Here is a 72,089-nt window from a genome sequence, read left to right as displayed (position 1 = left end):
TTTCTTTTTTTACATGTGTCACTTGCAATATGGAAAAAAATGTAAAACGCACACACACACACACACACACACACACACACACAGGTCAGGCGGTATAGCACGGGTGAGAGCACACAGACAACATACACAAACACACATCTGTCAACATGCAGATGTGCACAGGCTTCGTATGTTCAGTTTGGAAACATGGCTATAAATATACACGGGGACACGTATACAGTACGTACACGCATGTGAAGACATGAAAGCAGATACCTGTGCATGCAGAGGTATCAAATACTGTATATATACACACACACACACACACACACACACAGAGTGGAGGAGAAAATTTGATAAAAAACAAAATTCCTGGGGAACTGAAACCATCCACATTTTATATTTGGTCCCAAATCTTCGTCGAACAACAACACTGCAACAACCGCAAGACGACAGAAACTTTTCTCGACTTCCTCTCTGTGTTTCTGAGTTTCTCACCTTTTAATGAGTGTGTATGCGTGTGTGTGTATGTGTGTGTGTGTGTGTGTGTGTTGGCTCTGAATCTATTATTGTCATCATCAAGCAGGTGAACTACCTCCACATGACTGTATATGGTATTGAGTCATATTTTATTCATTGATCTTATTTTATTTATGATACTGTATATGTTGTATTTTTTTCTATATATAATATTTTATATCATTATTCATATTCCTCTATCTTTAGTCCGTCTGTTTATGTCATGGCTTATTTCACTTTTTTACAGCCCATAATTATTAAAGGGATAGTTCAACATTTTGGAGTTGTTTTAGAGATAAATTCATGCTAAACTGCTGATGCGCGTTCCCGTTGGAGGCAGTTTTTCAGCAAGCAGTCTCTGTATTTACCTCTAAAACAACTCTGTCTGGTAACGTTCTGTTATTATCTCATAGCGTGGTGAATGTGCAGGTCACAACTTGTCCACCAGAGCGTTGTGGAGTTGTTGGATTGTGTATTTAATGAGTTTGATGAGGGAAACCAAGAAATCCCATCAGCCTGTAGCTCTGAGCAGCTCACGGCTCTACTCCACCGTTCTAAAAAGTAGCTTGCACCGACAATTAAAGGTAACAAACCTACTGCTAAAACTATAGGGATTATGCATGGGACAATTTGCCAAAATGTTGAACTATCCCTTTAAACTTGATCAGACTCTAACCCTTGGATTGATTGATTTACATGATATTGTTTATGGACTTACAGTTAAAAATCATATTATGTAACTAGACTGCAGTCAGTTTAAACTTCCCCTCTTAAAGTGAGTTTAAAACCCCAAAGCAACAATGAATTGTGGGATATAACTTATTTTCTTCATTTAAAAAACAAAACAAAAGCACATGAATGAGCCAGACTGTAGCACTGACTAATATGTTCCTTCATTACCATGAACAGTCAGACTGGAGTTTGTTTTGACTCGGCCAGCGACCACCTGCTGCAAACACTCACTGCACCGGAGCACAACTGTGTATTAATACCTGTCTAAAAATAGTATTCGCTCAAATGTACACTGACCAGATGCCTTTTTCTTTTTCTTTTTAATAAAAGTAAAACTGTTTGTGACCTCTGACGTTAAGATTACAACACATTTCTGTTGAAATTACACTGAAAGTGACTCAGATGTTGTGTAACACCAGACCTCGGCTTTGGTTGACCACCAACACTTACAGTACGTACAATTTTACACTATCTGGTTTTTCTCTCAAGAATTACATAAGAATGAAAATAACTCTGATTTATCATCTTTACTTCATAACAAATACAGTAATTTGTACGGACTGAAACTTTTTGTGCAGCTTAAAACTGATCCATCTGCTCATTTCTTACTGCATTTGAACATATCTATGAACTTTTTTCTTAATTTCCCAGCGTATAGATTTCACTCCGGATCAGTTAATTCCCCAGTGTGAGTTTGCATATGTTATAAATGAGCTTGAATGCAGAGGAATGTAAACATCTTATTGTCCTGTCTGTGCCAGAGCAATTTGATGTTATTAGTCTGTTATTTCATGGATGCATGGTTTTTATTGTAACATGAGCTTAACCAGGTTAGGAGCCAATATGTGGGACAGATATAAAAGATAATGCCATAAAAATAAAGAATCAGATAAGGTAAACACAATCAGTGAAATGTTACCAGTGAACAAATTACCTCCCTAAAAAATATCCATCACCTGTTATTTATTAGCGTTGGCAGAATTCAATTAGCGGACCTCCATCGCTGCGAGCCCTAATTCAAACCACACAAGGTCGGAGGAGGAGGAGGAGGAGGAGGAGGAGGAGGAGGAGGAGGAGGAGGAAGGTGCAGCCTGTTTATCTCCAGCTGATGAAGTGCTTCATGGTCTGGTTGAACAGCAGTTTTATGCTCCTCCCTTTCCCCAACCTCCACCATCCCATGACCTCTGACCTCCAGCGTTAGGGCCGGACCAACATCTGGTTGGAGGAATAAAAAAATGGCCGCTGCGGTGGGTGGCTGTTGGCCCACATAATTCACACCTCTACGGACAGAGACGGGCTTTGAAGCTGGGATTTCAAAGAGCCGGCGCTGTTTGTCCGCCGGCCGGGGGTCGGCCCGTCGGGGAGGTCAGGAATCGTGCAAATATTAAACCAGTGTTTTGAGTTAAAGGTGATTTACGCTCGGTCTTGATATTTAGATGTTTCTTCCACAAATAAAAAAGAGTAGACTGAAGGTTTTAGGGGGGAAAGAATAATAATAATAAAACAAAACTCTAACTACAGTTGTACACCATCAGACATCAGGGAAGTGTAATGAGACTCTGTATAATCCACATAATTGATAATGAAGACATTAAAGGTCTGTTTCCACCGTTTTGAATCGTGAAGTATAGGCCTCTATCTACAATGAGCAATGAGCCAATCAAGCAGCTGTCAAGAAGCTCGTCATGAACTTCAACTCCAACTCATATCATCTCTTAGCTGAGTAAGAAGAGTTTGCTGTCCAGTGATAGAACGGACAGTGAAAGATTAGTGTTAAAAAAAAAAGTTGAAAGGTGAAAGTGGCTGAATAGAATATAACAAAAATTCAAAGAAGACCAAAAGAAATAAGCTAACAAATGAAATTCAGACTGGATATATGATGAAAACTTCTACAACTGAACATAAACACATTTCAGTCAGAATAAAGGTTTTCCAGGTCTTTTCTGAACCGTTCAGGACCTCGTTTCACTTCTGTCAGTCTGACAAAGGTCCAAACATGGTCAAGGCCGACTGAAGCCGCCCCGGTACGGGCCGAGAGATCCGGCAGGATGATTTAGAGGCTCAGGGGGTAAAAGAGCGGGTTCCCTGAGTGTACGAGGTCACGGGGTCGAACTCTTACAACGGCCAGTCTGTCCGCGAGCGGCCACGGAGAGGAGAGACGCTGAGCCCGGTCTCTCTGGGTCAGACTCTGAGCTGGGATGTAAATTTCTGTGTCTTGTTAGCAGACAGCTCCACAGTGGCATTTGTTTCCAGCAGACACCCCCTCCCCCCTCCCACTCCCCTCTGCCCCCCACTGCCCTCCCTCAGCTGTGGCTCATTTCTGAAGCTCTCCTCCTGCATGTGCACTGCAAAAACTCAAAATCTTTCCAAGAATATTTGTCTTATTTCTTGTCAAAATGTCTCATTTCTAGTCAAACCAAATCTCTTTCCGCTTAAACTAAGACTCACCACCTAAAAAATAACTTGTTTTTAGATCATTTTCACGTGTTTCAAACTATTTTTTATTTGAAATAAGCAGAAAAAAATTTGAGCTTGTAATAAGAAAGAAAAACTTGCTCCACTATCAGATTTTTCTACTTAATTCAAATGAAAATATGCTTGAAAAAAAGAAATAAGTGTCTAAAAACAAGCTACTTTTAATGTGATGATTCTTATTTTAAGTATAATGACATTTGTTTTGACTAGAAATAATGGTAAGATGTTGAGTTTTTGCAGTGTGTACAGTAGATTTCCCAGCAGCACCAGCAGCTGCAGGAGCCGGTCGCTCCGAAACAGCAACAACAACAACAAGTCCCATCTGTGCCTCCACCGTCCCAGGATGCGACCGAAACAAACCGGAGCGGGTGGAGCGGGTGGAGCGGGTGGCACGGTGGCGTTTCGACGCCGCCATATGTTTTCCATATTCCCTCTCACTCCCACAACCCGACGACTCTGCTGGCGAGGGCAACTTGTGTTTCTGGTCTGGAGACTGGTGCGTTACGCAACAAAAGCACATGCAGGGGATAAAAAAGAATGTGCTACCGCTGATGAAAAATGTGCTATGAAGCAACCCCCCCACCTCCCCCACCCCCCTCCTCTAACCTCCCTCTGCCTCTGCTCACGTCTTAGAAAAATACAACTGGCTTTCACATGGTTCACATTCCACATGGAAACAGTTCAGTAGCACTTCTACAATGACTCGCTGGAAGCTGGATAAACACAGCAGGAGCAAACAACAACAGCGCATTATAATCCGTACATTCCCCGTCTTAAAGTCAACATTTCGCACAATATGACAAACCTGCACGAAGGAATACAAGCCGGCTTCCCCCTGCTCATGATACTGTAGATAGAGGAGCTGTTTAGTCTGTAAAGCTCTTTGTAAAACCCCTGAACACCCGCTGGCCTGGGGGTCATGTTGCTTCTAATAAACGCTGGGTCCTGGGCGAGGCCGCTGGGCGTTCAGGGGTTAAAGGAAATATATTTGATGCTGGGTAACATTTTGTTGGTCAGTACCCGAGGGGTCAAAGGTCAACTTTACTGTGACATCACAAAAATAAAACTCTTCTGGACAGAATTTAAAGGATTTACTTTTCTGCACAAGGCAGATCTGGTAAAATGAACTGTAGTTAAAGGGATGGTTCAACATTTTGCCATAGTCATAGCAGTAGGTTCGTTACCTTTAATTGTCTGTGCAAGCTAATTTTAGAACGGCGGAGCAGAGCTGTGAGCTGCTCAGAGCTACGCTACGGAGGCTCATGGGATTTCTTGGTTTCCCTCATCAAACTCATCAAATACACAATCCAACAACTCCACAACGCTCTGGTGGACAAGTTGTGACCTGCACATTCACCACGCTATGAGATAATAACAGAATGTTACCAGACAGAGTTGTTTTTGAGGTAAATACAGAGACTGCTTGATGAAAAACTTTCCCCGACAGGAACGTGCATCAGCGGTTTTGCATAAATTTACCGACAATTAAAGGTAACAACCTACTGCTATGAAGGGATTATGGCAATAGGCCACTTTGCCAAAATGTTGAACAATCCCTTTAAAGATAGTAGAACGGGAAAATAAAAGTTCAAATGTTTTAAGTGTTTTTAGGCAACTTTACTAAGCTAATATTCAGTCAAGTTCTTGCCTTCTGATGAGCTTTTTTTTCACTCGTTACTGGACTGTGTGGTAACCCTTTAATTTATAGGACACTAAAAATTACATAATTGTGTCATTAGGTCTAGAAATAGCCTAGAAATAACAATCAATTTCATAGCAATGTAGAGAAATATAGCCAAGATATAACAACTGATTGCGTAGAAATAGCCAAGGAATAATTGATTTTAATTGACAATTGCCAGGACTTGGTGGAGAAAAATTCTGGACTTTCCCCAAAATAATCAAAGCATGAAAAGCATGTGTAATCTTTTGCCCTTATGAAAAACATGATATTAGAATGAAATTGACCGTTATTTCTAGGCTATTTCTTGACATTATCACATAATTAGCGGCCTGTACAGTATATGTATATTTATATAAACATTCTTTTTTTATTGGTTTGCTTGTATTATTGTCTGCTGCAGCAATACTACCATCTCCATTATGAGATGAGTAAAGGAGTATCTTATTTCACCTTATCCTAACGTGAGTCTATATAAATCAAATCTGCAATATGCAAATCTGAGATTGGACATATGAGAGTTGGATCCTTTATCTTTCAGAACTCATATTCTCCACCTTGTCGGATTGAGAGCTCTCATGTATTTTTCCTGCACTGACAGTTAATGTTGCCGTCGGATGTAAAGTGTGACCTGTGAATTCACCCATTATTCCCAAGAATATCAACACACACAAAGAGAATCAATGATGTCTGACACCAATGATCTGGTCTGATAAGCCCTGATGTCAGGACAAGTTCTGATCCATGCACTGCTATGTAACTATATGGAGGGGGAAAAAAAGAAAAAGAAAAAAAGTTGGTAAATGTTTCGCAATCAGATATCCTGCAGAAATAGAAGAGAAATGAGATCTCTGCCCTGATTTTACATGTTTCATGGGAAATCTTTAAGTGCTTTTCTTACGGGACTGAGTCTATGTGCCAAACAACAGGCGTGAGAGGTGATAGTGGGTCTGTCTGGGCTTGTGGGCCAAAAGTGTGTCTACACACTGCATGCGTATGTGTGAGTGTACTGTATGTGTGATTGGAGTTCAGCCAAAAGGTGTCATATCTGAAAGCAGCTCATCCCTGCACTGTTCTAACCTGCTCGAGGTGTATTATGTAACAGGACATATACACACACACACACAATGATATAGACATACACATTCTCCAGCTTGATCTGGCAGAGAAAAATTTCCACTCGATTTACTTGTGGGGTCTTTGGGGAAGAGCTCAGAGAGGGCAGAGCGAAGAAAACAAGGAACGGGAAGAAAGCAGTGGGAGTGGGAGGAGAGAGAGGAGACACAAGGGTTCTGTAATTGTCTGGTTGTGGCCTCTCAAAGCAGATCAGATTATGTTATCTGTTGTTATGTTGAAATAACCTGGCCGGTGAACAATGAATGGCAGCGGGCCACACTTACACCCCTGACGTAACACTCACCACTATGAGAATCACATTTAAGACTTTAAATCTTTGTCTGGACTCTGCTGTGTTTTGCTTCTCACTGTGGGTTATAGAACAAAGGTTGAAGGTCTAAAACCAGAGTCTGTTTCGCTTAGTCATTGTTTTTTTTTTGTTTAGTTTTATGATCCTTCATCAGATCTACTGTAATTATGTTATTTGTTGAAAGGCTAAACCAAACAATCCAGGGCTGAGCTTCACAGACATGTCTTCTCTTCTGAGTGACAACCTGGCGATTCTTTTTACATGCCATTACAAATCTAAGCATCTGGAGCCACATCTGGAAAGCTTTAAAAGCTCATTGCACAACGCCTGTCTTAATTCAGCTTGTTAGCATGCTAGCATTTGGTAGTTTTGACCTGATCACGGTTCAGTAAAAAGAACAGAGCATTATCTAAATAATTTCAAACCAGAATCCTCAAAGTTTCATGAGCATCCGCCCATCAGGATGTTTCACTGGGAGCAGGTGGTGCTGGATGAGAAGGAAAGGGATGAGCCAAAGCTAAATCCTGGAAGTGATGTGATATGTCAAGAGATCATTGGTTCATCCTCTGGAGATTTTGAGTATTTCCACCAAATTTGAAGGGGAAACCCCCTTGGTAAAACCTTGTCCAGATGTTTCGCTCTGGACCAAAGTGATGAACTCACTCACCACAAACCAGTTCAAACTGAATCACGAAGGCCAAAGTAAAATGAGTTGGTCTGGTCTAATCGGCCGATCCCTCAGTGATTCATCAGCAGAGCGTATAGTGTAGATCCACCCAATGAATCTTCTCTATACTGTCAATCAAACTCTCTGAACTTTCTTTTCATTGCATTTGGTGTGAAAATGTGATTGTTTTATTTTGACATTAGATGTCAACAGCTGCCACACAACAAACCATGCACAAAAATCCTATCATGTCATGGTCATGGTCCATTTCCAAGGATTCTTCATAATGTGTCCAAACAAGGGATTCAATGGGTGGATCTTCACCGTTTTGGCTAATGCTGCGTTCCAGGCAGGCTTTTGAAACCGTAAATTACAGCTTCAAGTCACGACTTTGTAGCGTTCCAGGCAACCCGCAACTCGCGTTTCTCCGACCTGTTGCCTGTGAAAGTCACTATAACGGCCACTCGTGTTTTTCCGACCCGTGAACTCGTACCAGATCGAACTGGTATGACTTCACAGGTCGAAAAAACATGAGTTACGAGTTGCTTTGAACGCACCATAATTTCTTGTCAGCCGATGGAGTTAGCAGCCCCCGCCCTCGTCATGGATCTATTGGTCCTCGTCCCTACGTCACCACATTCAGGCGCATCCCTTGGCTGCACACACAGCCCTTCATGCTGTTCTCTCTCCTCATTGGATAAAACTTGTAGGATACAAGAAAAGTTTTCTCCTCGGCTCAGAGCAGAGCAGAGTGACTGACAGACACGTGTTTTGGTCCAAACACTCTATGTAAGTGATTGCCGTCGGAAGATATAACTATTTAAGACATATATTAACACAAAAATATCGCTTACTTCTGCTTTAATAAACTAAAATCTTTGTTTCATCTCATCTATATACTACTAGTGTACTCAGGTCAGATAGTGGAGCACAGAGTTCAAACCAGACAGTGAAGCAGCATTTAGCTGTTATGCTGCCCTCATCAACTCTTGTTAACATTTCCATGTTTTCCCATATTCTGTGTAATAATCATAAACTATAAACTGTTTTCTTGTATGTAACAACATCTATTGCACGTCTGTCCGTCCTGGGTGAGGGATCCCTCCTCTGTTGCTCACCCTGAGGTTTCTCCAATTTTTCCCTGTTAAAAGGGTTTTCCATGGAGTTTTTCCTCAGTCGATGTGAGGGTCTAAGGGCAGAGGATGTTGTTGTGATGCCATGTAAAGCCCTTTGAGACAAACTGTTTGTAAAAACGGGCTATACAAATAAAATTGCCTTGCCTTATGCTGCACACAACTGGAACAATCTACCAGCAGAACTGAACTCAGCCCCAACTGTAAGCACTTTTAAATCCAGGTTAAAAACATTTCTCTTTTCATGTGCTTATAGCTGAGCTCTTTTTAAGAACTTTAAACTTTATCTATTTTCTTTTATTTTACTTTTTTATTCTTCTTTGCTCCTGTTTTTAACTCCGTGTTTTTTGTTTTAATGCTGTTTTATGCTGTTCTTTTAAAAAAAAGTTTTGTCTTTATGTAAAGCAAATTGAGTTGCCTTGGTATGAAATGCGCTATACAAATAAAGATGCCTTCCCTTGCCTTGCCTTACTAAGTATTAGGGGTCTAATCGGCTGATCCCTCAGTGATTCATCAGCAGAGTGTATGGTGAAGATCCACCCATTGGATCTCTTGTTTGGACACATAATGAAGAAGCCTTGGAAATGGACCATGACCATGACATGATATGATTTCTGCGCATGGTTTGTTGTGTGGCAGCTGTTGACATCCAATGTCAAAATGAAACAATCACATTTTCACACCAAATGCAATGAAAAGAAAGTTCAGAGAGAGTTTGATTGACAGGAAGATGTGTCAAATGTTTTCAGGCTGCAGAATGAAAACGTCTCTGACTGTAAATGTTAATAAAACAATGAATCACACATGGCGAAGTCTGTTTTCTATTGTTGAAAACCCTCGTGCATGTGTGTGTAACCACACCCACACCCCGGCCAGTGATGTCACTGCAGATGTTTTGCTTTGACGTCTAATCAGAAACACCTGATGTGTCATCACTGAAAGTTATTGCACTTATAAAAAAAACTCTAAAATCTGAAAAAAGTCACAGATACAAGTGATAAAAGATGTCAAAAAAAACAACTCGACACACAAAGATAAACAATCTTCAAAATAACCTCCTGCGATGGCGACTGCAGGGTTTATGAGTGTGATTTAAAGGTGTGTGGGACTTGGGAGGTAATGGCTTGAACCGTCCACAATGTCCATGAAATAAACCAAAAGATAAAGCAGGACAGAGGGTCCCTGGGCCAAGACTTACATAATATTTCCAGTGCTCTCAGCAGCCCTGGTAATAAACGTGCTCCATATCCATCAAATAGTCAAATTACAGGACTAATGACCCCGGCCCACGCTGTAATAATCCCCCGTGCTTTGCTGCTGGGTATTCCTTTTGAAGATCGGTTACCGGTCGGCTCCAGGTTGTTTCAGATCTGCGGTATCACTTGTGTTCTTTGACTTTTATCAGAACTGACCTCCAATTATAGTTAACCTCTTTCCCTCATGTACGCCGCTGAACTCTTTCCCTCCTGACCTTTTCCTTTCTGCTTTGTGCAACTGAGACTGACGCACACTGAGAGTGGTAAACTTCAGTATTCCGGCGCGTTATGTAAGACTCCCTCCCAATATTTTACAGCCTAAATGCCTCCCAGCAGGGACCGATCTGCCTTACATCTCAGCTTTAAGGCTTTTTTAACCATTTGTGGTGGGGATCCTGTGTAGTATAGTTGAGTGTGGGTGTGAGAATACAACATATGGTGTCCACTTACAGTGGGTACTAGTTTCATTTGGACGTTTCCCTCACGGAAAGCGTGATTCACGCGTTGCGTGAAATTGTAGGTCACACTGTAGCCACTAGGTGGAAGCATCGTACTGAGATGCAGCTCAAAAGATTTTGGGGTAATTCCACGTTTGACCACAACGTAGCTGCAATGGAGAGTGGCGCTGTTCATATGCCATAGGTACTTCATTTGCAGCTGTGGTCGAGAGAGCTAGAGAGTGGATGGAGAGAGGGACCGCTACGCCGGTCAATCAGATCAATGTTGTTTTTTTATTGTTTCACAGTGGTTACAGCAGCCTACGTTCAACAGGATCAGTGGTTCTCAGCCTTTTGGGGGTCCCCTGCATATTTTTGATCTCTCCTGTAGCCTGGCTGGGTGGCTCCAAGTTTGAGGAGCGCCGGGTCGATTGATACACTTTTCATTAAATGTCTTTTTCAAAGATGACGTTATGTACACAAACATTTGTATCATGTGATCAACAACTCACATGTGTATTCTCTTAGTTACAAGTGCGGGTCGTTAGAGACACAGAGGAGGGACGGTTGAAACAGCATGTTTTAAACAGAAACTACTGTCATTACTCTCGTTTTTATGCAGCATATCAGACAACATACTAGTGTACTCGTCATTGCCAAAATGTCACATAATTTCTCACAATATAAATAGGTCAAATAAATATTATTGTCCCGTGCGTAATTGTCAGGATCCTTGATTAAACTCGCCTTTCTTCTTTTGTACGAGTTGTTGGACGACTGCATTTTCATTTCATTTACTTATTTCCCTGTCCTAAGTCATGTTTATGGAGACACAGTTGAACATATTGTCATTTTACCCTCGGCATTTTCCCCTCACTTTGCTGAATATCTGTTGATTCACGTCATAAACACGTTTTGTTCATTAAAAATATCTGGTGTTTATTAAAAATATGTTCATTCAAATCGGTTGTTGTTCATTGCAGAACAATAGGGTATTAATTCGGTGATTTATATAGGCCTAGGAGATATTGATCGCGCAGTGTGACCACAGTCACTACGCACGGTGGCGTGAGGGTCATTTGAAACAGCTGTATCAATCGTCCCTGCAGCGACTTCAACCTGTTTTGCCTCTAAACTTCAAAACTATGACATTGCATAGTTTAGGACCTGTTTATGTACGAATTCATCTGTTGTTAGGTCATATTATTATTGCATGAAACACACAATACAACTTTTGATCACAAAAAAACTACCGCACGTAACATTTTACTTTCCGTAGTCAAAAACCAGTTTGCGCTAATAACTTTTGAATTGCGTGACGTAATTTCACAAGCTTTCCCAGGATTGGTCGGTGTTGAGTGCTGAACATAGTGACAAAATCTGACGGCTCAAGCTTGTGTGGTTTTCGAGGAAATCGCTGTGTATCAATCGTCCCGTGTATCAATCGACCCGGCGCTCCCCTAGTTTGAGTTCTGCAAGTTCTGGTGAATGTAACAATCCACTCATAGCCCACGATCGCTACGTCCGTGCCAGCAGCCTGGACCCGATGCTGCTGGACTCACGAGCGGAGCAATAATGCACATCTGTCAGCAGCTGCTCTTGAAGGGACAGATTAGATGCTGATTTTGTTAACAGTGACTTTGTTGCATCCAAACATTTAGCATATCTGTCGGGTGCTGTCTCTTATCCGGTACAAAGTGGGAGATGACAGAACTACTTTCATCGAGGGAAAGCTACATTGTTGCGAGTGACTCCGGCCGGCGTGTGCACATGCACTAAGCCTGTGAATATTCTCGTTTGTCCCGGACTCCCGGTCATAGTTATCTCAAGGAAATTTAAATCGAATGCAACTGGACTTGGTTATTTGTCTAGGAAGACGTTTCACCTCTCAAGTTACAGTTGCATTCGATTTAAATTTCCTTGAGATAAGTGCACACTGTTTCTGCTGTCAATTCGGTTATAGTTCATTTGTAGCCTAACGTGTTTTCTTCATTCTTCATTAGGCTAATGTTAACACTAGAACCACCCAGATGGTCTCACACAGACGTTTGTGTTTTTCTTACGTGAATGACTTTGTTTACATTAAAACTACAGTCAGTCCACTCAGTCCACTCTCAGTCCGTGACTTTTCCATGTGTGATGGTTTCTGAAGCTTACAACTTACACAAATGAAACATTCGATTTCTGGGCATTTATACCTCGGGCCGACAATAGCTTATTTTTTCAATTATTGTTTTCATCTACAGTTATATTTATCATAATATGCCCAATTCGGGAGGGAGAGGGGGGGGGGGGGGTGCCGCGGTCACGTTAGGCTACATAATGTAACAGTTTCCAGAAAAATACAAAACAGGATATTTATTCATGTTACCCTCTGTTTAGGTAGATAAAGGTCTCAGTCACATTTGAATAAAAATAATGCAATTAGGCTTAATATCATAGGATCTTTTTTTTTAAAGATAGGCCTATTTTATTTTTAGTTCCATAATTCAGAGATGATTTTCACTTAACGAAATGAAACGAAACAATGAAGCCTACAGTTTTGACCTCCGGCTTATGAAAAGTGTGAGGAGGGGTAGCTACTGTAAGAACCGGTTTTTCTAAGCTGACTGAACAGCTGTGTGAAGTTCTGTGGGGGGCAGGGCTGTAGCCTACTGAGTGAAGTATCCACAAACACACCTATTGATCAGAGATAAATGAAGGTGCTAATGTGTCGCTGATGTGTCTATTAAGCTGCGGTCCTACAGACCGCTGCATATAAACCACACTGTAGCGATTTTCACCCAGCCTCGCTTTCAATAAAACACACACTAGCATTCTATAGCCTAATTGCAATCAGTGAAATATATGAAATCAATATAAAACACAATTTAAATATGAGAGTTGCTGTTGCTCTAGTTTAATAGCGCTGCAGCTGCATTTGCCGTGCGCCCCTGTCTGTATGTGAACCTGTGTCTGTCTATGTGCGGGCAGAGATCAGAGATGGTTTTTTTTTTAATAACCATATGGTCAGCACGTGCATAATTAAGTAGCCATGTGCTCTGTGGAGCGCCAACAAAGTGACAACAAAGACAACACCCGGAATGATGCTTCGGCGGACCTGCCCTCGCTTTTGAGGTTGGTTGTGAGAAAAATGCCTACTGTCCAGACAACTGTGTTTTTTTTAAAGCACCCCTGCATTACACAAACACACATATACGGTATATATAGCCGCACATATAGGCTATATCAGTGATCATAATAATGATGATAAGAGAAAATGCATTGTTCACTAAAACTGCACGTTGGGATTCGATCCCAGACTGAGATAAAATCTTTGCTTACAGTGAGAGCTGCTCTACTAAGTGAACTATACCTTTCTTGCGTTACTATTGTTATTGTGTCTCGAGTGTTTCAGAGTCGGCCGGCTGTAAACCAGCTGACCCCGACTGACTTTTTTTTGCGGTCACATCAGCACGGCTGCATCTTCGGTCGCGGCTGCTGTGGCATTTGCCCATATTTGCCAGTCCGTCCCTGTCACTGGTTGTTTGTGTTGTCTGTCAAAACATGGATGAATGAAACCTATATCCACACATCTTGTAGCCTATTTCTATCGAGAGAAAGTTATTTCAGGATATCCTGTTTTATCGCCCAGCCCGAAAGTGACATAGGCTATTGCCCGTTCATTCATGAGAAATCATCCAGCTACACTCTCAGTCAAACAAGGTGGGGAATGAACACTACTGTAGCCTACAGTAGTTGGCTCATTTTAAAAACACACCGGCAGCATCGCCCACTGAGTTAATTAACTGCTGTGTAGAAAACCACGCTGTGGTCCATAATCGCGGTGCAGATGGGTGTGTTTGGAGCTGACAAGAGGATCGATAAAAGAGAGTGAGACGTATAGCTGCCGTTGTTACATTTTTCTCATTGAAAAACTATACTGTATTATTATTATATTGCATTCCCCATTCCTGTTCACTGCTCCGTGCTGCTGTCTTATAGAGGCGATCTGCTGCTCACAGATGCCACCTGGCGGTTGTTTGGGCACATTGCAGCTTCTGGTGAAAACACAATTACTCCTCCACAAAAAATCCGCGTGAGCCTCCCGTGACTCACGCGTGAATCTCGCGTGAAACCGTCCAAATGAAACTAGTACCCACTGTATGACCCTGACATGTTCATTTACAACATTATATGTTGGTGCTGAAACAACTGGTTTTTCAATTGATACAGAAACTCATTGATTAGACAGAAGGCTCCAAGATCCTGAATGTGCAACGACAATAAAGTACTGAAACAAAAGTCTTTGGCTTGGAAAAAAAAAAGATGAAGTTCTTCCTGAAGATTGGCTGATCTTCGTTGTCATGGTTACAATATAAATGTTAATTGTACACTTCTTCGTCTTCTGTGCTGGACTTTCGCTCTTTACTCTACATCACTGCACGTGTCTCTTTGCTCCTGTCATGATTACAACGGCCACTAGGTGTCACCTAGCAACAAAACGTAACTATCGGTCACATACGACATTTTTTTAAAGGGGGGGGGGCTGTCTCCAAATGTTGGATTTTATGTTGTATAATATTAAACATCTTTGAGAATTGGACTGTATTACAATATTGAGATACCATTGATGGGGAATTCATTAGCAAACCCACAGGTTAATGAGATAACCACATCATTAGAGGTAAATACATGCAAAACCGCTGATGCGAGTTGCCTTCAGGGACAGTTTTTCAGCAAGCAGTCTCTGCATTTCCCTCTAAAACAACTCTGTCTCGTAAGGTTCTGTTATTATCTCATAGCGTGGTGAACGTGCAGGTCACAACTTGTCCACCAGAGCGTTGTGGAGTTGTTGGATTGTGTATTTGACGAGTTTGAGGAGGGAAACCAAGAAATCCCATAATAAGCCTCCGTAGAGTAGCTCTGAGCAGCTCACGGCTCTGCTCTGCCGTTTTAAAAATAGCTTGCACCGACAAATAAAGGTAACGAACCTACTGCTATGACTATAGGGATTATGGCAATGGGTCAATTTGCCAAAATGTTTAACTATCCCTTTAATGAGATAACCACATCATAACCGCTGCATTAGTAGTCCAGGCAATTTAGCTCATTTTGGACCCAAATATAGAACTAATTGTCACAGAAGGTTTTTCACCATACATAATTTCTATGAGGTGTCTAGAACAACATACTAAAAGTCCTAAGAAATCCTAGTTGGGGAAATATGTTTAATTCGCATCATTATTTACTGTATAAATCTATGGTGCCGACAACAATACACCCCAATGGAGCTATTTTTTTCCTTTACTCCTATCACAATGAAACTTTACATGATGAAAGTATCCATGAAATGTAACATTTTTTATATTACAAGTTTCTTTGGAAATTAATTTGAATATGCAAATGAGCCTTACACTAATCAAATATGCCCAAAATACACCCGAATAGGCTTCTTTTTTTCCTTTACTCCTACCACAATGAAACATTGCACAATGAAAGTAGACATTAAAAGTAAAATTTTTTGTATTACAAGTTTCTTGGAAAATGAATTTGAATATGCAAATGAGCAATACACTAATGGAATATGCCCAAAATACACCCGAATAGGCTTGTTTTCTTCCTTTACTCCTACCACAATCACACGTCACACAATAAAAGTATACATGAAAAGTAACATTTCTGAATTTCAAGTTTCAAGTTGGAACCATTGCAATGAGTCTGGAAACATTATTTTAAGGCCGAAAAAACTGCAATGTTACTTTAACTTATTGAATGGAATGTGTTAGTTATTTGGCCCCTGTTGCTGCTTGCGGCTTTATGGCTTCTTGGCCATAAGTCAATTAGTTTTGAGCTCATTTACATATTTAAAATAGATTTTCCAAGAAACTTGAAATACAGAAATGTTACTTTTCATGTATACTTTTATTGTGTGAAGTGTGACTGTGGTAGGAGTAAAGGAAGAAAATAAGCCTACTCGGGTGTATTTTGGGCATATTCCATTAGTGTATTGCTCATTTGCATATTCAAATTCATTTTCCAAGAAACTTGTAATACAAAAAATGTTACTTTTAATGTCTATTTTCATTGTGTAAAGTTTCATTGTGGTAGGAGTAAAGGAAAAAAAGAAGCCTATTCGGGTGTATTTTGGGCATATTTGATTAGTGTAAGGCTCATTTGCATATTCAAATTAATTTTCAAAGAAACTTGTAATACAAAAAATCTTACATTTCATGGATACTTTCATCATGTAAAGTTTCATTGTGATAGGAGTAAAGGAAAAAAAATAGCCCCATTGGGGTGTATTGTTGTCAGCACCATAGACTTATACAGTAAATAATGATGCGAATTAAACATATTTCCCCAACTAGGATTTCTTAGGACTTTTAGTATGTTGTTCTAGACACCTCATAGAAATTATGTATGGTGAAAAAACTTCTGTGACAATTAGTCTGTCGTAAAACGCTATTTTGCCTGGACTATAGAGGGAAGTCATTTGGATCCTTTTCACCCAGTTTCAGTTTCTGTCTGAGTTGTTTATCCTCATCTCTGTCTCCATAACTACCACCACCCTCATTTTGTTCTTTTTTATCTAAAACCAACTTCAATAAAAAAAAAGAATTCAAATGTAAAACGCATCATGTTCTACACCACAGGGGGTTTTCCTGAAGAGAGTTGTGTCAATCCTCAAAATGCCATAAACATGGACACAGATATTTAGCATTCAAAAAAAAAAAAAAAGAAAGAAAGAAAGAAAGGAAAAATGCTATGACCTTCATTAATCAGCATATTTGTCAAGTCAGATGTGAAGGAATTTGTCTTGTGGCGCTAGCTGGCACCGAGGCAGAGCGACAGTTTACGCAGGAGGAGTGAGATGATGATGATGAAGAGTCGTGGCTGTGAGTCAGTCAGTCAGTCAGACGGTGAGTGACACCTGAGCCGGTGCACATCTGGTTTTCGGGAGTGAAACCCGTTCTCCGTGGGCCCACACGTGGTTTTCATCGAGGCTACACGCTGCAGGGTCGAGCCCTCTGCCTGGAAGGAGAAAACCCCAGGCAGCGACCCCCACATTGCATCTGGAGTCCTGCTGCATGCCTCCCCCCCAGCGGGCTCCACTTGACCCACTTTCAGCCCCGATAGTTGTTTTTTTTTTTCTTTCTTTTTTTCTCCCCCCTCACTACTTCTTCTCCTTTGCTTTCGGTTCAGTGGCTGACTTGGCTCGCCCCGCTCTGAGTCTCTGTAATGTCAAGCTCTAGCAACATGCTGTAATGTTGTCGATTTGACTCTGCGCTAATTATGCAACTGCTGAGCTACAACGCGAGGAGCCAGGAGCACAAAGAGCGGCGGTTGGTTATTACTCTGTAACATGGGTGTAATCATCATAGAGCAGACTTGTTCACTAGACTAAAAAAATAAAGTGTTGGGGTTGGGAAAGCAACAAACAACAAAAACACATCTTAGGAAACAAGAGTATGACTTCGACACATTTGTCTGAAGACAGTTCCTCGCTGTCAGTCAGGTCGGAGGTATTTGTCTTTGTTACGTAACGACAGACAAAGATAAAAATGACAGGTATGGGGTAAAAATGTTCCACTGCCATCTCTTGTCTCTTCTCTTATCTGCTCCATCTCAGCGCCTCCTCTTATTTTGACATTTTGCTCCTCGCACTAAATTAATGTCAGTCTCGGAAGATTTGTAGAGGACAAAGGTCATGAAACCAGATAATGAATCACAACGTCTAATTACCCCCTACACTGCATATATAGGGGCTTTATAGACTATTATAGAGTATATATACTGTGTATTTGCTTTGATAATGATCCAACAATGGATTCTTGCGATTGGCTGGAAAAGGAGGGAAACAAAAGAAATTGCAGTTGTGGCAGGGGACGAAAAGTTTATAAACCAGATTCAACTTGTGTTTAAATGTCACAACCTACGTAAATGAGCAGATATACTGTATTAGATATAATTAAAGTGGCCGTTATAGTGACTTTCACAGGTAAAACTGGTCGGAAAAACACGAGTGGGTTGCCTGGAACGCTACAAAGTCGTAAGTCGTGACTTGCATTAGCCAAAACGACCGGATCGCTTACTTCTGCTTTAAAATAAGAAATACATCTGTGAACCTTATTGATTCTTTGGTAACACTTTATAATAAGTACACACTATTAAGCATTAGTTAAGCATTAATAAATACTGAATTCATCATTTGTAACACATGGATACTCATTAGTATGTAGTTTATAAACACAGTTAAAAATGTTTTACTCATCATTGATAAGCACAAACTGTGTTTATAAACTACATACTAGTGATTATTTATGTGTTATAAATGAAGAATCCAGTATTTATTAATGTTTAACTAATGCTCAATAGTGTGTACTTATTATAAAGTGTTACAGATTCTTTTTACATTGACATAGAATGAAAAATACTGGTGTTGGTTCTTGTGCTGGTACTTGTGCTGGTTCTGCTGCTAGTGTTGGTTCTGGTACCCACTTTGGTAATGGTACCGGTTCTGGTACTGGTTCTGGTTCTGGTTCTGATGTCGGTTTGGGTACTAGTTCTGGTACCGGCACTGGTTCCGATTCTGGTGCTAGTTACGGTACCGGTACTAGTGCAGGTTCTGCTGCAGGTTATGCTGCAGGGTGCTGGTTCTGCTACAACTGGTGTTGGTCGTGGTGCTGGAACTAGTTCTGCTACTTGTGTGTGTTGGTGCCGTGAGTGGTACTAATACTAGTCCAGTTAGAAATGATACTGGTCCTGGTCCTGGTGCTGGTGTGTGCATCGGGATACAGGGTCATTTACGTGTAAATGCCCAAAATAAATGTGAATTTTCCTGTGTGCATTTGTTCATTTTCAGACCAATGTGACTGAAGAAAAATAAATATATTGTGCACACACACACACACACACACACACACACACACACACACACACACACACACACACACACACACACACACACACACACACATATATAATAAATAAGAAATATATAATATAATATAATATATACATAATGGCAACCACACTTTAACAGCTCTAAAGATCTATGAAAAGTTGCCCCCACTCCCCTGACGGGCTAGTGGGTAAAAAAAAAAAAAAAGAAGCTGTGGCTGTTTCTCTTAACTTGGCACTGAATAAATTCACAGTTAATGTATGAGTCCTATTTGTCATAAGTGGAGTTTGTGCGTTTTTTTTTTTTTTTTTTCCTCCTGAGCTGCTGGAACTGAAAAGATCTATGATCGAGGAAATCGCAGCGCCGCCAAATACAGGTGACAGTGATTAATCCACTTATTGTTTTACTTTTGACCTCAATATTCGACACACACACACACACACACACACACACACACACACACACGCAGACACACACACTCAGCTTGGCTGTTCAATCACATTAATAGGTCAGTTGTGATATTTCATCCTCCCTGTGCCACAGGCGAGTCGTGGCATTATGCACTGAGATTATTTATCAATTGAATTTTGTTTGTATCTCATGCAGCTTGCAGGTTTTTTGTTTTTTTGTTTTTTTTTACCGTTTCCACAGCATCACGAGTTTTGAGGGCACACTGCAACTTCTGTGGCTGTGCAAACCCCCCCGCCCTCCCTCCAGAGTAAAAGGATACAATGGACGGTTTATTACAGCATGTTTATTGAATTCCCAAAGCAGTTGTATCTTGTTTCATGCGCGCTGCAGTTCATTTTAGCCCCGTTGCCTTAAGGAAAGAGACGACTCCAAACAACAAAACGTTCAGAATTAAATTACATTCGCTGAAATACAAGAACAAAGCAGAACCAAACTCATACATAAATTTGTTCAGGTCATAAACTCGCGCGGCTCGGTCGTATTCCTGAGAGCGGTGAGGGCTTGAATGAAGCTGAAATACGACTTTTGTTGAATCTGTCCTCAAGCACAATTCTCAAACACCACAACTCTCTTAGCAGCCGATAAAACAACCTTGACACGTGTTTTTATAGAAGCTGTTTTTAAGGATCGGGGAAATAATCAAGGTCTGTGCGCTCAGAGCGCTTCAGATTCTTCCTCACTTCACTTTAATTCAATTGAACACAACCCAATAACCTAGAAAATTGTTTGACATTGATAGATGTTGAAACCTGAAGCCTGTAGCTGCTGCTTACATCTTTTCTTATGACAGAATAACCCAGATATCATTTTTCCAGTGTTAGTTCAAAACAGTTCCTAAAACAACTTTAATAGTAAGATAGTAACCAGGCAGCAACTCCAGGTTAACTCTGAAGTCAAACACTTTCTATTACATGTAGAGAAATAAAGGTGATAAATCTGATCCAGAGATAATTATTGATTCATTGTCTGTGTGATAAAATGTTGAGAGACGTGAGATAAGGAAGAATGTCAATGCTAAGGATTTTGTTTTGTTACACAAGCACAACCAAGGAAAAATATGTTGATAAAAAAAGAAAAGAAATGTATATTCCAGAGACCTGTAAAAATGTTTTCACTTCAGTCTACTTACTCACACAAAAAAAAAAACCACAAGAAAAGAGATAATAACACTTTTCCTGCACTTATATATGTGAGTCAGACCAATTGAATCCAGGAAGTTGTTGGGTTGTGCATGAATAACTGACCAAGAGGATGAATGACAAAGATCCAAGTAGATAAAATAAAAGGTTTCATTGTGCTGAACATTTGGTGAAGTGTTGTTTCCTCTGGGTGTAAACGGTGTAAACTTTCCTAAAGGTGACGTCTGTTTCCGTTCTGTGGACAAAAGCCCAAATCACACTGATGTTACTGGATTATTTTATTCAGACCGCCTTTCTTTAAAGTCGTTTAGGTTCACATGGTGACAGTCCCAAACGATCCAAAGTGATAAACAGATGCCCAACTGTTCTCTCATTGGTCAGAAATCTTACCTGGAAGAAGGAGGAGGAATTTACCTGAGAAAAACAAAAACGTGGTTTAGCCTTGACCCGACAAGATCCGAGTCATTTGTATATATTTTCAGCCCAACCCCCCCCCCCAAAAAAAGAAGCCTGGGGCCCGACTTGACCCGAGTCATCCTATATATTTACCGAACCAGCGCATCCAGCCAACCCGGCCCGGCCCGTTGAGAACCATGGACCATTATCCTGCACCGGAGCTGATTCCTGTGTTCACATCTGCCCAAACGAACCTCTTTGGGGTTAAAGCAGAAGTAAGCGGAATGTTTGTGTTAATATATATAGTTGTAAGTCTTAAATAGTTCTATCTTCCGACAGCAATCACTACATAGAGTGTTTGGTCTGAAACACGGGTCTGTCAGTCACTCTGCTCTGCTGTAAGTCGAGGAGAAAACTTTCCTCGTATCCTACAACCTTTATCCAATGAGGAGAGAGAACGGCATAAAGGGGCGGTCCTCTCTGTGTGTGCAGCCAAGGGATGGCCAAGGGATGCGCGTGAATGTGGTGACGTAGGGACGAGGGCGGGGACTGCTAACTCCATCGGCTGACAGAAAGTTAGCCAAAACCACTGGATCGCTTACTTCTGCTTTAAACTCTTCCTTTGGAAAAAAAAAATGCTCCTAACGAGCCAGGTCTGAATACACTAATAATTTAGTGTCTTTTTTTTAAGACCTCATCATGTGTTTTTATATTTTGTTCTATATTTATATCCTGCATTATATTATATTCTATTACATTTTTATTGCTTGTTTCTTATGTTTTATCATATTTTATTGTGTTTTTATCTTTTACTATTGCTATATTTTATTGCTGTTTTTAAGTCCTGTGCATTAGTCTCCACGTCATTTCACTTCTATGATGTACTTTTTCAATCAGTCGGCATTTATTTGCTTTGAAAGGTGCCATATAAATCAAATTTGATTGATTGATTGATGAAATGTGTCTCTGAATCCCATCCAGTTCCACATGATCACATGTCTCCAGTAAAAACACACTAGGGAGAGACTTGTCGTGAATATTGATTGACATCTACAGTAGCCAATAGCATGAAATGTGGAATTGTCAGTAACCAAGATCTTAATAACAATGTAACCAGGCTTCACTCTGTTGTGGAGGAGTTTCCCTCACCTGCCGACCTCTGGTGGAGGATGAAACGGAGGAAGATGATGATATCGATGAAGATGTACAGTATAATGTGATGTTTGAGCCAATAGCTGAAGGTATAGCAGCGATGACGAAGCTGACAGGACAACGAAGGCGTTGTGTCTTTTCAAAGTTCACGCAACAGAAGAATTTATAGCTCGAGGAGAATGGAAACACTCGGGAAATAGATTTTAATTAGATGTAAAATTAACGCCGCCCACGAGGATGAGTCATCAAACGACTGAATTAACTTTACGGGAAGAGAAAATACATGTGAGATTAATGAACAGTGAACATGTGGCTATACAGGATTAAAGCTGGGAAATACATGTTTCATTCCACCGGGATCTTTAAAGTTATCTAATTGCTTTAGACGTTGTCTTCTGGTCTCTGTGTGTGGAGTTATCTGTGTGTGACATCAGAGGAAGCCTCCGTCAGTGCGTTCACGCGCCGACAGCTCCGGCTGCCAGACAGAGGTCAGAGAGAAGCTGCTGCCACGTTACAGCAGAGAGCAGAGAGGTGCCAACAGCTCAGATACGTTTAAACCAGAGGAAACCAAATAACACAGAGTGGGAAAACAAAATAAAACAAAAGATGATGTTTTCTGCGTCCAGATCGCTCACTGCTGTTTAAAGGGATAGTTCAACATTTTGGCATAATCGCTATAATCATAGCAGAAGGTTCGTTACCTTTAATTGTCGGTGCAAGCTATTTTTAGAACGGCGGAGCAGAGCTGCGAGCTGCTCAGAGCTACGCTACGGAGGCTCATGGGATTTCTTGGTTTCCCTCATCAAACTCATCAAATACACAATCCAACAACTCCAAAACGCTCTGGTGGACCCGATGTGGTAACACTTTATTTTAAGGGGTCCTTGTTCCTGTGTATCTACCTTATTAATTACAGTGTAATTACCTATGTAACCGTATGTAATAACATGTACTTACATTGTAAATACATAGTGTATTTTGGTGTACTTACAGGTAAGTTGTGAGCTGCACATTCACCACGCTATAAGATAATAACAGAACGTTACCAGACAGAGTTGTTTTAGAGGGAAATTCATGCAAAACCGCTGATGCGCGTTGCCTTCAGGGACAGTTTTTCAGCAAGCAGTCTCTGCATTTACCTCTAAAACAACAACAATAGCTTGCACCAACAATTAAAGGTAACAAAAGCTACTGCTAGGGATTATGGCAATGGGCCAATTTGCCAAAATGTTGAACTATCCCTTTAAGAGACAGTTTGGATGTTTTGTGTGTCTGGCTCCTGCAGCTGTCTGACGTGGCCTTGATCCCCTCAGCCATTCTGTTGCTGCTGAAAAAACCTAAGTGAACTTTTGCGAGATGAACTCCTTCAGGGGCTCGAGGAGTCTGACAGTGATGGAGACTTACCCAGAATGCAAAGCGACCGCTTATCAGCTCTCCTTATTGCACATAGCACAGTGGTAGTCGGGTGTTTTAAGTGTAGGCCAGGAGGCTCTTGCCGCGTGATGTTTGGCTGGAAAAACAATTTTCCATGCTTTGTTCTCACACCGACTCCTAGATATGATGTTTTAACGCCGCCTGCAACATGATGAGAATCAACATGTGTTTTTGAATGAATCCATTAACGCCACTGAGTCAGCAGGAGGAGGTCGGGCTGGATGGTGCAGGAGCCGGAACAACACAGATTTCCTTCTGCTGTGAGATTTAAAGGTCCAGTGTGTAAAATGGGGGGAAAAACTGTGATATCCAGCGTTCAGATTCTAGATGGCAACGCTCACTTGCTCGCTCCCACTCACCCCTTTATATGACAGTAATAGGGCCTGACACAAAAAACATTAAATATTCCTCCACACTGCTCGTCCACTCTAATCCAAGTGTCCTGAAGGAATATAGTCCAGAGTTTACTGGAAACGATGTAATTTAGGACATTTTTACAGCCTGAACAGTCCTGTATTGAATTTGCCTGGTGCGTGCTCTCGCGTTCAGGCGATGGACGTGGACGTAAACTCGGGTAAACTCTGGACTATCTCCCTTCAGGACACTTGGATTGCAGTGGACGAGCTGTGTGGAGGAATATTAAATGTTTTTTGTGTAGTTTTATGGACATTTTTGCGTCGGGCCCTATTACTCTCATATAAAGTTTTCGACTACGAACCGGCCTCCCGGGTCTCCAGATGCACTTTGAGGAATAAATAACTACTCCGGAGTATTCATCAGCATGAGGGTGAGTCACTAATGCAGTGGTTCCCAACCCTTTTTGGTTTGTGACCTCAGTTTGACATCACAAATTTCTGGCAACTCATGTGATTGCACCCATCAGTCATGCGTCAGGTATGCTGCATTTTATTTGAACTCAATTTATATTTGAGAAAGTGAAAGTATAGAATTCAGTTGTTTAAGATTGTGTGGTGCTTTAATCATAATTTTAAAAAAGAATAAGAATTAGTTAAAAGAATATTTTCATCAGTTTTTTTTAAGTTTTTTTATCAATTACTACACATCTCAGGCGACCCCATTTGAATTTTAGGCGACACCACGTGGGGCCCCAACCCCAAGGTTGAAAAACAATGCACTAATGACTGAATTTCATTTTTTGGTGAACTATTCCTTTAACACTGCACTGCATTACCTGAGTGAGAATGTGGTGTATTTCTTTCTTTTTTTTTTTTTTTTTACAGTGAAGTACATGAGCTGACTGGATTCCTTCCCATCTCCTTCCCTCCTTCCCTCCTTCCTTCCTTCCTCCCCTCCTGGCTCTCCGTGGGAGCGAGCCTCCCTCTCCAGCCTCTCACCCCGGCTCGGTGCCAGCTGCTATTTGGCTGTGGAACATTATTTGGAATTCACACGCATTTTGAAGGGGACACGGCGGGGGCGATTTCTCAGCACGCCGGGGGTGTTCGCCGCGGTGCCTGAGGGGGAGTGAGGGGGGATGAGGGGGGTGGGAGCTGACGGACGGTTTTGGCTCGGACGTTGGAGGGAGCGCTCGGCCAAATCATAGATCTCAATGGACAGAAATGGCAGCGCATCGACATTTTGTGAATGTTCTGATTGTTACTGACTCAAAACATGGTTTAGAGATCTTCAGAAAGTGGTGTGGTGGTGGGAGGGGGGAGGGGGGGTTATTCCTCTTTCCTCTCTGTCTTTCTTATCTCCTTCTGTCTGTTCCTGGCAGAGCTGCGTTGTTAACTTGATCACAGGCCGAAAAAGAAAGAATGATTTCATTAAGGGTGATGGGGGCATTTTTCTGCAAGCGCTGCCTGAATTTCTACAGGCCCTTGTAGGGAAAAGAGATGGGGGGGGGGGGGGGGATTCAAGGGGTGGAGGGGAGAATGGGGAGGGGGCTACAATAGCTGCACAGTCTTGACTGCCTCTCAGACAAAAGGCTGTAATGTGGATGGGAGCTGTGAGGCGTGAACAAAATGCTTGTGTCATGTGTCAGATATGTTCCCAGATAGAAGATGGAAAAGTCGTTTAAATTTCTGTGCTGGTCTATTTCAGAGTCGGACAGAGCTGCGTGGCTAAATAAGATTTTAAAAAAAAAAGAAAAGAGAAAAAGAAACCATCATCACACTTGTAGCAGCCTGCGGGTAAACGTCCGACTGCTGCTACCGACGCGGTGACAACTGGAGATCACTCAGACATTCATGAGAAAATCACAGCTTTTCAAAAACACGTCCATACATGCTTTTTTAAATTTTCATTATTATTAGTCGAAGTCGAAGTCTTCAGTTGTGAGTCAGTGACGACCCAACGCCACAAACACCAAAACCAACAGGAGCTGGGCTCACTCTGCAGCACAGGAACATCGCCCGGACACAAGTTTATAATTTTTTTTTCAGTTTTCAGGGGTTTAATTGGTTTGATTGGACGGACCAGTGAGGACAGGACATACTGGGATGGATTTACACCAGGAACTCGATCAGGGCTACTCAGGGCCAAAGCTATATGTGCACCCATGTGCTGTGCACCATAGAGGGGGGCAACCGCCATTCAGAGGGGGGCAACCTGACATCCAGTCCGACATAGACCTCTAATTGTCTAAATGGCAGCACTTAATTTTCTATCAAATGTCCCATCATTCTGACAATTTTTGCCTCCTATGGTTGAAATGACGGTATTTTCCGCCTTTCCGACAATTCCTTTACGCAATAGCGTATTTTTTCCCTAAAAGATTTTGCACTGGTTGGGTTTAGGCAATGAAGAAAGGAGTTGGTTAAGTTTGGTAAAAAAAAGACCAGGTAGAGGCTAGACAGGCAGACTAGTCTAGAAAGGAGTCACCTGTTGAGTAACGCACGTTTCCTTATATTAAAACCTTGTCGGAATGGTGGGACGTTCGCATGTCGGAATAGCGGTATGTCTAAATGGTGGGATGTTGGAATGACAGCATGTAACCCACCGTAGCCATCAGGTGACCCCTCCTACCTGGGATAGCATCAAATCCTGCACCTCTTACAATGTATAGTGAAGTGATGCTATTTTTTTGCAGCTTTATTCATTTCACAAACCCATGTGATGAGCATAGATTTGATTTTAATAAGCTCCCCATTAGCGTGCACTACACCTGGTAGCAGCTCCTCTTCCTAGGGTCCATTAAAAAGCCACATGAAACAATCAAACACACATGAAATTAAACTAAACTTCAAACAAAAAATATGAAAAGCTGCATGGTAGAACAGCTTTATACTTGCTGTTGTGCTCATTATGTTGCTTTGATTGGATTTGACGAGTCCATGAGCATGCTAATCGTTAGCCTCATTCAAATCTATCCATGCAAACTGTAAACTTTCATGTCCATGTGAGTAGAGATTGTCACAGATTTACAGCGAAACCCAGCAAAAACACAAAAACAGCCAGTTCATACATCGTATATGATCTGATTTATTGAAAACCGCTCAGATCCAGTTTCCAGGAGGTTTTCTTCTCGCTGACAGACTGAATTTAAAGCGTGATATCTTCATAAAAGCTGGTTTAAGCACATTTGGAACATCCATTTTTCCACCTCAGCCAAGGTTAAGATACATATATATATATAAAAATGTATTAATATTTTGTACATTACCGGGTGCATCACTTGTATAATCACAAATCATAATGCACATAAAAGCAGGTGGATGCAGTGTGTGTGTCCACGGTAACGCTGCTTCCTCGGGGTCAGGGTTACCTCGATCGGCTCCAGCTGCTGCAGGAATGAATTATTACCAAGACATGAACATAAAGCCCCTCCTGCTGCACTCACCGTCCCCCGGCTCCCTGTTAGGCTTCTCTATTGATTTTTCAAAAAAAAAAAAAAAAAAGGAAATTTTTTTTACTACTGACTTTTAAAGCTTTAAATAGCCATGTTCCAAAAATTCATTACTGACCTCATAAACCCTTGTGTGGCTGCAACCAGAGGCATGAAGTGAACTTAATGATGCCAAACACAATGAAAACACAAAGACGCCTCACCTTATGTGGTGTGTTCACTTTTTTTTTTTTTTTTTTGCAGCACAATTTACATACTAAAAGTTAAAGTACTCGATTTTGTTCAAATGCACGATGAATAAACCACCCAAAGTTTTTTTTCTTTTTTAGGGTGGAAGAGAAAGGAGATGTGGAGGCGTTCCTAAAAGAAATCATGAAGATGAAGAAGGTCCTAAGTGTAAATGATGCTGTCTAGATGAGAAGTGACGATGATGAGGACATGAGAAGGCATGTGGAGGAGGAAGAGAAGGAAAGAAGGATGTGTGAAGAGAGGAGGAGGAGGAGGAGGAGGAGGAGGAGGAGGAAGCACAGAGCTGCTGTGTGAAGCCGCGCTGTGTCTTCCTCTAAGAATCAGCGCTCTGAACTGGATGACACGCACAGACAAAACAATCTGTGTGTGTGAGACACAAGACAGTTAAATGGATTCTTTCTAGTGTGATCTGGAGGTGAATGTGTGTGACTGTGTGTGTGTGTGTGTGTGTGTGTGTGTGTGTGTGTGTGTGTGTGTGTGTGTGTGTGTGTGTGTGTGTGTGTGTGTGTGTGTGTGTGTGCGAGACAGAGAGAGAGAAACAGAGGGACTTGTGGGATCTGTAGATTTTGTTGTTTGAAGGCTGTTTGTTTTGTTTGTGGGTTCATCGTGTCTGCTGTCGTCCAAACTCTCGTGCAGACCAATCACAGGGCTGGAATTCTCGCTGGCAGATGATGGGACGTACGGATGCGAGAACATTTGATAAAGTCAAAGTCAAAGTCAAAAGTGTTTATTGTCATTTGTACAGTGGAAAGATGAGTTTCCCTGACAATGAAATTCTGACTTTGCTGTCCACATCACAAAATGCCAGTAATTATAAAAACCTAGGTATAAAAATAGACAATTAAAAGCAACAATAATACAGCAACAGTCGTAATAAAGGAGATAAAAGAAGAGAAAAGGAGGTACGATGTGAGTGTGCAATATGTAGAATAAATAGTAAAGAATAAATAATGTGCAAATTGTGCATGTGCAAACAATGCATCAGCAGCATTCGGGGGGTAGAGGAGGGGTGGGGGGCAATCCACAGGTGAGCGACCCGCATCCTGCAGAACGAGTGCTACTGGACCGAGTCTGATGAGATGTTGTTATCTGGAAATTTCACTATGATCATGCCAAAAAAAAACAGGTTTCACTGTTTTCTTTTCCCAAGACGTTTATTAAAAAGGCTGATATTGATCTACACACACACACACATGCATACACACACACTGTCAGATGTTACTGTGGCTATACATGTGCTCTCATGTGTGCAGGGTTATCCTCAGCGTGTCCTCCAAACACCAAACAAAAAGTGTCTAAGTGGCCAAACGGGGGCCCGATGCAATTTTGATGAAACCCTGCATCTTCACTTCACGAGCCAACGCTTTCTTTTAGCGGCGCTGCTCGGGGTGATTTTGTAGATGATACACAGTCGCCGAGAATGGAGCAGTGAGTGCATGTCCCCTTGTGTCATGGTGCTAAGTCATTGCACCCTCCCACCGCCCCCCCAACTACCCCCACCCACCTCCCCACCACCTCCCTCTCTGCCCCTTTCAACAGTTCCACTGAAGCAATGGATGCATTGTGTCAAAAAACGCAGGCCGGATATGGGCCTCTTGTGTCAGGCGATGCACCAGTTACAGGCTTGTTTGTTTGTTTGTGTGTGTGTGTGTGTGTGTGTGTGTGTGTGTGTGTGTGGCGGATGATGGGTTTGCTGGGGACACAGCCAGAAGGAGAGAGGGCTTAAGATGTGTTTGTGTGTTTTTCTCTATAAAGCACATGGGAGCAGCATGATGATGGTGCTGCTGCCTGATGGCGCAGCTCCACACATGACAAACTAGCTATAGCTGTCATGTAGCATCAGCTATAAGGGCTAAACGTCTGATCAATAAAACATTAATAGCAGTGCAATAATACTGATCTATGGACGTGTATATAACACTGACCAATTATACCTCACTGTCTCTGTCTTTGTTCCTCTTTTGTTTTGCAGATTAAATGTGCCACAAAGAATTTGTTTTGAATATGAAGTATTTTTTTCTGCCATTTTCATAATCGTTTAATTAAGAAGAAATGAAAGTCAATTTACTGTGAAGAATAATTGCCCATCATACAAAAGGACAATGAAGCAAAATGTCATTTTCCATTCCTCCCAAAATGCACAGCAGACCCTGTCTTCCTGCGTCGCTCTCAGAAGAAAAGGATGCAGAGTAGTGGAAGATATTATGAAAAGATTTAACAATGAAAAAACATAACTTAATATAAGCTACAACCACAGATCCAAATCAAACTGAAATGAAAGAATTCAAAAAAATTAAAAAGCTACATTTTCTAAACATTTTACATTTGAGTCATATTCTGTGTTAAAAATGAAAAACTAGATAAATAACAAACTAAAACAGGCTTTTTGAGCGGTGTTATATTGTCTAGCATTGGTAGCATTACCTGCAGCTACCTTAAACCAGGGATCTCCACAAACTCATCCTGATTAATGGCAAAAACTGGGGCTGATGTGCTGTTCCTTACATTTATTCTGTTGGTTAGCCCTCCTGGTATTTTTCTTTCTCAGAAACAGCATGTTTACAGTAAGTAAATAAAAAATGGAGTAAATTGTATTTAGAATAGATACAGCAGTAATTTAGCGTTGTCTAGAAGAACCTCCAGCCAGGTATGCTTTTTTTTTTTTGGTGTTGTTGTTTTCAACTCAAATCGACATCACTTGGTTCATTAAAAAGAATAAATGAATACATAAATAATCAACAGAATCAGTCATTTTAAGCAGTGTTACCATAGCTAGCATGGCCTGTCTGCTAAAGCTAGCAGCTACTTAAAACCAGGGAGCTCCACAACCTGTTTAAGGCTGACGAGCTGTTTCTATTTACAACAAACTTACAAAAATCTGATTCATTTAGTGAAATAAAATACTGAGTATCAGTGATACAGACTGTTAGTTACTCATTCATTTTCATTCATTCATTCATTTCTTTATTTCAGACCCAAGGGGATCCATAGGCTATCGCCATAAAAGCACAATAAAATAATAAAAACTGTTAACATTGTGAAGAACATCCTGCTGCTCACATGAAACTCAAATAACAACAGTGAGGTGGAGATTCAGATGCTTAGCGGTGACTAATGTAGCTCCAAGCCTGGAAAGAGGTTGACTTGTTTTCCGCCTGACTTGACATTTCCTCCAGTGACATCATTTGGGGTAATTTATCAAACTTGGTGCAGCTTCCTCCCAACGCCTTGTAGCCTACAACTTTTTTTTTCTTTTTTCCAGACATACACATAACACTATACTCCCAAAAATGATATGCTTGAACCTGAAATACACTCTGTGAGGAACCGGTTCATCGTGTTGTAACCTCAGGTGTTTCTGTCAAGAAGTTCAGTTTCAGTTCAGTTTTATTTATACAGTAGGCTATTAGCCCAGTATCACAAATCACACATTTGCCTCCAGGGGGCTTTAACATCTGTGCATCAGATGATACCCCTCACCCCCAGCCATCCCACCCCAACCATAGATCCTTTAGTGTCAGACTTGTATGAACAATCAAATTCAGAGAATCGTTAATATAAATTAGCAGAAATATTGATATTGTGCTGAACTGGCTTCATCACTGTTGAAAATCTACTGTGGACCATATAAATTGCACCCCAAGAATTAGCACAAGCAGTAGCAGTGGTCAGAATATTAGCAATGGTATCCTAGAGGCTTATAGTAGGCTACTACTGGTATATCGATATATCTACAGTATATAGATTACACATATCGGTACTTTTCCTTTGGGTATAAGCAGAGTATCACAATAAAGACAGAAAGTGATGTTTTGATTCCCGGTGGAAGTCCAGGCCACCGCTGCAGCTAGACTGCAGACAAACACTGCTAGTCTGGACAAACACTAACAGAGTCGTGTAATAAGATTTCCAAATAACGCGCCCGGCACCGTATAGGAGCCCTGTCCACAGCTCAATATTGCAGCTCTGCTATAGAAACACTGGTGTATTAACCTCAGGCTTATTGAGCCCCTCCTTGCTGCTCCTCCCCTGGACACTCACACATGTTCAATCAATGTTGAACACATCCCGACCAGCGTGCCATTCATTATCAGACATTATAAGTAATGTTATACTTCTGCTTTTAAACATGGCCATCGACCTGGGGGCCAGTTAATGATAGAAAAATGATATCATTTGCAGCAATGTCCCTTTGTAAGCTGACCCCGAAAACCACACGGGGGTCTCTTCATCTTGACCACGTCGGCTATCGATTTCCACTGAGGATAATGACTTTTTATGTCTGTAATATATGAGGGGATGTTTGATGTAGGCTGATCTGTTTGCTCACTGTGGCCCACTTTCATTGCCATTGTCAGGGGAGTCGTACCGTGGAAAGCTGGAGGCATTATATATCAGAAGACACTCTGTGGACATTGCTTAGCAGGCTTTCACCTCTCATCTCTTGCAGATACGAGTCCTCGCTCTGTTTCCAGCCACGTCGGTCACGTTCACTCCTGAATATTTGTCACCTTTAAGGCATACGGGACAAATTCAGCCACGTCTATTTTTGTCTATCACGTTAAAGGGATAGTAGCATTTTTTTTAAAGTGGGGTTGTATGATCTACAAATAGCCCCTAAGTACGTTAATTGCAGTAGAAGACTCTCTGCACTCCTCCCGTTAGCAACGCCAGCCCATAGCCCTGCCCAGAGATTTACAACTTACAGTGTTGTGAACAGACCCAAAGAAACTGCCTATTTTCGCGGCCTAAAAGAGGTTTTACCTAAAAAAAAATACACAGTTCCATTGTTTGCTATAATATAATTTTTTCCAGCCCCTCAAAGTGCAGGAAAAACGCAGTTTTTATTTGGACCTAACCAACTCACGTATCCCTCCGGCCCAGGGTTAGCGCCCGCCGATCAGCAGTTGGTTAGTCCAAATAAAAACTGCGTATAAATGTGTAAACTGTATAGCGAAAAATGGAACTGTGTTTTTTTTTCTGGTAAAACCTCTTTTAGGCCGCGGAAATAGGCAGTTTCTTTGGGTCCATTCACAACAATGTATGTTGTAAATCTCTGGGCAGGGCTATGGGCTGGCGTTGCTAACCGGAGGAGTGCAGAGAGTCTTCTACTGCAATTAAAGTACTTAGGGGCTATTTGTAGATCATACAATCCCACTTTAAAAAAATGCTACTATCCCTTTAAGTGTAGAAATATAAAGGTGTGGGCTGTTTCTTTACTCAGCATCATAATTACAACCTCTGTGTTTGACTCTTTAATTAGATTTGTATGGCGAGTTTCACAATCCAGTGTTTGTGTATAGAGAGGAAACCGTGAAAGTAAAATGACTAATGGCAACCCCTGTAAAAAAACAAAAAACAGAAATATATATTTATTTTTGTTTGGATGGAGGATGTTGTCTCTTTGTGTATCTCAAACATTAACTTTGTTTTTTTCTTCCATTAAAAAAAAAAAGAAAAAAAAAGTTTAATTAAGTACCTTTTCAAGTGGGTGTATCTACATTTTGACAAGATGGGATTTTCCAAATGCTTGTTTATTTCAAGGTTACATGCTTTGATTACTTTTTTTGAAAATTCACCTGAAGTACGACCAGTGAGGAAACAGACGGATAATTTGTCATTACAACAAAATCATTTCTTTAATCTGATGGGAATTTAAAAAAATAAATGAATAAATGATATTTCTGATGTAAATGAATGAGGCTGGTCTATTTGTTGGTGATAGTGTACAAAGAATAATGAAAGTGGTTTACAGGGAACGAGGGGTTTGTTCCATATTGTCTGAGCATCGTGACCTGACCTGGCTGTTGGCTGCTGGTGATGTTGATGATGCAGGAAATTAATCATACTCTACTTTTTTTATGTGGTTTGAGCAGCTCTGGACCAGTGCTCATTGCAAATGAATGGACCGAGATGTGAGGAGCATATTTTATAGGATCAATGCACCGAAATGTTGTATCACTTTCTCTCCAGTAGCTGATTTGGTTCATCCATCCATCCATCCATAAAAGACATAGCTTCAATTTGCAAAGCTACGACTCCTCCTGTGGAGATTAGTGCAAAAACAGTGTATTGTATTAGCACACTATGATAATAACAAACAATTAGATTTTAAACGTTGTATTCTGTATGGAAACAACACAACAAGCTAGTATATTTAAGCCCTGAGCAGTGTCTGATCGTCTTCTGGCCTCAACAGGCTCCACCAAACAGCTGGTTTGAATGGGCGCATGGCGTCTGTCCGACCTCCCATTTCTCCGACTTAAGTAACTCTAACCTTAAACATAACCCTCTAGAATAAGTCGGATTAAAGGAGAATTCTGGTCATTTTTGACCCCTAAATCGTTGTCCTGATGGTCACCCAGTGTTGGGGGGAGCAAAAAACGCGACTAAAATTGATGCAGGCAAACCGGAGTTACACCATGGCTAGATGGCGCTAGCGATAGCGACAATGCTAACATATGGGGCAATTCTTTCAACCACAACAAACACTCAAAAAACAATCAAATATCTATGGTACATGACTGGAATCCTTATGACACACCACTGAACTCATATAGTGTACAGTATAAACTTTGTGTTTTTGCATGTAGCCACTCACCTCAGATAGCCGAACTCTGAAACATCCTGGAAAGACATTACTATCCGATCACAGAGCGCCTGCTCTCCCCGCCACAGAAACAAACAACTTTTCCTTGTTGTGATGATTTCTTTACAAAAATGAACAGTCGAGCAGTGCAGTGGTAATGTCCAAAATATCTCCGAAAGTGGTGTGTAGGATTTGAGTCAAGTACCATAGATATTTGATTGTTTTTTGAGTGTTTGTTGTGGTTGAAAGAATTGCCCCCATGGGTTAGCGTTGTCGCTAGCGCTAGCGCCGGGTAGCCATGGTGTAACTCCGGTTTGCCTGCATCAATTTTAGTCGCGGTTTTTTGCTTCCCCCAACACTGGGTGACCATCAGGACAACGATTTAGGGGTCAAAAATGACCGGAATTCTCCTTTAATGGGCAGTCGGACTTTTGGATGGTCGGACTGACGTATTCTCCCCGGTTAGAACCAAACTGCCTGGGAGGCGAAACCCAGGGCAACAAGGTTATGTGTGCTGGTGAAGTTTTCATGGAGGACATTCGGACAAATTTCATGGCTGCATATATCATATGGTTCCTTTGGGATGGCTGTCTTTGCATACTTGGGCACTTTAGATAAAGAAGCTGCCATTAACTTTATCACACACCTGTGCGTTTCCCCTCCGTGACAAGTCGAACCGTTTGCTGTAAAAACCTTCTATAGATAAAAGCAAACCTAAATGAGCTGATGAATATTTAAAGCAAAACCCACCACATCTCCTCCCCCTCCTCCTCAGCGGACTCGGTTAAACTGCAGCATGTTAAGAGAGCATAAGGTCTGTGAGAGGATTTTTCTGACATTGGCCTCTCTCACACGCGGTTCGTGGGCAGCAGCGATGTCCTGCAGCATCTCACCGGGTCACGGGGTCGCGACCTTTCTAGAGGGCAGCGAGGAGGATGAGGCTCACCTGGCTGAACCCAGAGAAAATTAGCTCAAGCGGCCATATGGATAATGACCCTGCAGTCTGCAGCAGCACCCACGCTCCACCAAGAAGAAGAGGGAAAAAAACACACACACAAACCCACCCACCCACCCCTCCCACTCTGGGATAATGGACACATAGATTTTTTTTTTTCTCTTTCTTTTTTTTTTTTTTTTTTTGCCATCCAATTTATCTCATTCTTATTGGCATTACCCTTTTGCCTTGGTGCTCCTGCGGGGGAGGAGGGGAGGCCGAGAGAAACATGAGACAGTAATGAGATTTCGCAGACGTTGCACCATGTAGAATTTCTGATGATCATATTACACTTAGTCGATAACCAGGAGAACGTATTAAATCAGGGCTTTTTCGGCGTTGCGCCGGATCGAGTGGCGTGATTACATGACCCACTTTTTTTTATGTAGCTTTGTTAAAGTGAAGATATATAAGCATTTGACCCTCTTTTTTTTTTCTCCCCCTCCAATCAACCCATGAGATTAGATTGTCAGTAAAGCATTACTCAATGATATCGTCTCATTTGTGGAGATAATATGGTGAAGACAGAAACATGAATCCAGGAGAATTTTAAAGGTGCTTTATCTTTTTTTTCTTTTTTCTTACATATGTTGTCAAACTTCCTCTGGCTCATTATAAGAAGCTAAATATAAAGCTGGCATGAATAATGTTGCTGCCAATGTAAATATCCAAACATACTTTTCATTTTTCACATCACCTCCGGGTTAAAGCTAGCTGGGAAAAAAATAAAGATGAAGAGCATGTATACGGATGTTGTTTGATATTTTGAATACAATCACGCAAACCAAATCTAATTTTAAAAATGTCTTTATTAAACATTCTTCCACCAATGAATGATTATAAATTCTCCTCCCCCTCCTATACAGTACGGTGCCTTGAAATTACCCAACCGCTGCTTCTTTATTGAAGCCGGGTGGTTACACAGTCGTTCAGTAACGCTCGCTATCTGTCACCGAGCAGACGCCCTGAACTAAGCAGGTAATATCTAGTGGCTTTTTTTTTTTTTTTTTTTTACAGGCACATTAGTGTAATAATTCTGGAGTGGCGTGTATTGTTGAGTGGAGTGTTGTTCTGCTCATATTGCTCCCTGCTCCAATTTGACAAAGCCACTTACGCTCCTCCATGTTCACAGTCATTTCCACTTGGCCTGGAGTGGATTTAAAGCCACTGGAAATTAAGTGTGCGGGGTGACATCATCATCCTGCCTCTGTGTGTGTGTATGTGTGTGTGTGAGAGAGAGGAAGTCTGTGTAGAAGGGCGATTTTTATCCGCATGTGTGTGTGAAATCTGGTGGCAGTTGCATATGTGTCTTCTTGCAGTGTGTCTATATATGTGTGTGTAGCACAGTGAAGCCTGTGGATTTTTATAGAGCCTCGGCTCTTTAGGTGTGTAAATTCAGTGGCAGACTCCATGACATCATGACGGATGACTTAATCATATCAAAGTTTCATTGGATGAGTCACATGGGCGCTGAGACCTGCTGGGATTCCCACTCTGAAGGTGGCACAGTTTGTCATGTTTGGTCAGGATTTATCCTTAAAAGGAAAATAATATGAAGAAAAAGCATGAAAGGGAAAATAAAGTATGAAAAATTAAAGCTCTGAGGGCTTTAACTATGACAACATGAAAGGTCCATTTTTCATTAATCTTTCCTCTAAGCACATTACAAATGAGAATTTGGTGTGATAATTACAATGATCAAAATGTTTTAGAAGTATATTTAAGCTTTTGTGATGTCATTATGGATTAAGAGCTAATCTGCTTTATTTCACCACATGTCAAACCACTGACATTTTAAATTCTTTGATTAGAAAGAACTATTATAAATTCAGTTTGCCGCAGTTCGGTCATTTTAAAAGTCTTATTTCTGATAATAGGCTTTTAAATTCTAAAGCACAATATGTATGTGTATAATTATATTATGTACCAACAAAACAAAGGACTGTGAAATGTAAAGTGAGCTCTCCTCAGATGCTGCGATCACACTGACGTTGGTCTCTGAACACATTACTTTATGCAGCCGCCATGAGACCAATTCGCTCTTAATTGGAAAGTGAATGTATTGCGGTGCATTACATCATATAACAATGGTGGGGTTAGTGTGGGATTGTGTTAACATAATTGAGCACGGACCTGTTTTATGTTTTTATCAAGACTGGGTTGTTGGGTTAAGATCAGAATGAGGGTTGGGTTAACTTTAGGGTAAAACTTAATATATGTAGTTCTGTAGTCTGTGCATTATGTTCAACACACAGTCAGACCCCTAGTTTGACACAAGTCAATATTTACCTAATTTCCCTAACTTGCTTATGATATTCATATAATCTGAGTTTGTCTTGAGTTTCATACAGTATAAAGGTAGATGTTTGTGTTAAAGCTCCATACAGTATAAAGGTAGATGTTTGTGTTAAAGCTCCATACAGTATAAAGGTAGATGTTTGTGTTAAAGCTCCATACAGTATAAAGGTAGATGTTTGTATTAAAGCTCCATACAGTATAAAGGTAGATGTTTGTATTAAAGCTCCATACAGTATAAAGGTAGATGTTTGTGTTAAAGCTCCATACAGTATAAAGGTAGATGTTTGTGTTAAAGCTCCATACAGTATAAAGGTAGATGTTTGTATTAAAGCTCCATACAGTATAAAGGTAGATGTTTGTGTTAAAGCTCCATACAGTATAAAGGTAGATGTTTGTGTTAAAGCTCCATACAGTATAAAGGTAGATGTCCATGTGTAGTGTGATTATAAAGCAGCTCTAGGTTCTATGTTAATACTGTGAAAGTATCAAAGCCTCAGTCCACAGAGAAATGCACACAGCCTGTATTCAGAAACTGAGCCTTAAAACCAGCCGTCAGGACTTCCTGTCACTTTGTGATGTCACAGATAAGCAGTCGTCAGGCCCCGCCCACCACCTCGGTCCACCATCCAACACTTTGCAGGATTTCGTTTCTCTGAGTTTTTTTTTTTTATTCTGAAATCTGCTCTATTTTTTTATTGGATGACTCAGAGCACAGTCAGCCAATCAGAACAGAGGCTAAGAGCCTCCTCTCTTCTGATTGGGCAACACCGACTTGTTTTTAATAGAGCTCCAGAGAGAAGCTGAGAGAGATGGCAAACTACACTGAGATTTTCTAATGAATCAACACTTTTAAAAAAAAACATAGAAGAGGAAAAGACTTGACCTTCAGCTCCATAAATTGTCAATCAATAGTCATCAATAGTATTTCATGCACAGATGTTTGCTTATCTTAAATACAAGTTTTAATGTGAAAAGTCTGTTGGAAGCTCTGTGCTTTATTCACAGACTACAAAACAAAAGCAGTGAAAACCATATTTGTGTAAAAAATGAAAACTCAGAGCAGGAGGCTGCTGATGAAGTGTTTATGTGAAACCTCATTGGTTGAAGCAGTACAATGACTACAGTACATTCCAGTATATTAGTGTTGTTTGTGCTTTGGAAGTGTCTTGGTGTCTGCATGTCTTCGTCCTTGCAGGCAGCAGCGTTAATGCAAACAGAATAATCCAGATACCAGAATGATTCTTGGACCAACTGGTGAGCTTGTGGAAAATGAAGGAAGCCACCATCTGTCTCATATGCTGATTGCCTCCAACAGAATTTATATTTCCACCTGGCATGAAACCCGCCTCTGCAAACACTGGACATATCTACTGTATTTACATCCACCGAGAGCTGGTTTCTTTCACACACACACACACACACACACACACAAAAACCCCCACAGATTGTCACAGAAGTCACGTCCTCTCGTCGCACGTATTTGAAATCTGGCAACAGATAGAACAGATCTTCTTCCTGACAATCCAATTTTGCACAGATATTACTCTCACTCTCATATTTCTGTCAGCATGATATCTAAAAAAAAAAAAAAAAGTTAGAATGTATTTCCATGAAATTTTGTGGTGAAAAGTTAAACTTTATCCTGAAGAACTATTCATTACATGTGGATCAGGATTTCTGAATCCTGCCGCGGTTGGTTTCGGTTACAGGAAATGAATGATAGGAATGGTGCGTTCGTGTGGAGCAGGTTATTGCTCGGTGTCAGCTCAAGTTTGTCCCTGGAAATCTCCCGGGTGACAAGTATGTTACTCTCCAAGCCACCAGCCATCTGTTTGGTTTTGCCTGGGCGCCATGTCCCTGTGGTGCTCCTTTAACAAAAGTCTCACTTTGATGGTTATGCGGTGTGATTGCTTTTTTTTTTTTTTTTCTTTTTTGGTGGTATCATTTCCAAGCAGATTTATGGATGTTTTTCCACAAAGAAATGGAAAAATAAATCAATCAGCTGCTGAGGATTAAATCTTCTACACCTTGGAGAAACTTTGAATGAAAACTTTATTCAGAAGGTTTTTTTTTTCTTTCTTTTTTTTTTCATTTTTCATTTTTTCTTTTTTCCGTGTCTGATTATTTTTAATGGATACATGCACAGCTTGGAGTTCAACTTTTCGACTCCACGTGTCTAATGCATCTGGCCCACCACAGCACATCTCAACTCCCAGGTCGGAGCCTCTCGGGCACATAAACAAACCCTTCACAATTTACACTCAGCAATGCCCTGACCCTGCATTACTTACTCTATCCAGCCAGCATCTGCTGCTCAGTGAGTCAGCTTCCTATCAGCCACTGCGGCTCGAGTCACTCTGGCATCCAGGAAAGAGTGTTAGGCAGAGATCCCCACACACACACACACACACACACACACACACACACACATACCCCACCACCCCGCCAACCCCAACCCCAACCCCCCCCTAAGCTTAGCTAGAACTGCTGATCTCATCCAGCTACGCTTTTGTTTCCAGTAACAGTCGAGATAGTGTGTTTCAGTTTCCCTGGGTGACTGCGGGAGCCCTGTGTGTGTGTGTGTGTGTGTGTGTGTGTGTGTGTGTGTGTGTGTGTGTGTGTGTGTGTGTGTGTGTGTGTGTGTGTGTGTGTGTGTGTGTGTGTGTGTGTGTGTGTGTGTGTGTGTGTGTGTTCACATTCCCTGTGAAAAAAGTTTTCTGTGAGGCTGGAAGTGAGGAGAAGAGAGGAGAAGCCTCCATAGAAGTTTGACTAAGTACCGAGTGTGTCATAACTTACAATACGTTCTGTCTGTTGTTTTGGAGGAAAAAAAAAAAAAAAAAGAAAGAAAAAAAAAGCCTGAACCTGCTTTATTTTACTTTATCATATTCATGTGCTGAAGGCGCTGAATGGAGCATAGTCTTGCTAATCTGACTGCCAAGGTACAGGCTTTGTAACAGGTTGAAAAGACATAGTTCTCAACATCTTTAAAGGGATTTATCAGCGATGTGGGAGGCGGACGAAGAGTCCACTTGGAGAGAGAGGCGCTTTGGTAAAAAAAAAAAAGCAGATGCATGGAAATGCAATTCATAAAAGGAAAAACAGATTTCAAATCAAAAGGTAGAAAAAAAGGGATGTAAAGTGTGAAGGCGCTCCACATGCAGGGTTTTAGCTCCATATATGAAGACTGCAAAGTCCATTTTTAGACTGTATATGTGCTGAGAGGCTGTGCATGGACGCGACATCCCGAATAGGAATTGTTTACAGAAGCCGTGCGGCGATGATCCAACACACTACTGTATTGGAAAGAAACAACTGCAACACACTGCAATGATTTGTAAAACACCAACGAGCTCCGAGGTTCTGCCAAGCTTACAGAAGCCGTGACACGTACTGTATTTGACGCCGGTGTCGCCGCTGGAAACTTACCACAAAAGTCTCCACTCGGACCCGTTTGAAGCTTTAAGGCTGTTTTGAAGGCTGAAACCACTGAGACACGAGGTGCATCCTGGCTGAGGGGAGTCACTGTAACCACAGCACTGTTGCACACATTTTCACCCTCAGTGGCCAATGATCATGCCCCGATAAACAGCGGCTGAACTGAAGATCAGATACATTACATGGCAGCAGGAACAGAAGAGCAGGAACCAGGCAAAGTTTTGGACCATGAAGCATCAGCAATTTCATGATAATTTTATCTACTACAACTGTGTTAGGATCAGCAGAGTCGCTTGGTTTCTCCTCTACACAGGTTCAGCAGCACTGTAGCTGTTATAATCCAGCAGGAAGTTGTCATTATTCCAGTTCCATTGTTGAATTTACTTTCTGCTCTCACAAATACTGCAGGTTTACACAATTGAGTGTTTTAACAGGAAACAAAAGAAGATTGTTGGTTATTTCTCATAAATTCCTCACCTAGCATCACCTAGGTGATTTATTTCTCTACATTTTGTTGTATTTTTTAAGTAGTTTGTAATCAAACCGACCAATCACTCTCTCAGTTCATTCAAACTTTGGAAAAGATTCAACTGTCAGTCACTTGACATTGTCCAGGCAGAAAACAGAACAAGCAGAAACCTCCAGGGTTGGACACTAAATGCTGCAGTTCCTCACATGGCCACTTGGGGGTGGCTCCAAGAATGAGTCAATCCCATAAATTACTACCTTTATCAAAGTTTAAAGAGGAACTGATTTCTCCTGTGGCTATGCTACATTTTTATACCTTAATTAAAAAGCTCTGGAGTAATTGTGATAGTTAACTACATGACTTGTGACTTGTTACGAGTGAGAACGGAGGCTCTCTGCCTTCACCTGGCGTCTCACAGCTGAAAACTAACCATTGCAACATCAGTGTAGTTACTCGACCGCCTTCCCGGTGTCCCAGCTCTCGTCTCTGCACACCGCGACACAAACACGCTCCGTAACCTGTAACCTTTTGTTCATGACGGTTAAGACTACACAAACACACACGTCATAACATCGTATATGTTATATAACTTTATCCATTGCTCCACGTATTGATTTTTCGCCAGCTTTGTTGTAAACAAATGCACATGGCTGAGAGGGTGTTGTGGGGATGGGGGTGTGGCTTTGAGTGACAGCTCAACTGGCTAGCTACTCCGTCTTTTAGCTGCTAGCTGGCACCTGATTGATAAATCTTTATGCTAGACATCACCCTGACTAATTCAAGTCAATGAATCTGACCCCTGGGCTGTTTCTCTGCTGTTTGCACCTTTTGGAGGATATTTCATGCAAATAATCTGGTTTCCTGTGAAATTAAAAGACATTTAAGTGAAATTCTATCGATTTTTGTTTTTTAGTTTTTAGTTTTTTTTTTTTACATGTTAGCACTAATTAGCAGGCATAGTGTCTGTAAGGTATGTGAATATTATTTATTTACTTTGTTTAAATTATCTGTTAGGTCAAGGTGAGGTCATGTTATAAGCCTTTCGGGTTTCAGACCTCACCTGCACATTTTTTTCGTATCTTTTTCACTAGTAAGAGAGATAAGTAAATGTTTTTGTTCTATTTTATATGTGCAAATAAAGAAAATATGAAAAAAAGTAACTCACCACACCTGTCTTATTAGCTTTGTTAATTAACTGCCTAATTTGCCAGCAGATGATAAGCCTTGAGCTTTTAGACACCCAGACATCCCACTGTGCTAGACTAACACACTCTCCACCTTTTGGATTAACCAGAAGTCGGGTGGAGCCAGACTCTGCCAAGATGACGACAACAGAGCAGCTTCATCCATATACTATATATTTACAGTCCAATGCCTCACAGAAACAGGACTTTCACTTTTACGATCCCTCGGGTGCACAAAATAACTCTCCCACTCTGTGTGTATGACTGTCTCCCATCCCACCGCAACCACAGATGGAAAATTAGATGAAGTGGACAAAGACAAGAGCAACAATTGTTCAGTGGAAAATGAGTGGGCAGGACAATGGGCACCAACATTGTTTGTAATTTAATTCCCGTGTTTCAGAGATTTTAACATCGATCAGATATTTACAAGATGAAACTGGACACATTTTGAATTTTGCAAGTGTAGAGAGAGCTGAGGAGGAAAAATGTGGAAGAATAACAAAGAGATAACATTTGGCAGACGCTGTTACACACAGATGAGATACGATCCAAAGGACAGTGGATGAAATGCCCCAACACTGTGTTCAATGATCCACCTGACACGAGAGCCAGAGGGCTGCAGGTGGATGTAATAAGACATATGACATAGATAGAGAGATATACCACTGGAAACGTGTCATAGAATGAAAACTGATAATATAAACAAAAGTAAATGGAATAGAAAAGACATTAAAGGGATAGTTCACCCAAAATTCAAATTTCACTCATTATCTACTCACCCTTGTGTCGACTAAGGGCTGGGAGAATTTTCAGAGTCCTCCGTTCCTTCTCGGAGTTACGGGGGTGTTCGCGCAGCAGTATTTGTCCATATAATGGTTATGAATGGTGCTCACTTTTCTTCGTCCAAAAAGACACACCAAAAAACATCCAAATACCTCCATACTGCTCGGCTGTAATGTCCCTCTTGTATTGAAGCCCCGACATGAGAAATTGTTCCGAAAAAAATTAAATAAGTCTATATTTTAAGCTTGTTTGTAGCGGAAGCTCCCAGTGTCTCGGTTCACTGCTCTTCCTGTGTCAGTGCAAATCACCGGCGGAACAATTTCTCATGTCGGGGCTTCAATACCAGAGGGACATTACAGACGAGCAGTATGGAGGTATTTGGATGTTTTTTGGTGTGTCTTTTTGGACGAAGAAGTGGTACCCATTCACAACCATTATATGGACAAATACTGCTTCACGGACCCCCCCGTAACTCCGAGAAGGCACGGAGGACTCTGAAAATTATCCCAGCCCTTTAGTCGACACGAGCTAGTGAGTAGATAATGAGTGAAATTTGAATTTTGGGTGAACTATCCCTTTAACAAAGCCATGTGGTGTCTATTGTGTGCATGTTTGAAAGCTTCAAAAAACTACAACATAATAACAGCTTCTCCCAGTGTTTTCCTTGGGTGTGTTTAGTATTCTGGGTTAGCAGTGGGATGAAATCCTCAGCGTCTTGTCCTTACTCCAACTCCTCGGCTTCACTGGAAGTTTCATCATGTAAGCATTAAGCTCCGCAGCGCCTCACAAAACTCCCAGCATTCAGCAGCGATGTAGGAACAAAAACACCAGAGGCAGCGCGAGTCTGGGTCAGTGAGTCTCTTTCCCCGAGTACCACACAGTTACTCTAAGCATGACTAAATCCCTCTACCAGAGAAATACCAACAGTCGAGTCCCCTTGGCCGCATCTTTGCAGGAGCAATTCCCCAAAGCCCCGTCCTCCTCACCGTGGGGCCTCAGACATGTGTAATTAGGTATAAAATACAGCTGCGTGGAGGGTGGGGCGCGCCGGGGCCGCCGCCGTAACGCAGAGGGGAGCCGAGGCTCGAGGGCCGCAGAGCCTTGAGCTGCCACAGCACAGAGACAATTAGGTCCAAATGAAAAATTGATTTCCACTCATACTGAATGGATGTTAAAACAAAGCACGTAATAAATACCGTCTGGTGACAGGCGGGAGTGCTGGCCACAGCAGACGAAGCCCCTTGTTAGCCTCGCCAGCGCCAAGCGTATCGATCGCTCGCGGTGACAAAGGCGACTCTAAACGGGACTGAGAAGATATATAATTCAATAAACATATCAGGGGGGCCTTAGATTGTACCATGGCAACATGGGCATACGGGTGCCAGCTTTAATATGTTCCCGCAGGCCGCCGGCCCTGCTGGGTAGCCCCGCCGACGATTGATGGAGAGAGAGAGAACGCAGAGCTTGCATGGATCAAAATATTGAGTTACGCAAGCAAGCAAGGTCGGGCTGTGTTGTTGGAGGAGGGATGACATATATGAAGTTGTGCAGGCAGTTTAAACACACTCGGTCCTGTTGGCTGCTGCACACAGGAGGACTCACAAAGAAAATATAAAAACATCCAGTTTGATCCTGTGTGAAGAGTTCCTGTCCTGTAGAACTGTATCATATTTGAACAGCAAATCTTGACACTGTGTCCAATATGTTGCATGTAAATCCGCAGCACATCTTACAGCCTACATGTTAAAGGGATAGTTCAACATTTTGGCCAATTGGCCCATTGCCATAATCGCTATAGTCATAGCAGTAGGTTCGTTACCTTTAATTGTCGGTGCAAGCTATTTTTAGAACGGCGGAGCAGAGCAGAGCTACGCTACGGAGGCTCATGGGATTTCTTGGTTTCCCTCATCAAACTCATCAAATACACAATCCAACAACTCCAAAATGCTCTGGTGGACAAGTTGTGACCTGGTCATTCACCACGCTATGAGATACGAGTCTGCTTGCTGAAAAACTCTCCCTGAAGGCAACATGCATCAGCGGTTTTGCATGAATTTCCCTCTAAAACAACTCTGTCTGGTAACGTTCTGTTATTATCTCATAGCGTGGTGAATGTGCAGCTCACAACTTGTCCACCAGAGCGTTTTGGAGTTGTTGGATTGTGTATTTGATGGGCCAATTTGCCAAAATGTTGAATTATCCCTTTAATATTTGGTGCCAATTGATGTTTTTGCAGCCAAACTTTTTGACAAATTAGGGAAAAGGTGCATGTCACTGATAATATTACGTTTACTAGTAAACAAACGCATTGAGGGAGCATGCACAATAACAACACCCTAGAACCAAAGCAGATAAATGGAAACTAAGCCATCCATCACTTCACACCAAATTGTTACTTTTTTTCATGAAAAAAGTGCAACACCAGCATTTTGTAATCATGGGCGGAGTGACTTAAAAATCACAAGTAGTTCCGAGTATTTACTTTCATGTGTCATAATTGTGTTAGCTGAGCAGCTCACGTCTCTGCCCTGCCGATCTAAAAACAGCTTGCACCGACAATTAAAGGTAATGAACCTACTGCTATGACTATAGGGATTATGGCAATAGGCAAATTTGCCGAAATGTTTAACTATCCCTTTAATTTCGACTATGACCTTCACTGGATTAATGTATTCAGAAATCGCTGTTTACATGGAAGTTTCTTAATCAGGGTATCATCTTTTAATTTTTATATTTTATATATTTTTTAATTTTATATTTAATTTAATTTAATTTAATTTATTTATTTTATTTTAATATCAGAGTTTTGTTAACCAAGAAACTATACTCATGCTGTGGAGTTGCCATGTGGATGTTGCATTGGAACATTTCACAACAACTTGACCCAACAGTTACTATTTTGAAAGCAACTGGCTCAAAACACAACTACTTGAAGGTTTCACTATGATTTGTAGAAATACGGCAGAATCAGTAGGAGGAGTCAATGATGGCTAATTATAACCAGCTCATTCCTTCTCCTGTAAAAACAACATTGTTAAATAGACTCATCTCTGAGCGTCATGCCTCGAGGAGAGCGTGGAGAGTAAACCATCACAACCTGAGAGAATATCTGACATTCCTGATGTTGAGGGTGTTTTTATTATCAGTCGGAGCTGTGTGCTGTGCTGTGCTGTGCTGTGCTGTGCCGTTACTCACTGTACAGATTGGAGACACCTGACTTGTATGGTATGTCTGGTGGTGGGAGAATGACGGTCTGTGTGCAGTAAATCAGATCACCTGGCCGCTTCCAGAAAACACTGTTGTTTTCATTAGGAGTGTTTTCACAAGTTTTTAATAAAACACATATTGTATTAATGTATCTGGGAGGAATGTGGGTGCAGTCGACTCAGGGGATGACATCAACTCCACACTCCCTGCACGAATGTGACTTTCACATGGCAAACAAAACTCTTCCCGCTTGTTACAGAGCCAATATTGTTTCACTTGGTACTTGTACTTTTAAAGGGATAGTTCACCCAAAATTTAAATTTCACTCATTATCTACTCACCTTCATGTCGACTAAGAGCTGTGAGAATTTTCAGAGTCCTCCGTCCCTTCTCTGAGTTACGGGGGGGTCCGCGCAGCAGTATTTGTCCATATAATGGTTGTGAATGGATACCAACTTTCTTTGTCCAAAAAGACACACCAAAAAACATCCAAATACCTCCATACTGCTCGTGTGTAATGTCCCTCTTGTATTGAAGCCCCGACATGAGAAACTGTTCCGCCGGTCAGTGCAAATGACACAGGAAGAGCAGTGAACGGAGACACTGGGAGCTTCCGCTACAAACAAGCTTAAAATATAGACTTATTTAATTTTTTTCAGAACAATTTCTCATGTCGGGGCTTCAATACAAGAGGGACATTACATACGAGCAGCATGGAGGTATTTGGATGTTTTTTGGTGTGTCTTTTTGGACGAAGAAAGTTGGTATCCATTGACAACCATTATATGGACAAATGCTGCTGCGCGGACCCCCCCCTGTAACTCAGAGAACCCTCTCACAGCTCTTAGTTGACACGAGGGTGAGTAGATAATGAGTGAAATTTGAATTTTGGGTGAACTATCCCTTTAACTTTTTAAAATGTATTTTAAATTGGAAACCGTCTATGTAAATAGGTGAAGCAGCTTCATAGTTGCCTGGTGATGCTAAGTAAAATAAAAAAAAGAGGGAAGAATTAGGTCAACGTGAAGTAAAAGCACTTTTTATCAGCTGGCATTTCTCTGTTAAATTTTTTTTTCACATCAAAAAGCTCTCGTGTCTTTTTGTGGCGACGCTGCGTCGTCGCGCTGTAAATTGAAGAGGGTCTTTCTTTTTAAGAGCCCAGTCCTCGTCTGAATCTGAGGAAGGATTTCTCCCTTGAAGCGACGCGCAAGAAGTGTGATAGCATCGCTAATCTTAGAGGGCTTTGTGTGCACTTAGTATAACTCAGTAAATCAAGAGTGAGCATAGATCTTCAAAAGAGACAGATGGAGAGAAAGAGGAGAGGGGAGAGGGGTGAGAGGCAGAGGGAGACGCAGACAGATGGGAGGACAGAGACTTGAGGGGGGGAGGAAACAGGATGGACAGGCGCAGAGAGAGTAAAGACAGAGCCGGTGAAGATATGAGGGAGAGAGAGGCAATCAGACAATGAGAAGGAAACTTCAGGGAGCGAGAGAGAGGAGTTCAAACACCAATTACAAAACGGGTGAATGTTTGTTTCAAGGAGCCTTTGAAAAATATCGGCTCCATTTGCATTTGTAGCCAAGTTTAGCAAAGCATCTTAAAAGAAAACGGGCCCTGTGTGAGACTCAGTGACTGTGGTGTTAAAAACTCTGCAGGAGGATAAATGTGACAAATTCTGCAGCATTTCTATTTCAGAAAAAAAAATTGTTTTATTTTTCATGCAAATAGGCTGCAGCGAGATGAAATCACCACGTTTCATTGGGGAGGAAAAGGCTTAAATGAAGCCGAGAGTGTTTTTTTTTTTAAGGTAAGTGAAGCAGCTAAACAATGTGAGACAACAAAACACTGAAGAAAGGAGGAAATTCATTTATACAGATGAGTTTAAAATCCCCAAAGTCTTAGCAACGTCTCACCTCGTAGCAACACAATGGAAATCTTTCTTTCATCTAATTAAAGGTTTTGTTTCCTGACTTGAATCTTGCTCCACAGAGCAACTACAGCTCTAATCAAGTTTGCTTCTATTTTTTTTTTTTTTTAGGTGGAGACCCTTTCATCGAGCCCTTCGAGGGTCCGTCCATTTGTTTCCTCTGCTTTTTCATTTATTAATATCTGTAAAGCAAAGAGCGCCTATTTCTAAGTTTGTATTTGAGATGAGAATAATGTAAAAAAAAAAGCATCTGTGTTTTTTTTAAAAAGCTTCTGTTGGAGCCAGAAAGGTGCTGTTGCTGTACAAACACACCATCACAGGCTGGAATAATCCCATTAGTTGAATTATATCTCACTGCTTTGAGCCAAAGAGGCAAAACTTTTTCTTTTTTTTTCATTCTCTCTGTCTGGCTACTGTTTGGCCGAAGCCAAGTGACAGACACAGGAGCTGCAGAGAGAAACGGGAAGGAAGCAATTGCCAAGTGCTGTTGCAATAAAGTTTAAAAGGCAAAGCAGTCCAGGCAACAGCAAAAAAAAAAAAAAAAAAAAATCCCCTAACAACTCCCTGGAACTGGATGAAAATGCAAACGCAAGCACAAACCCTGGTCACCAGCGCACAGTGAAATGACAAACTCATTTCTCCAGCTCCGACCGTCCAGAGGTAAAAGTCTCCCAACTCTCCCAATCCTCCTGTAATCACTGGGATTGTGGAAACTCATCTGACAAATCCTCCATTTTCTCAGGTCAAAACAATTCTCCATGGTCAAAGTGGGAGATTTTTTTTTTTCCTTATTATAAAGTTCAAGCTCCAAAAATCAATATTTGAACTGTGTGGAGATGCCTCTGTTTGCCAAGAGCTCGTCTTGTTGATTTGGTGTAGTTGGTTTTCAAGCAGAAACTGCTACAAATTTAAACTCAACCTAATTGAACCTGCTCTGTGGTTTTGGTTTAAAGAGCCTTGTCAGCACTAATAAACATGAAGTGAACTTAGAGACTTATCAGAGGGGAAACAAAAATGAAAGACATCTAAAAACTTTTACATATGCAAATCACTCCCACAATGACAATCTTTTTTTTTCTTCACATTTTGAATGACTTATGCATCACCTCCTTTCCCCTGTTCCTAAACCAACCCTCCCTCAACCCAGCTTTTATCAGCTCCTCTTGACTGAACTATCTCTTATTCCATGTTGTCATGATCCCACCACAATATACCATAAGTCAGGTGTCTCTAATCTGTGCCACAACAGTGCAACAACAACACAAACATCAAGAATGTCAGATATTGAATCAGCTGATGACATTTTATTCCTCATTTCTTGCTCTGATCTTTTCATTGAGCCACGAGAAGCTCAAAGAAAAGACTTCTGTACGTCTGCAATAATAATAGTTGATTTGAGAATTAGTGAGCATTAATTGTAGAATAAAGCCTCACTATTTTAAATAAAGTTGCATACTGGGAGATCTGCTTTCTGATCTTTGGTGACTCGTGGTTTTACGTGTTCATGGAGTTTGCACGTTCTCCCTGTGTCTGCCTGGGTTTCCTGCAGAGAACGGTCCAAACACACAAGTCTAACAAGTGTCAATAGGTGTGATGGGACTTGGATGTTTGTCTCTGTATGTCTGGAGGATCTGTGCAGGGTGAAGTCCACCCTCACCCAGTGTTGGCTGGGATTGTGTATACAGTATTATCATCAATAGGACATGAGCTCATAACCAACATGTTACCTTATGTAGCAATAAGACAAGAGACAAGACTTGACATTTTACCTGTTTATCTCAACAGTTTAATCTCACTTAGAGTTTGTAACTTGCACACTCATTCACGGGATACCTTAGTTTTAAACACTCCTAGTATCAGGACAGAATTAGAAGAAGACTGCCTTTCAATCCTTTGCCCTTCAAAAGTGGAATAACTTCCAGAACTGTCTGAACTTGAGCACCTTATATGTAAAAATATAAAAGTTAGGAAAAAAGTCTCAATGGTGCGCACTGGGGAGGAGTTCCTGTGATAGAATTCCGCAGTTGTTTTAACATTTTTTGTGTTTTTTTTTAATTTTTTATGTACCACACATGATTTAATCATGGCAGTCTTCATCCCTACCAATTCCTCACGCCAAGACAAAAAGAAAATGGGATCAGTTGTCTCTGTAGGATGTAGGCTATAGTTCAGGAGCTATATAGATTTACCTTTTTCATTTTTTACAGTAGGAAATCCAGGATGGCCACAAAAGATGGTCCAAAAAAAACATACATGGGACAATAATTGGCGCGGGGATCATCAAAATTAATTTACTAGACACCTTAAGGATTACAAAAAGCTAAGTTAGAAAAATATATCTTTCGGGTGCATGGGAACCCCCCCTGGCTACTACTGTACACTATTATTTCTCTAGACAGCTATAAGGACTTACTATCAAATGTTCTGCAGTCTGTACGTAATTATGGGCTATATGATTTTGATTGTGTTGTGTATATTTGTGTAGTTTTGTAATAAGGGTGTCGTTAGAAAAGAGAGCTCGCTCTCAATTGACCTTCCCTGAATAAATAAAGGTTAAAGAAAGAAAGAAAAGAAAGAAAAAGGCTGCAGCATCATGATCCTCTGCCCTTACTTAGACCCTCACATCGACGGAGGGAAAACTCTTAACAGGGAAAAAAGGAGAAACCTCAGGTTGAGCAACAGAGGAGGGATCCCTCACCCAGGACGGATCTCCCAGGATGCAACTTTCTCTTAAAAAATGAAGCTTCTAATGTGCAATTTCTCAAATGAACTAAATGTCAGACGTACAGACGTCTTTTCCTTGAAATGAAATGAAAAGATCAGAGCGAGAAATGAGGAATAAAATGACATCAGCTAATTCAATTCAATATCTGACGTTCTTGATGTTTGGGTTGTTGTTGCACTGTTGTGGCACGGATTAGAGACACCTGACTTATGGTATGTCGGGGTGGGATAATGACGGCCTGTGTGCAGTGTAACACAGTAAATCAGATCACCTCGCTCTGTCGGTGTCTTCATTAGGAGATGAGCAGTTTTTTTTTTTTTTTTAATAAAACACATATTGTATTAATGCATCTGGGAGGAATGTGGGCGCAGTCGACTCGGGGATGACATCAACCGCACACTCCCTGCACCATCGAGGCTGCACAGGGCAAACACAACTTTTTCCCGCCTGTTTACACTCGATATTCTCTTTCATCGCTCTCTCACTCTCTCTTTCTTTCTTTCTTTCTTTCTTTCTTTCCGTTCTTTACTGTCGGACGTTTTTTGGGGATGTGAAGCTGGCCGGTGGCGTACTGAGGTTTCAGCTTGATTAAAAATCTGTTGATGCAAGTGTGGCATCATTTGTGTGTGCGTGTGAGTGTGAGAGAGAGAAAGAGAAAGAGATTGTGTGTTAATTACAAAAAAGACAAGAAGTGGTCACTCCACAGAACTCCTCCAAAGGCTCCAGATGGTGAAGAGCCTGCAGCTGTGAACCGGTGGGTGGGATTAAACGTATCAATGAAGACAATGCAGCTCAGAGAAGAAGAGGCTGCAACATCTGAACAGGTTTTCACTCTGTCTTGCTGCAAAAAAAAAAGAAGCATTTAAGGTCCTTGCAAAGATTTTTGACCATTATCATCAGTTATATACAATAATGTTGATGCAGATTATTGTGGAGTAAAGTATGGTAGCTGGTTTTCAATGTTTTTTGACATAATATGTATGCTATTTTACAGTATAGTGGTCATTTATCAACTATAATATACTCTATTTTAATTCATTTTGACTGTAAAAATCTACTCTTATTGGATAGTTCTGTGATACATTTATTTACTGTAATTTTATGGTATCCGTCTGGAAACTTTGCTGCCAGTGCTTTCACCGTTTTTTGGTTTTGTTTGTTTTTTATAGTTTTTTTTTTATTTATTTTTTTACAGTGTACACTTAATCAAATATCCACTGTCTCCTGTCTCAAGTTGTTTTTCTGCATCTCAAGATTCACTAAATTCCTGTTTTTAAGGGGTAAAAATTCTCCAAACCATCTTTCCACTGCTTCTCCCTGCGCTCCATCTTTTTCTTTTTCTTTTCTTTTCCAATAACTTTCTCAGTTTGTCACTTCTTCCACCGTCTGCATTTTTGTGGCAGTTTAGGCCTCTGTCAGGTATGTTTTTGCCAAAATAGCAGCCAGCTTTAGAACATCTTCACAAATTTTATGAGGGTTGTGACACATGTTTTTCTACACTGCTATAAAACTGTGGCTCCACGGTGTTACCCCCCCCCCCCCCCCCCCCCCATTCTGAGGTTGGTATTCCCACTGCCAAGAAATGTTTGTCTCTAGGAAAACTATGTTCTTCCTACAAACAAATACTTTTTTTTTTTTCTGCACATGTCGTGTCATGCGAAGACGAGTCCCACGATAAACCTGCAGATCACAGATCAGTAATTCATGGGGCTGGGAGGAGGCGAAGGACGAAGTTCCCAGCACCAACGGCAGAAAACCAAAATGCCCTCGAGGCAAAATGACAGTGATGCTGAGTGTTGGATAACATGTTTGTGACACAGAGTGACAGACAAAACCGTGGGGCATGATGGGAGAAGTGCTTTTAATACTCGGACTGCTTCTGCATCTTGGGCCTTTAAATCAAGCAGCACAAGGAAAAACCTCTACGAAGGATTTACTGCATCGTGCTTCACCTGCTGCGCGTCTTTAGTTCCACTTTGCTGGCTTTAGTTTTTTGGGGTTTTTTTTAAGGCAGAATGTCACTTTAGGTCCCGGCGTCTAATTCAATAAATCTAATTGCTACCCAGTGACAGTAATTTGAACCAAGATGTTGATAGCATGCTGGATCATCATGTTCTTGCCAAGAGGAAACTCCTGCATGTGGCAATTTGAGTGAAACCCCATCCAGGTTGCATTTGCCCTTCTGCAAAGCGCCAGGAAATAATCAAACACGCAGGTGCTCCTACTATATACCGCATCGCTCTCGCAGAAGTTAAAGGGATACTTCACCCAAAATTGATAATTCACCAATTTTCTACTCATCGTCATGAAGGGTTTGGAGAACTTTCAGAGTCATCAAAACGCTTTTGGAGTTCCAGGGGAGGTCCGGCTGGCAACGGATTTTCATATAATGGCGTCCGTATACTGACCCAAGTGTCCTGAAGCCGCCACATGAAAAAGTTGTTCGGAAAAAAAGAATTTGATCTCTGATTTTAGCCTTGTTGTAGTATGGCAGCTCCCAGTGGCTCTGTTGATGTTTGTGCACATGCATGAGATTTGCTGCAAGATGTTCGTACGTCATTCATTGGATGTACAGCAGCAAATCTTGCGCATCTCGTGCTGCTAGCCCCGCTAACTGTCCCGGATCTTAGCGAGTGCTCGCGGCACCGCTAACATCTGCTAGCTCCCCCCAGGTCCTATGTTCCCCACTTTGTATGTGACCGGTGAACATAGAACCCTTTTTTAGAAAAAGGGTTCTATGTTCCCCACATTTCCCCAAAAGGACCTGGGGAACATGCAATTTTTTGGTCCCATACCTGGAAGTGGAGTTGTGACTTTGCAGATGTTTCCTATTTTTGAGTGAGAAGTTGAGTTGTGACTCTGAGTTGGAATTGGAATTGTCCTATTGGTTGGGTTTAGGCAATGTAGAAAGGAGTTGGTTAAGTTTAGTAAAAAAGAGCAGGTAGTGGCAAGACAGACCAGACAGTCCATTGACATAGGAACCCTTTTTGGGAAAAATGGGGAACATAGGTACGCTCCCTTCGACGCTAACTTCCGCTAGCGGTTTCAGCTAGCATCCACCGCTAACACCCACTTCCCAGCTCACCACAACAGCCCTCCTACTCGTTACAGCATATTTTTTGAGGCTCCTGTAGTCGGTGATGGCCGGGTATCGACCCGGGGCTCCAGTACCTAGTAGTGCTTTATTCACACACACACACACACACACACACACAAAATCATAATTAATTTCCTAGATCATAGTTCAGACTGCATTTCCTTTTCTTTGCAGCCCTGACGACTGCTGCTGCTGCTGCTGCACAGTTGAGCCCAAGAGGAGCAGCCCAGTTTGAATGTTCTGTTCACAAACAGCAACGAACAAACCTCCAGACTCTAGCTTTAATTACAGTTAGTTTGCAATGGCATCATGGGAATAAAACCAAAAAAACAGCCCCTGATGCTGTTCTGTGGTCGTCTGCAACACGCAGAATGGTTATGACACACAGGACAATTTCATCCCATTATAGCTGCACTGAGATGTGTTTGAACTTGTTGTCGGCCCCCACAGGGCCAGGAGGGGAAGGCAGGGGAGGGGAGGGGAGGGGGTGACGGGTGAGTTGGTGGGCGCTGGTGTTGGATTGTGGTTAATTTCTGATGTGAGATAAAGCACAAAGAATTTCTCAGGAACGATCCCGCTTTGATTGGAAATCCGTTCGTGTGAGGGAGGACCGATCGGCAGAAGTGACGCTGCGGTGGTGGGAGGCTGTCACAGAACGGCTGAAGGTGTCACAGCCGTGATGTATGTGTAGTCTGAGGGGAAGTTGGCCCGCTGCCATTAAAGTCAGTCTAAGTAATTGCACGTATTGGATGTGACCGAAGGAAAAAAAAGAAGCGGCGCTCCGAGGCGATATTTGTACATCGTTCAATCCTGAGGCAGACGTCGATGAAACAGTTCTGCTGTGCATCTAAACAGAGCACAGAGCTGCACGTCAACACACACACACACACACACACACACACACACACACACACACACACACGCACACACAGGTATATGAGCTGACGATGTGTGAATGTGAGTTCTCATCAAAACTGCTCTAAAATACAAAAAAGTGTGTGTGTGATCATTTGGTTTGCACGGATCAGGACGGATGAGTTGCAAGGAGAACGACTCTAATCTCCTACTCTGAATATAAAGCAAGTTTTTTGATTTTGCGATCTCTTGCCTAGACTTTTCATGATTTATATTTTTAAAGTTTCCTAAAGGTTGAAATATTTCTTTGTACAAAACTGAAACAATCCTGTCTCTCTATTTCTTTATTTATTGTTAACTACAGCTGGTATCCTGGTAACTGTCAGTCTCTACATATATTAGATAGTTCACATCCAGACCTGAATTCCTGTCCACATACTTTGATTCGCACAGTGACTCACACAGGTCTGATGTTTGTTCCCACGTGTGGTTGATTTTTTTATTTTTTTGTTGCCAAATGGAAAAACCTCTGGCTTTGTAGGTGGGATTAACCGTGGCAACATCATCCCGTGAGTTCCTGCAAATCCACTTATACAGAAATAAGAACCCATCAACATGACAGATGGTAAACTAACTTCTCCTAGCAACCGTCATGTTGACTGGGGATGACATAGACCAGACAGATGCGTCAGTCATTGGATAGGGCAAAAAATAACTCACCCTCAGATCAGCTACTGAACGTGCAGCAGATCCAAATGGCCCACCTTCGTAACATAAACAGCAATTATAATTAAGACAGATTATTGGGCAAGATGATGTCTTCACTCGGCTTTTATTGAGAAAATCCAAGAGGCTTACTTTGCTCAGGCGAGAGGAGGCGTTGGCAACGACGACCGTACAGGTAATTGCACCCTGTGATGCAGTCTGCAGGAATGTCTTCTTGAAATCGTGCCCCTAATGACAACAGGTGTACCAAATATTGGTTGTCATGGTTATATTAACAAACATGCTGACTGTGCTGTTTACTGCGGGGCGTACCAATCTGTATCTGGCTTTCATGTTTCCTATTATTTATTATTTGATGCTTAACGACTCCTTGGTTAAAGCATGTTTGTGCATGGGGGGCCATAGCGTCTCTTGCACGCACAGACCCATTACTTTCAATGTAGATGCATCATGTGCCCAAAGCAATGCCGGTAGCAATACGGTGTGACGCACTTGTTTTGTCATGCATGTGACAATTTAGTGGTCAAATAGGTTTTGTGGCTCAGAGTGAGTTTGAATATGGTGGGAAAGGGCCCAAATGGCTCTTTTAAAGGGATAGTTCACCCAAAATTGAAATTTCACTCATTATCTACTCACCCTCATGTCGACTAAGGACTGGGAGAAGTTTCAGAGATATCCGTGGCTTCTCTGAGTTACAGGGGGTCTCGGCATAGCAGTGCATGTCCATATAACGGTTGCAAATGGATACCAACTGTCTTGTTTGTAGCGGAAGCATCTCGAAGCTCCTCTTCCCGGTTCGTCAAATTTGGACGAACTGGGAAGAAGACGGACCCTGGTTCGTCCAAATTTGACAAACCAGGAAGAGGAGCTTCGAGAAGCTTCCGCTACAAAACAAGCTTGAAATATAGACTTATTTAATTTCGGGGCTTCAATACAAGACGGACATTACATACGAGCAGCATGGAGGTATTTGGATGTTTTTTGGTGTGTCTTTTTGTTACGAAGACAGTTGGTATCCATTTGCAACCGTTATATGGACATGCACTGCTACACCGAGACCCCCTGTAACTCAGAGAAGCCACGGAGGACTCTGAAACTTCTCCCAGCCCTTAGTCGACATGAGGGTGAGTAGATAATGAGTGAAATTTCAATTTTGGGTGAACTATCCCTTTAACGCTAAAGGTTGCCGACCCCTCGGTTAGTGGTTAAAGTAATGTGCGTAATCAGCCATTGTAGTTCATGTCACATTTGTTGACATCGAACCCTCACGTTATATTGCAAATTCACTTATTTTATACAGAAAGGGATATTGTATTAATCCATCAGGGAGAGAAGCTGCACATGTTCCTCTAGTGATAGATATAAGTCTATATAGAGTGTGTATTCACTACTGGCTGCTTTCTGAGCCATAAGCCAACATGACTATCAGCTGATACATTTACGGGGTCCACGGCAGAATCACAGGTTCAGTCAGGAGTGCGGTTCGGTCTCTTCAACAGCCGGCACTGTTCGTCCATAAGACGCTCCACTCATTCTAAATGTGCATGTCTAACCGCGTTTACTGAGCATTTAATATGAAAATGTGTCTCATCCCGGTCATCTGGAGAGATTCAAACATGGTTCATGGTGTTAAAGACTCTCATGCTATGGCTCATCCATCTCACTGGTTAACTTCAGAGGTTGTCTGACATTATTTATATTTCCATAAGGTCCTCTCAACATACAGGCCTCATGCCCAGAGCTAATTGATTAGTTATTGGTGCCAATCCAGATCTGGGATTTCTGCCAACAGAGATAAGCACCAACCATGAAAGAAGAGGAGAGGGAGCCTCGATCCAAATTCAAAAAGGGGAATGTTTGCAGGCTCACGAAATCAATTTAGCTTAAAAAAAATTAATTGATATGAAACTTATTGTGAAGCATAGGTGAAAGAACTGGAGCAGCTTTGTTCTTTTGTTTTTTTTTCTTTCCAGATAACTTTTCATTAGAAACAGCTGAATAAAAAGTCATGAATCCAACTCAGGAAATTCTTTATTTTGATAACGTACTCTGTTCTTGCAGCCAGCTGACATTGCATCACTGTTGTTCCCATAATCAGTAAGAACCGACTTCTCTGTGATTTTGTTTTTTGACGACAATATGATAAATAATTCATTATGATGTAATAACCTCATAAATATCAGGGTCTATTTAACTTTTTTTTGTTTTGCTCTCCTGTAAACTGTTTGAAGAAGTTAATGATAAAAAAAAAACCTTTAACCTGCAGCAATTTAATGCTTGTGACATACAGAGATTTTTCAATCATACGAGCCAATGGAGAAAGGGTCACAATGGTAAATCCTATAATCTTAGGAACACATTTGTTCATTTTAATAAAACCATCAATGCCTGAATTTTATCTAATGGATATTATGTGTTTACCAGTGACTTCATTTGTTTGCATTCTACTGAAACGTCTGGATTTCACGCCGTGCACGCTAAATCAGAGCTCCATCTGCAGTCATGTGGAAATTCTTGCATCGCTGTGGCCGATTTTAACGTGATGTACAACATGCTGTTGAATGTCATGGTTTGTAGATCCATTCACTGATACAGACATTTGACATTTGGGTTTGAATGAAATGAGTCATTAACATCCAGTCATTTCCAGCAGACGAGTCCAGACAAGTGTCTATTTGCTTCCCGGTGGTGAACGGGAAAGTTCAGCATCTGGTTTTTTAGTTGGTGGAGACCAAACTGGAACTAAAAGTTTATTTATGAAGTGGACAGATATGCTAATGTCTGTTTGGATGTATGTACAGTTGAATAAATAGATGGGAAATCAGCTGCTATGTGTATATTGGTTTTAATCCCTTTAAGCTTTGATAGGATTTTTTTTTTCCGAATAATAAGTAAAAGTTTTTGTTCTATTCACGAGAAATTTTGACAAGAAACATGAAACACAACGTCCACAGTTTGTCCAATTTGGTTTCAACAAAGCTGGCGACAAGGCAATCCACGGAGCAGTCAGTGGATAACATTATGTATCATACAGTTTCATGATGTTTTTGTGTCTTATCTGTCATAAACAAGAGATTGATGAGAGCTTGCAAGGTTGTTGTTGGGGGGGGGCCAAAGGCAGTGAGCCTCATTTAACCGTCACAACTACTCTGAAGCTGTTGAATTAACGTTGAAAATTTGCATAATAGTTCCTCTTCAACTTTGATCTTTACCGCAAGAACAAATCTTTAGTGTCTGGCGCTGCAAACTTCTGATTATATACTAACATGTTTGTCACTATATAATTACAGAAGATTATACTATATAATGCATGATTGTGTGGATTTGTTATTTGCAATGTTTGCTGTTACAGTAACAATCCATTCAGACAAACTGAACGTCTTAACTTGTGCTGTATATCATTTTCCACAGGTTGTTGCCACCCTCTTGCAAAAGCTGTATATATTACATTTTGGGATAAAAAAGCTACAAACAGCTTTGTGCAGTGAAGCAAATCTCTGGGGCTCGTCATGTTGAAGTCACTCCTTCAGCGGAGACAGTGTAGCTGCTGTATGTGATATAATGGTTCCCTATGTTTTGACTCTGTGGTCTTACTGAGAATCGGCAGAGACGCGATGTAAATATGGTTTCTGTAGGTAATGGAAGTTTGTTCTGACCCAGTTTGTGAATCTGTGCCACTAAGCTTCCCTGTTCTATCATATAGCTGCAGCTGATTTATACAGGCTGCCAGTGGAGCAGAAGTTTGCGTTGTAGGAACACGCCGTTATATTTATGACCTCCTTTTATAACGTGTATATAAATTTATTAATTCAACCTTATTTTAACTTGGAAATGCATTGCAGCACAGACAAGGTGGGGGACAAAAAGTGAAGAAAAACGATCCAAGGCACCAAGAAACACAAGACGGTTAAATAAATAAAACAACGATGCAAACCGTTGTGCCAAGAGGTCAATGACCGCTTGGCAGTCGGGTTTGCACGTCCTTTATGGGTGAGGGACTGCACCCGGACCCTCCGTTACACTAACAAATAGTAAAAAAGGACAACAAGATTAATTTATTTGACTCATGAAACCAAAGGAAATCCAAATTATTTAAATTAGATGAATCAACTAAAGCAATGGACTGGAGATTCAACATCGTTCCACGTTGCAGGTGCAAAGATTCTCCAAGTTTAGTTATGGAAAAAACAAAGAATCGTTCTGAGGCCCACATTGACAATAAAATTACATAATAGGAAAATAAAACATGCATTTGGGACCTTTTTATATACAGTATGTGAATAGCTGAAGAAAATCCAGCGTGTATATATATTGCACTTTAAAGCCAGAGCCCAATCTAACCATACACCTTGACTTGATGCATATTATAATTATTACCGGTGATAAATCTGAGTGCAGAGTGATAAACAGTATCCTTCAGAGCCGTAGCCGAGGCATTCATTTATGAAATGTCACTATAATGCAGCGCTGACAGGAAAGTTGCCTCGGTAAGTGATAGCGTTAGCTGTTAGCTCGTATAAATCTGCAAATCTAAACTCCCTGCAGGACTGTATAAGGACAGCGGGAGATAATACAGAACAGAGCTGGATCTAATGGATCGGAGCGCACATGCATGCACACACGTCATCTCCCATGAAGCTGCGTGCATCCATGTGTGGTGGTGGCGGTGGTGTGTGTGTGTGTGTGTGTGTGTGGGAGGGGGGCTGGGGGGGCTGCAGGATGGTGAGAAGGCCTTGACAGCACCAGCAGAACAGCCCGCAGCAGTGCTGTGTACATGAATGAGCTCGCCTCTCAAGTCTGCGCAGGAGAACCGGTTCGCGCTGTCAGAGCCGGGGCAACCCCCGAGGTGACAAGTTGATTTGTTTCACACAGTCTAAATGACCTGTTCTTTTTCTTTTTTTTTCCACATACTATATACTCACAAATGCAGCCCCCGCCCCCCCCTTCAACACACACACATACACGCACCACCAACATAAATCCCATCTTGATAAGGAGATCATTTCCAGATGCATTTGCTCCTCACAACTGGTTCATTGGGTAAAAGGTTACGTCAGGTCCGACTCGCTCAACATTCAGTATTCATTCAATATCATGTAGTCATTTTTATTACGTCCACGGATGATTGAACCCGCTGAATATGAGATGAGTGCAGTGTATAATCTGCTATAGGCACAGCTCTGTTGTCCTTGTCACTGTGTAATGTCGGTATGTCACTTGTCAACACGTCTGTGCACTAATGCAGACAAACTGCTCGGGCTCACACCGTCGTTCTCCTCAGAAGATAATCTCCCTGTGACCGGGCTGGGGAAACCGAGCATTATTCAGACTGCAGGGGTGGGGGGGGGGGGGGGGGGGGGGGGGGGGGGTACAGTACGTGCGTAAAAAGGCAAAGTACAACTCTGAGTCGGGCAAACAATGAGAAGGGGGCAACAGGAGATTGGCTGAGCCCAAATCTCTTGCATGTCAGAAAAGCTGTGGCATGTCAGCTCCTGCATTTTTCTTTTTTTTCTTTTTCCCCCCCTCACAGCAACACCTCCTCTAGAGTTTCTCAGGGACAAGCAGGCACAGGCAGACAGGCCCACATTACACCATCGCTAATAACAGAAGCTGGAATCATGCCATGGGAAAAATGAATCTGTAACACTTTATTGTGGCTGTATCCCTGCCAGCCAGCATGTGCATGAAGCAATCAGTCCAGTTCTCAAAGGACACATCATGGCCCTTGGTCTGGTTTGGTTTGGTCTACTCTGCACCTCTCTATCATGTGTGCTGCAACACACAACAGGGAATTAAGCATGGTATACTATACAACAACATGGATGTGAACAGACAGATGCTGTTGCATTTGCTGTGGGGAAATCAGAGCAGCTATAGCGTTAGCGGCAATAACTGTAAAAGGAGCTGCAGCTGCACAAACTCAAAAGTGAATCAGTGCAAAATCAAGAATAAGAAAAGATTGGCTCAGTTCAATGCAACAGCACACAAATAAAAAAAAAAGTAGTATAGCCTACAGATGGCCACTTTAAAGGGATAGTTCACCCAAAATTCAAATTTCACTCATTATCTACTCACCCTCATGTCAGAGTCCTCCGTTCCTTCTCTGAGTTACGGGGGGTCCGCGCAGCAGTATTTGTCCATATAATGGTTGTGAATGGTGCTCACTTTTCTTCGTCCAAAAAGACACACCAAAAAACATCCAAATACCTCCATAGTGCTCGTCTGTAATGTCCCTCTTGTATTGAAGCCCCAACATGAGAAACTGTTCCGAAAAAAATTAAATAAGTCTATATTTTAAGCTTGTTTGTAGCGGAAGCTCGGGCGGAACAATTTCTCATGTCGGGGCTTCAATACAAGAGGGACATTACAGACAAGCATACAAATACTGCTGAGCGGACCCCCACGTAACTCAGAGAAGGCACGGAGGACTCTGAAATTCTCACAGCTCTTAGTCGACATGAGGTTGAGTAGATAATGAGTGAAATTTGAATTTTGGGTGAACTGTCCCTTTAAATCTATGGCAAAATAAAAATACGACTTTCCTCCAAACGTGGATGTGCTCAGGTGAATGTACTGTATGAGATTATGAATGTTTTGTCTGATTTTAATGCAAATCAGTTTGAATGTGAACGTAGCGATGAGAGCTGTGAATGAGAAAATGGGCAGACATCCCATTAAAATCACGCCATGGTGCTATCACACTCCCGCTCCATTATTCACTGTCTGTGTAGCAGCTCCGACACTTGTCTCGGGGACGGCCGGCATCTCCACGGCGCCACGCTCATTTTAATTTTTACGTTTCACACAATCATATCAGAAATCTATAATCTTTACAGTAGAATATCAGAGTGACTTTCACCCCTTCACCTTTTCCTTTGATCTGCAGCAATATGCAGCTTTTCTCTCTGAGCGGTTCATGCAGATCAAGTCCCTGATCTATAACTTGTCAGTCATAATGACGAGCTGTCCCCGCCGTCTTGTGCTTGTGTTGACCGTCCTCTAAAACTTTTCAGCTTTGTGGATTTTTAAAGGGATAGTTCACCCAAAATTCAAATTTCACTCATTATCTATTCACCCTCATGTCGACTAAGGGCTGGGAGAAGTTTCAGAGTCCTCCGTGGCTTCTCTGAGTTACAGGGGGTCTCGGCATAGAAGTGCATGTCCATATAACGGTTGCAAATGGATACCAACTGTCTTCGTCCAAAAAGACACACCAAAAAACATCCAAATGCTGCTCGTATGTAATGTCCCTCTTGTATTGAAGCCCCGAAATGCGAAATTGTCCTGAAAAAGATTAAATAAGTCGATATTTCAAGCTTGTTTTGTAGCGAAAGCTTCTCGAAGCTCCTCTTCCCGGTTCGTCAAATTTGGACGAACTGGGAAGAGGACAGACCCTGGTTCGTCCAAATTTGATGAACCGGGAAGAGAAGCTTCCGCTACAAACAAGCTTGAAATATAGACTTATTTAATTTTTTTCGGGACAATTTCGCATTTCGGGGCTTCAATACAAGACGGACATTACATACGAGCAGCATGGAGGTATTTGGATGTTTTTTGGTGTGTCTTTTTGTTACGAAGACAGTTGGTATCCATTTGCAACCGTTATATGGACATGCACTGCTATGCCGAGACCCCCTGTAACTCAGAGAAGCCACGGAGGACTCTGAAACTTCTTCCAGCCCTTAGTCCACATAAGGGTGAGTAGATAATGAGTTAAATTTCAATTTTGGGTGAACTATCCCTTTAAGTTTTTGATCCCATTCGCCTTGTGACTTCCCTCAGCTCGGCTAATGACTATCATCACATTATAGCGTCAACAACAACATCAGTCAAACACCAAATTCCTGCAAACAAGGGATTTAGACGTGAGGTCACAGCGACTGACGACTCTAATTACTGTTGCATCAATGAAAAAGGCCAAAAACAAAATCCAACCCACCTGCTGCTAACTAGCTAGCCTGCTCTCTGCACAGCATCTGCCAACTCGTGCCTATGAGATGACTCAAAACTTGGCATGAGATTAAGTAACCGACGGTGGATGTTAGGCAACAAAGCAGGAGTGAGTCATGGGTATTGTCTCCCAGAATGCCCTGTTTATTTGCTCTGATTGCTGAATACACATGCCTGTCAGCACTGCTTGAAATCACAGGTGTCTGACTGTGCAGGACAAACCTACTAACTGTACTACTCATGAGAACGGTGTTTTTTTTAACTGCAGGTAAACTCCACCCAGGATTATCCCAGGCTTCAGCTCTTATTGCCCCAGCAGCACTTCCAGTATGTGCACTGCAAAAACTCAAACTCTTACCAAGAACATTTGTCTTATTTCCAGTCGAAACAATCTCATTGTACCTAGAATAAGACTCATCACATTAAAAAGTAGCTTGTTTTTAGACACTTTTTTACTTCTTTCAAGCATATTTTCACTTGAAATAAGTAGAAAAATCTGATAGTGGAGCAAGTTTTTCTTTCCTATTACGAGCACAAAAAACTTGCTTTCACTGGCAGATTTTTCTACTTATTTCAAGTGAAAATTTGGTTGAAACAAGTGAAAATTATCTAAAAACTAGATCATTTTTAAGGTGATGAGTCTTATTTTAAGTGGAAAGAGATTAGTTTTGACTAAAATTGAGACATTTTGACATGAAATAAGGCAGATATTCTTGGAAAGATTTTGAGCTTTTGCAGTGTGGGGCTGTCCCTGCAGATTATCATTACTGCATGTCGACATGCATGCTGGTATTCTTACTATCTTTAATTTTCCAAATCCAGCTCGACAATGATGTCACCTGTAGGTCCAGACAGAGTTAAATTTAGTCAGTTCTGCTGGATTTTCAAGTCTCTGCGTGGGCTTTGATACAGATTCTCAGGAACTCAAGTTATCAGGAATTAACATCAGTTCTTATAAACCTTCATGCATTTATAGCGCAACAGTGAACACAATCCAGGCAGGTGTGAGATAAGAGAGGGAGTGGAGATAGTAAAAAGATTTCAATAGCACCAAACATTCTTGGGAAATTCTTAACAACCATGTTCAGGAGAAGTGTTGACACACACAGCGTGAACTCATAAAATCACAACAACCTTCTCAACAATGCGGAGAATCCCGACCTCATAAAACCACACAACCAGCGGTTGTTTGTTCAAATCCTTGAATGAATATTGTAGGTTTCACATTTTTTACCAGTGACCAAACAGAAAATGAAACACAGAACAAAGAGACAAAGACCAAAGGAGGACGTTAAGAGCTGTTTAAGTGCTGTTGAGCAAGACTTCAAAGGCTGAAGCCCAAGCCTCGTCGTTATAAGGAACCATAATTTACATAGTGTTCCTTTCAAGTTATCGTCTCAATCAGCGATCATATTTAATGTTTATGTTACGTAACGTTGCCTTACATTGTGTCGGCTCAGTGGACCTGAGTAGACCAGGTGCTGACCACAGCAATTTGGGGGCCCAAGGCGAAGGTATATATAGGGGCCCCCTCATCCAGTCATTAAAAGAGAGCAAAAAAGTTGGTGGCCAGGCTGCTAAAGCTAATCCACAGGGAAGTAAAGGTTGGGGAAGAGAAAAAAACATTCCCCTTTAAACCCTGCATACACTTCTTTCTCATGTTGCGGCTTCAGGACACTTGACTATGGAGGTAGTGTGTGTTTTAGATGATTCAAAAGTGAGCACTATCCGCCACCATTACAATCTGTTGTCTCCAAAAGGAACTCCGAAAGCGTTTTGATGACCCTGAAAGTTCTCTGAACCCTTCGTTGGCATGGTGAGTAGAAAATTGGTGAATTCTCAATTTTGGGTGAAGTATCCCTTTAAGACCAGCTATGGCGCTAACCTTTGACATGGTCCCGATCCTTTTCCTTCTTTTCTGTCTTTTCTTGGTTTTGCTCCATCTCTCCTCTGATCGCTGCACTGAATTCTGACAATGCTGCACATCAGTAATAAAGGTCCAGGTGAATCACAAGCAGAGTATGCCGGATAAGTAGAGTGAAATTAATTAAACAGAGCTGAAAAGTGTCTCAAAACGAAGCAGTAACTCTTCAGCCAGCTGTTCCTCAGCGTTCTTGTCCAATCCAAAATATATACTTGTGATTTTTCTTTTTTCTTTCCGCTGTTCTTTTAATCCAGATTTGCTACATATGTACGTTGTGCCTGCATTGGTACACTTGTGAGGCTGTTATAATATATCCCGATAATTATCCACCAAGATAATGCGATAAATTTACACACAACAACGGTTTTGCTACCATGATTGACCGTAATACTGGTAATTGTTACATCCCTCGTACAGAAGTGATTAAAAACCTGCAGTTCCTCTAATGGCCACTAGAGGCTGGCTCCGAGACAACAGCAGAAATAAACACTACAGCTCGTTTCAGCCGGTTCTGGTTGGTGCCTTGGGTCAGTAAATAGCTCAGGCTGATGTGACAGTCCCACAGAAGAGAGAGGCCGTGAGGTTACACCCCCTTAGTTCAGGAGAGCATACAAGACAAGCAGTGGCAGACAATCGGCTTGTTCCCTGTGGACGCTGGCTGCAGAGGTTTTTTTTTTTCCCGCCAAGTCAACATGAGCCCTGCTGTCAGCTCTGGGCCCTGACGGATGGACGAAGGAAAGAAAGAAAGAAACGGCATCTCGCATGATGGAGGGAGGAGGGAGGAGGAGGAGGTGGTGGTGGACGAAGCTGGAAGCCAGGAGCAGATGGATGGGAGCTGATTTTTTTATTTTTTTTTTGCCACCACTGTCGGCCCACCACCGGGCAGAGGGACGGTGTCATGGTTAAGGGTTGAAACAGTCGCTGAAGGTTGGGTACCACCTGATGACATCTTGCCCCGGGCTGCGTGCCACAGTTACCTCGGAGATCGCACCGCAACGGGTGTTAAGTCAGCAGCAAAGTCAAAATATAGAACGGACGACCAGAAATGGATCATCCATGGAAACAAATGAGGACTTGACACATTAGCTGTGAAATAAACTAATAAATTAAATGAAATCATCCACTCATTCACTCACTCCCTATCCACTAGGCTACATCATGCATATGATATAGTGCACTACATCATGATGTAGGGAACGACGGGAGGAGAATTCGGACACTACACGGTAATTTTCTGAACGTGGTTGCGTCAGCAGATGCGCCAGGTGTTGCTGTGACGGAAGCAGACGCGCCGAGAATCATGTAAACAAACCATGGACGTATGAAACAAACCGGACACATAAAAATAAAATAAGAAAAGCTTGTAACATTTGAGGATGTGATTTTGTGTGGTTGTGTTTCTCGGACAATAAACTGTTGAAATATCGGAAGTTTGGTTTGCTCAACTGCTGCTGTGTGTCCCGACCGTGAGCCGTAACGGCTCTGTGGCTATTAGCTTAGCTCGTTAGCTCGTATTTACTACACATTCTGCTACAGTTTCTTAATTAGATTGATTTAATGCTGCCTGTTATTTTTCGGATGCTGCTCGCCCAACCCCAGCTCCTCGGGCGAGGCGAACGGAGCGAAGGCAAATACGTCTGAGGAGTTTATTGGTAAATAACCTAAAGAAATCGTAGCTAACATGCTAATTAGCTTGCTCTTCTTCTCTGAAACAAAACACGACCGCATTGCATTGTGGGATACGGGAGTAGAAAGTAGTGTACATCGCTTGTTCACTCAATTTTGCGGTGCATTGTGGGTGTTTTGTCGTCCTAAATTAATCGCGGAGAATTCGAACAACACTACAAAATGGCGAACACACTATATAGACTAGTTCACTACATCCGTGATAGGGGGCGATTTCGAACACAGCTACAGTATTATTTGCCATTCTTATGCATGCTTTTGTGTGTGCGTGTGTGTGTTGCTGTGCGCGTGTGTATCTGATTCCTAATTGGTCCATGCTGGCAGAGGCACCTGTAAGAGATCCATCTCCTCCACAGGCACAGAGACCAAACGCCACGGCAGCTCCCACACAGATGGACCTCACAGCGGGCGGCCGTCCATGCAAACCCCCTGGCCGTCCACCAACCGATGGTGTATCACAGTGGGAATGTCGTTACACATCAATCCCACTAAAGGCCCTGGCCTGGCCTTATAGCGACCACACTTTAGATGTTGTGCATCGCCGGGTGAGAAAAGAAGCAAGTTTCTCTTTGTGTGTGTTTTTGCTGTTGGCAGCGCAGGAGCGAGCCTCACCACTGATGCTTCGTGTTTTGTTGCGGGAGGTTGTGACCGTTTGTTCTTTTAATGTCGGCGTGAACGGAACATGAGGAACAGGAAGTGACAGGTCGAGTATTCACATGTGAGTGTGTAACAACCCAGTTTTACCTCAACGTATTCCAAGCATGCCAAGCATGAATAATGTGTTGTCAGTTACATAATTCACCTGGTGGCTTCAAAAAACTTAAGACAATGTAATTGATTCATTAAAATGTCTCATCACTTTGCAAGTTAAACATAAAAAATAGCCTACTCTTTAGTGCCAGTTTTGATTATATATTATGTTGATTATTCAAAATAACTGGAGGATGGAGGATCATACTGAAATTCAGTTATTATTCAGCTTTTATTTCTATTAAGGTTCGGGATTGAATATAATATTTGATATTTGTAGATTATTAGTTCATATCTCTTACTGCACTGTATATTTACATTGGTACTTGTACACGTGTTGAATTAGCTTTTAGCTGCTATGTAAATTTACATTACTTAATTACTCATTATGTTGTCATTATTCCAGTGTGTATGAATAAGAGCGGGTGTGGTCACAGGCGTGGTCGTCACTCAGCTTTAGGTGTGGAGATGACAAGTTGTGACAGCGGTGACCGGTGAGTTGATTGATCAACTGCCGCACACAATAAAAAGGCGTTGTTGGGGAGTAGAGAGAGATTGTTTTGTCAGTTTATTCTGCATTTAATACAAGTGTAGAAAAACAATCAAACATGTGGTGCAATAGTTTTGATCGTGGTTTATCCAGCAGCCATGAAATCCTCCAGGACTCCTGTCTTTTTTACTGTAAAGTTGAACCTGAATGGTCCAACTTGCAGGTGGTCTTTGAATGCAACCTCACCTGATCCTGCAGATAAATCACAGCATGTAAATAAAGCACTGTCCTCTCCACACCTCCAACCTCCGGAGCATCCAAACCGAGCAGCCCCTCTGAACCGCGGGGTCAGTAACTGTGATGTGGCTGCACTTTGACACCTTTATACAGCTCATTACTGAAACAGTTCATCACATTCTGCCATAGCTCTGGGCCTGACGACCTATTACCTCAGATCTAGGTCAGTCAATTTAATTTGAGGGAATAAAAAGGTAAATTGAGGATGTTAATTCGATCATTTAAGGATTTAGGATCTACTTTAAGGGACAATGACTTTGAAAAAATAATCTCAAATCTCTTAGGTATGATTTAAGTTGTGTTTAGCAACTTTTGACTTTTAAATCCTTGTTGTTATTGTCTGATATATTGAAAGTGCTCACATAGTAAACCTAACTCATAAATCCCTGCATGTGCTTCCTGACCAAGGTCTGACTGCAACTGATCAACTTCCAAAGAAAACTTTATCATCATCATCATCTCCAAATGTAAGAATGGCTGAATTCCCACTTTCAGATTTTTTTCCCCTTGCTGTATTATCAAACATTCATCAGCCCGCTGCTGACAGACCAGTCCACAAAATAGCAGCGTGTTTACTCAGCTCTGACTGTAAACAATAAAAAGATGTGGAAAATCTAATTGTGAGAGACAAAAAACCCACAGCTCTTGAAATTTTACTACAGTGTTTATTTTCTCATCGGCCTCCATGTTTGGTGGAGGATCACGCAGCTGCACGACCGTGAAGACGTTTTTATCATGGGTGGCCCCCATTATTGCTTCGGCTAATTACAGAGCCAGTTTGTACCCCACAAAATGAAAATTCACTGATTGCCCTCTCCCACCTTCTGGTCAGTCAGTCACGGCTCTACTGAAGTGAGCCCACACACTATTTTTTGCAATTTAAAGGGATAGTTCAACATTTTTGGCAAATTGGCCCATTGCTATAATCGCTATAGTCATAGCAGTAGATTTGTTACCTTTAATTATCGGTGCAAGTTATTTTTAGAATGGCGGAGCAGAGCCGTGAGCTGCTCAGAGCTACGCTACGGAGGCTAATGGGATTTCTTGGTTTCCCTCATCAAACTCATCAAACACACAATCCAACAACTCCACAACACTCTGGTGGATAAGTTGTGACCTGCACATTCAAATTTGTGCAACACAGCTGACGTGCGATCCCGTCCGGGACAGTTTTTCATCAAGCAGTCTCTGCATTTACCTCTAAAACAACTCTGTCTGGTAATGTTCTGTTATTATCTCATAGCGTGGTGAATGTGCAGGTCACAACTTGTCCACCAGAGCGTTTTGGAGTTGTTGGATTGTGTATTTGATGAGTTTGATGAGGGAAACCAAGAAATCCCATTAGCCTCCGTAGCGTAGCTCTGAGCAGCTCACGGCTCTGCTCCACCGTTCTAAAAATAGCTTGCACCGACAATTAAAGGTAATGAACCTACTTCTAAAACTATAGAGATTATGGCAATGGGCCAATTTGCTAAAATGCTGAACTATCCCTTTAACACCGGTTGGCCTGCTGGGCTCTGAATAGGCCTGTGGGGGTTAAAACAAAATAAAACCTGCAAAAAGGATTCAGCTGTCAATCAATTCTGGCGCAGATCTTCTATATTTATCTCATTACCTCACACCGTCACTGATCTGCAGCCACAGCCACACACGCACACACACACACACACACACTCCACACTGCAGAGTGAAGTGTTTGTGATAACGAGGTTAATATTGGATTGTTGCACATTAATGAACCTGAAACAGGATTTTATTTGTTGTTTTAACAAACTACTACTTTAAGATTCCAGGGATAATGATACAAAAGAGGGATTGCGCAAGTTTCAACAGGTCTCAGCTTTCTGTGTGTGTCAGTGTGTGTGTGTGTGTGTGTGTGTGTGTGTTTCCTCTCTTTCACTCTGCAAAAGTGGATTCCTCACCTTTTTCAGCGCCTCATCTTCAGGGTGAAGTAAGTTGAGCCTGAAACATATAAGGACACACGCACATACACAATTATACACACACACACCTATAAGCAGAAGCAGAGAGAGCATATTAAATATACATGTGGTGCGTGTGAGGGCGGTGAGTGAGTGAGTGAATGAATGAGTCGTCTCCTGTTATGTAACCGGCAGTGTTGTGTTCTGCAGAGCAGTTGAGTAACTGCCTGCTTTGGCGTCGGAGTTCAGCGCTCGAGACATTTCGCTGGAGTAAGACTCTGGAGGAATGTCTGTGTGTGTGTGTGTGTGTGTGTGTGTGTGTGTGTGTGTGTGTGTGTGTGTGTGTGTGTGTGTGTGTGTGTGTGTGTGTGTGTGTGTGTTTCAGCCTTTTGATTTAGTCTTAAGTGTCCAGCATGATTGAATAAGCAGACAGAAAAGAACAGCAGAAAATCGAAGCAAGACTGGGCAAGAAAAAAAAGTAGGAAAGAAATAAAAAAAAGGGGGGGGAGAGAGAGAGAAAGAAAGAAAGAAAGAAAGAGAGTACAGAGTTTGTAATGTCTCACAAGAAAGAAAGGAATGCCAAAACCAGAAAGAGAAAAACAGACTAGGAGGAACAGAAAGAAAGAGAGAGAGAGAGGGAGTGTTATGTAACTTTGTCCTCAAGACGCTCTGCCAAAACTTGGCTTGGCTCGCCTCGCTACTACAACGACTGAGATTTTCTCATGGAACAGATTAAACGGCGCTCAAAGCGGGAGACCAGCAGATGCATGATGGATCCCAGCTTCTCCCGGCTCCCCCTGACTGGAGTGAAAACACCTCGGCGCTCTGTGTGTCTGTGTGTGTGTGTGTGTGTGTGTGCGTGCATATGCCGACTCCGAGCAGGAACATCAGATCAACTCTTAAACTTTACAAACTGAATCAGTTCAGATCAGAAGTTTTAAAA

Source organism: Trachurus trachurus, assembly GCF_905171665.1.
Source record: "Trachurus trachurus genome assembly, chromosome: 17".
Lineage (NCBI taxonomy): Eukaryota > Metazoa > Chordata > Actinopteri > Carangiformes > Carangidae > Trachurus > Trachurus trachurus.
The sequence above is the reverse complement of the archived record's forward strand: the minus strand, read 5'-3'. Positions refer to the sequence as shown.